A 72089-nucleotide genomic window follows, 5' to 3' on the forward strand; every position below is an offset into this window, starting at 1 on the left:
GTCTGCCCAAGCTGATAACGGAAACTTTCTAAGCAGGGAAGGCTGTAATTTGTAAAGATTGTTTTACAAATTAGATTAACTTCATATATTTTTTTTATCAGATTAACTTCATATTTTTTTTGCTCACTTTAGCCATTTGTTTCTTGCATGATTTTCTTCCAGCATGATTGGTACTTCCACAACTGTTGGATAGTGTTGGGCGAACCGAACTTGCAAAGTTCGCAAAAACTTTGCAAAGTTCGGCATGCCGAACCCGAACCTGAACTTTTAAAAAAGTTCTGGTTCAGCGTTTGGCGTTCGCTCGAAAACCGTGAAGCGCTGCCGCCCAGGAGGAGAGTGGGGAATCCCCTTGTGGGATTCCCCACCTCCATTTGCTTGAGGTGCTGCAAGCAAAAGGAGGTGGGAAATCCCATGATGAGATTCTGGGGGCGGGGCTTTGACATCATGGGGACGCCTTCCTGGCCGGCCGAAACAGGGAGGAAGGAGTCTCCGTGATGTCAAAGCCCCGCCCCCGGAATCCCATCGTGGGATTCCCCACCTCCTTTTGCTTGCAGTGCTACTGCGGCATCCTTTTCCGTAAAAATAAAAGGAAGCAAAAGGAGGTGGGGAATTCCCCACCACCTTGTTTATTTTTACAGAAAAGGATGCCGCAGCGGCACTGTTCGGCTTGGGTTCGGCGAACTCATCCGAACTTTCCGGCAGAGTTTGCCGAACCTGAACTTCGTTGGGTTCGCCCAACACTACTGTTGGAGGTTTGGAAAAAACAGTCAGTGACCGCTTTTTTAAGAAGTTGAAGGAATTTGATATTAATCCATCCTCTTTGAAATAACGAGTCTTCTATTCTATTCTATTATAAAACTGGAAAATTGCTTTAAAGAATGTGATGGTCTGTTGTGAGTATGGTTAATAAAAACAAACATAATCTAAAATGTGCATTTTAGGGCGCCACCTAGCTTTGCACCCATTAATTAGTTGTACAGTGATCTCTTGATTTTCGCAGGGGATGCGTTCCGAGACTGCCCGCGAAAGTCAAATTTCCGCGAAGTAGAGATGCGGAAGTAAATACAGTGATCCCCCGATTATTGCGAGGGTTCCGTTCCAAGACCCCTCGCGATAATCGATATTTCGGGATGTAGTGGTGCGGAAGTAAAAACACCATCTGCGCATGCGCGCCCCTTTTTCCATGGCCGCACATGCGCAGATGGTGGAGTTTGCGTGTGGGCGGCGGGGAAGACCCTTCGGCCGCCCAAGCGCTGCGGAGCAGATCAGCTGTTGGGTGGCCGAAGGAACCTTCCCTGGGTCTTCCCGCCGCCCAGGCAAAGGGGAAACCCCAAGATCGCTTGCCGCTTGCCGCTTGCCCGTCACCCGCTCGCCGGGCTGCTCGCTTGCCCGTCACCCGCTCGCCGGGCCGCTCGCTTACCGCTTGCCCGTTCGCCCGCCCGCACAGCTGCTCGCTTGCCGCTTGCCGCTTGCCCGTCACCCGCTTGCCCGGCCGCTCGCTTGCCACTTGCCCGTTCGCCCGCCCACCCGGCTGCTCGCTTGCCACTTGCCGCTTGCCCGTCACCCGCTCGCCCGGCTGCTCGCTTGCCGCTTGCCGCTTGCCCGTCACCCGCTCGCCTGGCTGCTCGCTTGCCGCTCGAGAGCAAGAGGGGGAGAGATAGAGAAAGAGAGAGAAGGAAAGAAAGAGATGAGAGAGGGAGGAAGAGAGTGTGAGAGAGGAAGAAGCAAGATAGAGAAAGAGAGAGAGAAAGAAAGATGAGAAAGGAAGGGAGTGACGTCATCGGGTGGAAAAATCGCGATATAGCGATTCGCAATGATCGGGATCGCGAAACTCGGGGATCACTGTACACTATTTTTGGCTATGAACAGTATCACAAGCCTTCCATTAACACTTTAAACCCCTAAAGTGCAATTTCCCATTCCCTTAGCAACCATTTAGATCATTACCCATCATGTTTATTTATTAAAGTTTATTAAAAAAATATTTATTAAAGGCAGATGAAAGTTTGGCGATGACATATGACATCATTGGGCAGGAAAAACCATGGTATAGGGAAAAAACCCACAAAGTATTTTTTAATTAATATTTTTGAAAAACCGTGGTACAGTAGTCCCTCGCTATATCGCGCTTCATCTACTGCGGCTTCACTTCATCGCGGGTTTTCAAGATATATTAATGAGAAAAATCATTTTTGGATCTTCACTGGTTCGCGGGTTTCTGAGGAAGTCGAGCGGCAGATTTAAACAGCCTGCGGAACTCGAGCGGCAGGTTTTTCAAAAAAAATATATCTAAAATTGTAAATACTGTATTTAAATACTGTATCTAAAATAAATACTGTGTGGGAAGGGTTTATAAACACTTAAAACAATGAAAACTTACCAAACAATTACAATATAAATACTTAAATAAGTACTATCAGTCGATAAATTCCACATCGTGGATTTCACCTATCGCAGCCGGGTCTGGAACGTAACACCAGCGATAGGTGAGGGCTTACTGTATAGACTTTTCGCGAAGTTCGAACCCGCGAAAATCGAGGGAACACTGTACTCATGTTGCAGGTCTTCCAAGCCCCTCTTCCAGTCTTCATTGCCTCGCCTTGTATCATGATGCCTCATATTCAACCAGTCCAGTGCTGGCCTCTATTCTCTGCACCCATGAGTGCAGCTGGGTTCCCTTCCCCTTCACCAAAGTGGTACCCATTTATCTACTCGTAATATTGCATGGTTTTGAATTCTTGGGTGGCCAAGAGCTAGGGATTGAGTGACAGGATAAAATATGTGCCATTGAGGGGTGTTGCAATTGCCGTATTGTTGGAGAAGCAAATTTGGGACATTTGCTCAAGTGATCTCAGCTTGTTTTGTTATTGTCACATTTTGAGCTGAAATTTACAGGATAGTATAAAGTGTAAGTATCACTTTAGCTGATGTTAAGTAACAGCTTGCTCGCTTGGTGGGGTGTCAGGCAGCAGTGATTTGGTACTGAAGAGGGAGGGCAATAAAGTCCTTATGCAAAAATGCCTAGATTTGCAAAACAAACTCATATAAACTTTGGGCTAATTTTGAAAATAAAATAGTTTCCCACTCTTTTTTTTTATTTAAACAAAATAAACTATGCTTGTAATTTATGATCATGTTATCATTTGTATGCCCACAAACACATTATGATATTGATCAATTCAGCAATAGCAGAAAACCTAGCTAAATAACAAAATATTTTTTAAATAGTTCTTATCTAATAGTTTTTCAGTTTTCCCCTCCCTTTGATAGATGTACAGCATCTGGACAGCTCCTTCTTTTCCTTCCTTCCCACACTTTACCACACTGTACAAGTAGTACACAAAAAGACTAAGACATCCTTCTAATTAAAAACAACTAAAGTAAATAACACATAAAACATGTCAATAGACAATTCTACGTTCTAAATGCTCTACAAAAATGTTTAGTATTTAGCATTTTCTGCTTGTCCTGCAGTCTATCTTCATGCATAGGACATCACAGGAGCAGTGTTCTTGATCAAAGATAAAGGATCAGTCCTAATTTTCTATTAAATATGGAATATTCAAAGAAGAGTCTGGCAGGTATTCTTTCATTGGTAAGTTGTTTAGCAGTTATAAAATAGAAAGACCCCTTCAAAAAAAACGTGTTAATTGGCTCACTAATGGGAAAATGGTATTTGCATTTTATTTTCTTCTTTCTTTGTTGAAAATTAGGATTGTCAATATTCTGTTGTTTTAGGGTAATAACCCCACATAGCTGATTAATTGAAAGTTGCACCCAGTCTCTGTCTTGTTTTATTTTTTAAAAGTAGGGACATCTACAATCAATCATTAGAAGAAAGCTTTCATGTCTTCTCACTATCTATCATTTATTATATTTATATTCTTAGCAATGAGAGTTCAAGGCAACTTACTTATTCAGTTATAGAGCAATTCTGGGCAATACTGTACTTATTTTGATAATATATATAAAGAAGCAACTTATTTAATTTCTGGAGAAAAAAAATTAAAATAATTCAGAGGATCATAGGGTCTTTTAGTTCAAACTCCAGTCCAGGGCATTAATTGTCAGACTGTCCCAGGCAAATTGTTGCTCAATATTTGTTTAAAAGCCTCTGGTGAATGAAGCATCCATGAAGGCATGCTGTTTCCCTGGTTAATACCTAAAATCAGTCAGGAAATCTTTACTCTTCAAGTTTGGATCTCTTTGTGTAAAATAAAAAAAATCTACCCACTGGTCCAACTTTTGGTGTTTAGGGGTTGGTTCCAATTTTTTTTACTACCGGTTCTGTGGGCGTGGCTTATTTTGGGGGGCATGGCTTGGAGATCAGGTGGGCATGGCATCAGATAGACATGTCTTGGTGGTCAAGTGACCGGGTGGGCACGGCCAAGTGGTAAAATGTGGTGAAACTTCCTTAACAACGCTCTTGTTTATCAAGCAAAAATTTGGGCTCAATTGTCATAAGTTTTTCTTTCTTTCTTTCTTTCTTTCTTCCTTCCTTCCTTCCTTCCTTCCTTCATTCTTTCCTTTTTTCTTTCTTTCTTTCAAAAGTTGCGAGTAGGGTAGAGTAGAGTAGAGTAATAGAATGACAGATTTGGAAAGGTTCTAGTCCAGTTCCCAGGTCAGGCAGGAAAGTAATAGTATTTCAGACCATTTCAGGCCAATGGTTGCCTAATCTCTTTTTAAAAACTTTCAGTATTGGAGCAGTCATGTTCTCTGGAGGCATGTTGTTCCACTGATTAATTGTTCTAACTGTCAAGAAATTTCTCCTTAGTTTTGGGTTGCTCCTTTTCTCGATTAGTTTCCATCCATTGCTTCTTGTCCTGCCTCAGGTGCTTTAGAGAATATCTTGACTCCCTCTTCCCCTGAGATATTGGAACACAGCTATCATGTCATGTATGTATTGCTTGCAGAGAACTCAATACTTCAAGCAGTGTTCCCTCTAATTTTTTTGGGGGGGGGGTTGGCAGAAAAGTATAGTGTCTGAGCAGCAGTCCCTTCGGGACTGGGCGGCACAGAAATATTAAATAAATAAATAAATAAACAAACAAATAAATAAAAAACCCACCCTGTTTTGCCTCAGAGAATTTCAAAATAAAATACTGTACTGTGTGTCTATAAGAGTGAGCTCATAATAGGGCAACTCTATCAATATCAAAATGCCACTTAAATAGTTGAGCTAGTTTCAAACTAGATTTTGATTTTCTTTCTCTCTTCCTTACTCCCATTCTTTTTCTTTCTCTTTTCCTCCCTCTCTTTTTTCTGTTTCTCTCTCTTCCTCTCTCTCTCCTTCCCTCTCACTCTTTCCCTCTCGGCTTCTGGGCAGGTTTGGAAAACTCTGAGTTGATGATGATTTTTAAGTGAGCGATTGCTCACTGCTCAGCTTAGAGGGAACTATGACCTCAAGCCTATCAGAGCCTATTTATTCTTTCTCTAGCTAGTCAAAAGACTCCATTCAGTCAGCACCCTAAAACTACCGCAGGCTGAGAAGTAATAACACCCCACTCCCAGCTTCAATGATAGCATTTTGACAATTTTGTGAATAGATACTTTTTCACAATAGCAGTGACCATAACTGTATATGGGTCAGGCAATTTGCAGTGAAGGTGGTAAGTAAGGCAGCTTCCTAATAATATATGCAGTAAATGATATTGAAAGCTCCAGGAAAAGGTTGCTCAACCTCCCTGGCCTTGAGTAGGAGAAGGGAGAGAACAGTGTCTGACTTATGGTCAGGAAACAAGGCAAGACAAGATTTTTTAAAATGTCTTACCGTAGCAACAGGCTTCCTTCACAAAGCTTGAAACTGCATTTCAAAGAAAAATTGAGTTCAGTGCTACTGTAATAGAACCAGAGGTAAATAGACATAGCTCCTAGAAACCAATGTGGTGAGAATAAACGAATCAAGGGCAGATCCTGAAGTGGTACAAAGTGCCCACAATTTGTCACAGCTTGCCCGGAGCATGAAATATATATATGTTGGTCTTGAAACTGATATCTACACTCAAGAATAGCAGACAATGCTTAGACAGACAATGTTTTTTTATTGCATATAGCAAGGACTCCCTACTCCGTGAAGAAGTTTGGCAAGTGCAAGACTTAGAAATGAATCTATATTTACATCAGATAGGATTTAAACCCTAATGCACGACCAGCGGATTAAACCGCTGGTCGAAATTCCCCACAGTGCAAGGGGACGCTGCCAGCAGCTCAGTGAGCTTCGAATTTCCGGGTTTCTTTTTTAATAAGGTTGAATAAGGTTTTCCTTTTGTTTAATTATTTCCCTTCCACTGAGTCTACTGAGGAGGGAAATAATTACACAGTCTTGGAGTTTGTATAATCTTTTCTCTCAGGAATGTCAAGGAACAAGGAGACAATATCCAGTAGACTCTCAACCTTGTTTGGTATCTCTCCTTCCGCCATCTCCGATACTGGAGCTCTCATAGGAGAAGCAAACTACTGTGGACCTCTTTTGTAGTCTTGTGATTCTGGCAAAATATCTTTAGGTGCCTGGATCTTCCTTTCTGTGGATTGATCACATCTCTATCCTCAGAGATAGAGACAAACACAAGTTACACATAGCTCTTAGGATGCCCAGTCTAGAACTTGTTTAAACCTCAAACTGCCTTTTTCCCTGGCTCTTTTCTTATTGCCCTCTTATTTCTGTCAAAATCTATAGAAGAAGCTCATTAGAGCAGGGATTTATCTAGTTAATACTGTATTATTAGGCACAATTTGGTATATAATAAGACTTACAACACAGCAATACCATTATTAATATTATTAATATTTTATTCCATTTTTTTAACTAAGCAAGATTCCAAGATGCTGACAAAAATAATTAAAAGTATGAATAAAAGATAATATTATTTAAAATACACTTTTAAATGATACAGTGCAGCCATTTGAAATATAAATTCTACAAGGAGAGGGCTTATTAGAATCAATTATAATATTAATAACTGCGACACACTGTGCTTATAAAATAATTTAACTGAATTGTGATATATTATGTTGCTTCTGCTTTTGTGTTATTTGCTGTTAATAACTTGTATAAGAAATACAAATCAGAAAAACAGGCAATGTAATTTTGATAAATACATAATTATGGTTTATATTAGTTCAGTAAGACTATCTAAGGATGTAGGGTTTAATTTAAATTAAAATTTTAATTTAATATCAAATGAAATAGGAATGCCTATATTCTATAGAAGTTTATGATACAATACATTTGTGAGTCATGAAAGAGACACAAAATTCTGTATTCTTTTGAAGGACCAAAACCCCCCACAACAACTTGTCCACAAAAGGTTACAGTCAAGCAACCTAATTAAGTTAGAAAGAGAATAAGGTGTACCAGGAGAAATATAGAAAGATTAAGATTAAGATTTATTAGATTTGTATGCCACCCCTCCCCGAAGACTCGGGGCGGCTCACAACAATAACAATACAATACATAGAATACAAATCCAATAGAGTTAAAAAACGAGATTTAAAACCCATCAATATTAAAAGCAATCATACTGCACAATCACACCATTCTCATATATTACAGTCAGGAAAAAAAGTGGTGGTGGGGGAAAGAGATAGTTATTCCCCCCATGCCTGGTGACACAGATAGGGCTTCAACATCTTGCGGAAGGTGGGAAGATTAGGGGCAATTCGAATCTCCGGGGGGAGTTGATTCCAGAGGGCCAGGGCCGCCACAGAGAAGGCTCTTTCCCTGGGTCCCACCAAACGGCATTGTTTAGTCGACGGGACCCGGAGAAGGCCAACTCTATGGGACCTGATTGGCCGCTCGGATTCGTGCGGCAAAAGGCAGTCCCGGAGGTATTCTGGTCCGATGCCATGTAGGGCTTTATAGGTCATTACCAACACTTTGAATTGTGACCGGAAACTGATCGGCAACCAGTGCACACCACGGAGTGTTGGCGAAAAGTGGGCTGATCTTGGAATTCCCACGATAGCTCTCGCGGCCACATTCTGCACGATCTGAAGTTTCCGAACACTTTTCAAAGGAAGCCCCATGATCATGCAGGATCCAATCTGAGTCAGTCACCAGGACCAAAGGTTTATTCTTTACCCTTCTAGAGCATATCATCAGGGAATTTCTCTGTCTTTCAGACCTGTTTCCTTATCTTAACAGAGAAACAGAATGACCACAGATCATGGGTGGTATTCACTTCCCTTCCCTAGTAGTTCACAAATGAGAGCATGCACACATCTTCAAAAATGTGACATGGTTACATCCAGTGAAAGGCTACCAAATTTTTTACTATCACACTGTGGGCATGGCTTATGCAGGACACCCTGCATTTTCTTTCAACATCTTTCAGTGGAAATTGGGTGCTCTGGGCTGGAGCTCCATTTTCGCTACACCACTGTGTTCCCCTCCATCCGGGCAGTAGCTCACCCCTGGTTACATCCAGGTGGGTGGGCAGGGCTACCTGCAGTCAGTGCTACCGGTTCGCGTGATCCGGATAGAACTGGCTGAATACTACCTGTACCACAGGTGGTTTGCTATTGTTTTGGTTTTACAATTAAAGACAAACATGTTTTATTTTTTTTAAAGATGCCTGTCAACTTCTCCACTGACTTGTGAGAAATTGTCAGACAGCTTTAGAAATGAGGATCACATGACTATGGCTGTACTACGGCAGCATGGCAGTACTGAAGCAGCTGCAGTTTGCCAATACTGAAACAGCAATGACTTCCACAATTTTCATTCCCAGAGGAGTAATGGGTCCTGATATTTGTAAGCTAGCCCACTTGAGGAACTTTGGTTGAAAAATCATCGACCTCGATGCACTGTTTAGTCCAGCTAAATGTTACAAACAATCACACAGGCACAAGAGTTTTAGTAATATGTAATTGCAAGTAAATGTTGACACCTTAGAAGCACATGTGGTAAAATAAGAAAAGAGAGGATCAAGAATGGATTGGTCCTGAATGAATGTGGACTGAATGCAAAAGTGAATGACAAATTGCAAGAATTACATTGAAATGATTTACAGTATCTGCATAGAGAGGCCAAACGAATGAAGACTGAATTGCAAAACAAATGAATGAAAGAAGAGTGAATGAGTCAAGAAGAAGGGACAAAGCTGGGTGCAGGAGCTAGAGCGGGAGAAAAAGACATCTGGAAGGATGTCTTTTTCACAAACCAATCCATTACTCTCCACCTAGAAACTAACAACCTACTCTCTAACAAACAATTTTGATTCAGAAAAAAAATTATCCTGTAACCTGCAACACTAGATTAGATAACTGTCTGGATCTCATCTTCTGCTACAGCAACAGTACAATATATGGCTTACAAATAAAAAAACCTTTTTCCAACAGTGACCACAGCATGATAAACTTCAGTCTCAACCTAAGCCACACTAAGATCCACATATAACGCGACTTCGAAATTCAACTTCAAAAAAGCGAACTACGAACTCATTGATGCCCATTTTTCAACATTAAACTGGCAAACTTTATTCTCTAACTGCAACTCTATGGATGACCTCTACAACACATTCTTGCTTGAGATGAAAATAATCATCAGACTTTACGTACCATTTGCATCTGCCTGAACCAAGAAAAATAACCTCCCCATCTCAAGAAGAAAATTACAATTAAAAAAAATATCTCTGGCGTAAAAACAAAAAAGGACACGTAGTAAACTTCAAAAGCCGTTATAAAAGCATATGCAAACAAATAAAAGCAGAATGTCTCAACTACCACAGCATACAAGAGGAAAAGCTTGTACGCACCAAATCCAATTGTGCCTTCTACAACTTTGTCAACAACAAACTCAAGGACTCTAGACTTATCCCACCTCTCAAAGGACCCAACAACAAAGAATACCACAATGATTCATCCAAAGCTAACCTTCTCAATTCATTCTTTGGCTCTGTCTTTGCCAACAGCAACGGCTCATCCCCCAAATTCATCACTCGCACCTCAAACTCTCTCAATGACCTAACCCAAATAGACTTCACTGAAGACAGAGTTGAAAAAGCATTATGTGACCTTAAACCTTCCCTATCGGCCGGACCAGATGGTCTATGTGCATACTTCCTAAAAAAGCTCTCTTCTGCTATATCTGGACCACTAAGCATAATTTTTGAAAAATTCTTCAGTACCAGCACACTTCCTAAGATATGGTCAAAAGCAATGGTCATCCCCGTCTTCAAAAAAGGAGACCCCTCTCTTGTTGATAACTACAGACCAAAATCACTATGTTGCGTCCCATGTAAAGCTATGGAATCAACTATAAACCAATCAATTACTCTCCACCTAGAAACTAATAATCTGCTCTCTAACAAACAATCTGGATTCAGAAAAAAAGTAGCTTGCAATCTACAGCTCCTTCACTGCAAAAACATATGGACAACTCATCTTGATCAAAGAAAATCTATAGATGCAATTTATATTGATTTCTCCAAAGCCTTTGATTCAGTGGTCCATGACAAACTACTTCAAAAACTCAAATCCTATGGCATCTCAGGATCCCTCCACAGCTTGAATACTGCATTCCTGTCTAACACGAAACAAGTGGTCAAAATAGGAAGCTCCATATCCACACCTGTCCCTGTTAAAAGCGGTGGCCCCCAAGGTAGCGAACTGGGACCTACACTCTTCATTCTTTACATCAATGACATTTGCGATCTCATCACAAGCAACTGTGTTCTTTTGGCAGATGGTGTAAAACTCTTCAACACCACTACTCTACAAAAAGACCTAGACTCAGTTTCTGACTGGTCCAACACATGGCAACTCCAAATCTCAACCAGCAAATGCTCTGTCCTACAAATTGGCAAAAAGAATCAAAATACCAAATACAAGCTGAATAGTCAAGATCTTGCAGACAACCCTTACTCTAAAAGACCTTGAAATACTCATATCAAATGACCTAAGTGTCAAAGCCCACTGCACCAACATTGCCAAAAAGGTTTCAAGATTTGTTAATCTAATCTTACATAGCTTCTTCTCTGGTAATATCACACTACTAACCAGAGCATGCAAAACGTTCGCCAGACCAATCCTTGAATACAGCTCATCTATGTGGAACCCACACCGCATATTGGACATAAATACATTAGAAAGTGTCCACAGATACTTTACAAGAAAAGCCCTCCACTCCTCTACTCGCAACAGAATATCTTACACAACCAGACTTGAAATCCTAGGCTTACAAAGCTTAGAACTATGTCACCTTCGACATGATCTAAGCATAGCTGGCTTCCATAGAGGTATTTGACCATGTAATGCACAACAGATGTTTCCTGAGATGCTTGCCAGATATTAAGCAGCATCTTGTGTTTGGGTGTGTGTGTGTGGTGGAATCAGAACTAGTACTTTATTGATTAGAATGCTAATTCTTGGATATGTATATTTGCACCTGAGTTTAGGGAGAGCATGGAGAAAGAAGTGGCCTGGTTCCTCTTTCTTCCATGCCTTTCGTTATTTTGGATATGGAAAAGACGCCCATGATGAAATTGCATAGAGGGGAGGGAGTGACTGTCCAGGCTGATGATTTTTCTGGCTGATCTCATTTAATCATATGGGTCCTCCTATGCCCCACCGCTTGCTCCTGCCATCAATCCACAGCCATCCCACAAAGATGGATTGTAAACTGGTACCTCGTCTAGGCCATCAAAAAAAGTTTTTTTCTGAGAGAAAAACTTTGAACATGTTTGTGTAAAACATTTGCACAAAAGCAAAGGAAATGTTGAGAAAAGGTAGAACATAGTGAAATCTATCTATCTATCTATCTATCTATCTATCTATCTATCTATCTATCTATCTATCTATCTATCTATCTATCTATCTATCTTTCTTTCTTTCTATCTATCTATCTATCTATCTATCTATCTATCTATCTATCTATCTATCTATCTATCTATCTATCTATCTATCTATCTGTCATCCTCTCTCTCTCTCTTCCTCTCTTTCTCTCTATCTATCTACCTATCTTCTCTTCTCTTCTCCTCTCCGCTCCTCTCTTGCCCTGCCTTGCCTTATACTATCCTATCCTATCCTACCCTACCCTACTGTACCCCCTCCTATCCTATCCTACCCTACCCTACCCTACCCTATCCTGTCTGTACTATTTATCTGAAACACCTTTCTTCCTATCTTGTTTCTGGTTCTCCCCCTTAGATTTTATTGTTTTAAAAGATGAATACCATGAAAACCTTGATGTATCCATTTCCACCTCTGGCTAATTGCAGGAGAATTTCCAGGAAAAACCCAAAGCGCCACTATATCCAGTGCTAGAACTTTTGCACAAAGTTATGATAATGAAGTCATTCTCAGTAGAGCACTAAATGTGTTGTCAATTAGTATTCGAAGGGCAACAACATAGCAATTCCCAATGTTGCAAACTAGATATAATACCATGTCTTTGTCTCCTTAAAGACAGTGGATGTGTATCCCCCCCACTTGCTAAAAGGAATATAAATAGTGATGGTGAGAGAGCCTGATTAACATAGGGACCACAATAGGTTGGGAAGCTCTTGCTGATATTCTTAGTGAAAATCACACTTATGAGTTTGCTTTTTGTGACAGAGAGGGCTCCTGTCATAGTTCCCTCTAAGCTGAGCAGTGAGCAATCGCTCACTTAAAAATCATCATCAACTCAGAGTTTTCCAAACCTGCCCAGAAGCTGAGAGGGAAAGAGTGAGAGGGAAGGAGAGAGAGAGGAAGAGAGGAAGTGAGAGAAACACATAGAAAAAAGAGAGAAAGGAAAAGAGAAAGAAAAAGAATGGGAGTAAGGAAGAGAGAAAGAAAATAAAAATCTAGTTTGAAACTAGCTCAACTATTTAAGTGGCATTTTGATATTGATAGAGTTGCCCTATTATGAGCTCACTGTTATAGACACACAGTACAGTATTTTATTTTGAAATTCTCTGAGGCAAAACAGGGTGGGTTTTTTAATTTGTTTGTTTGTTTGTTTGTTTATTTATTAATTTATTTATTTATTATTTCTGTGCCACCCAGTCCCAAAGGGACTGCCGCTCAGACACTATACTTTTCTGCCCACCCCCCAAAAAATTAGAGGGAACACTGGCTCCTGTGACACATTTATCCTTGATAAAATCAATTCTGTTTCTCCCCTTGCTATAATGTCCTGCTGCAATTAGCAGCCTGTCATTCTGCTTTCATTTCTGTCATTTCTGACTGTTAGATGGTCATATTTTGTATGTTGGGCTTACATATCCATAGTCTTAATGATGTGGACAAGTAGCAGGTGGAAGCCGTGTTTGCTTGCTGAAACCTGCTTGCCAATCTCCCCATCTTCACTTACTTTTGAAAGCGCCAGTAGAAAGTTGACGCAATCTAGTGATGTTTGGATCGAAGGAATGTGCAGAGGCAAAAGCCATCCTCTCAGTAGCGGAACCCAAGAGTTCAATTCCCCTTGCCATTTTTGGTAACCATAGTAACATCCATAGCATTGCTTTGTCCCTGAAAAATGCTGGAAATAAATAAATAAAAGCAGATTAAAAAAAGAAAATAAATGTGAAAGAGATTTGGATGCTTTGGTGGATGATGTACACCATAGTTGGGATGGATAACAAAGGATCTTTTCAGGGTTGGATGAGATAAATGGTCTGTGAGAATAGAAAGGCCAAGAAGGGGCAAAAGAGAGAAATTCACATACGTTCAAAAGTTCCTGCCAAAATAGAGAGAGAAAGAGATGGAATGTTGTTATTTTCTTTTAAAACATAATACCCAGTAGCACAGATGGAGGTTTGAAACCTCTTTTTCTCCTCCACTTGAGATTATGCCTCTTTCTCAGCTGCAAGGATGGGATGCAACAGGAGACCAATGCTACAGGGTCTGTCACAACTGGAAATGAAGGAAAGGAAGCAGCTGCAGCATCCATTAACCTCCGGTTCCTGCTGAAATCTTGCACAATAATTACATGACTATGTAAACCCCCCAAATCCTCATTTCATTTGGCTTCCTTTTCCTTTTGTGCAATGTTTCTCTGTTTTCTTTCTTAGATCTCTCTCCAGGCCTTATTTATTATTTTGTTCAATACACAATCAGGGTTTTAGTGGGTATACACTTGGTAAAATAAATAATGAAGGTTATAGAGGATATACTCATAGTAAAATATATCTAAGAAAGAATAGAAGAGAAGATATAGGAATAAAACATATCAATGAAAGAATAGAAAAAGAGATATAGGAATAGAAGAAAGGTATAGGAGATATAGGAGAGCAATAGGGCAGGGGACGGAAGGCACTTTAGTGCACTTGTACTTGCCCCTTACTCACCTCTTAGGAATCTGGATAGGTCAACCGCGGATAATCTAAGGGTAAAGTGTTGGGGATGACACTATGGAGTCTGGTAATGAGTTCCACGCTTCGACAACTCGGTTACTGAAGTCATATTTTTTACAGTCAAGTTTGGAGAGATTAATGTTAAGTTTAAATCTGTTGTGTGCTCTTGTGTTGTTGTGGTTGAAGCTGAAGTAGTCGCTGACAGGCAGGACGTTGCAGCATATGATCTTGTGGGCAATACTTAGATCATGTTTAAGGCGTCTTAGTTCTAAGCTTTCTAGGCCCAGGATTGTAAGTCTAGTCTCGTAGGGTATTCTGTTTCGAGTGGAGGAGTGAAGGGCTCTTCTGGTGAAGTATCTTTGGACATTTTTACAGGGTGTTAATGTCTGAGATGCCATATAGGTTCCAGACAGATGAGCTGTATTCGAGGATGGGTCTGGTGAAAGTAGGATGGGTCTATTTATCTCTCTCCCCTATGAAGTTGAAATTCTGAACAATGCCTTCTAGAACCAAGTGTGTTTTCATCGAGTGTGGATTAAGAAGTATTACAAGATGTGTATGTGAAATAGAGATGCTTCTTATAAGTAAAAAGGTTCTAATAAGTAGAGAAATAAAATGACAGGCTGTACCTGTATTAGCTATGCATGCTTATTTATGATTTAATTTATTTATGATATACTCCATTTTGAAATCTTACATGCACAGCAAAAGCCAAAATAATTAAACAAAATAGAAGAGGTTAACAGAACCATTCCAAAGGAGAAAGATTTAAACTGCATCAATAAGTTACCCTTTCATTGATCACCTAACTCTAAAAAGCAGCAGAAATAGCTGTGCAATATTAAATGCCTGTAAAAAGAGTTATTGATTGACTGAAGATTACATTATTACATAGTCACCTAAATATATAAGAGTGTGTATTTTAGAGCAGTGTTCCCCAACCTTGGCAACATGAAGATATTTGGACTTCAACTCCCAGAATTCCCCAGCCAGCGAATGCTGGCTGGGGAATTCTGGGAGTTGAAGTCCAGATATCTTCACATCACCAATGTTGGGAAACACTATTTTAGGGTATATAAATTATTTATGATTTTATATATGTATGTGTGTGTATACAATCAGATCTAATAAATAAATTGCATCCAACTCTAGGGGGTGGTGCTTATCTTTGTTTCCTAGCGGAGGGAGCCAGTGTTTCCATGGTCATGTAGCCAAGCGCATCAAATGCTGATACCTTTCTACCTTTCTACTTGCATTTGCATGTTTTTGAACTGCTAGGTAGGCAGGAGCAGAAGAAAGTAACAGGAGCTCATTGTGTGGCTCTTGGGTCTTGAATCTGGTCCGTCAGCTTTCTAGCTGACAAGTTCAGTGTCTTTAAACACTGAGCCATCATGCTCCCTGGGTTCCGCTACTGTGGTAGAATTGAAATATCTACAAGGTTCAAATCAGTTTTACTCACAAAATTGTGGCTGCTACAGGTTTCTAATGATTTCTACCAGCTTCCCACAAAGTCAGTAGGGAAGCCAGTAGGAATTTGGAAGTCACTTCCATTCCCACTGCGTTTTTGCCTATCTGTGGTTGTTCTGCTTATCTGTTTAATAAATAAATACAGTGATACCTCGTCTTACAAACACCTCATCATACAAACTTTTCGAGATACAAACCCGGGGTTTGAGATTTTTTTGCCTCTTCTTACAAACTATTTTCACCTTACAAACCCACCACTGCAGGTGGGATGCCCCGCCTCCGGACTTCCGTTGCCAGCGAAGCACCCGTTTTTGTGCTGCTGGGATTCCCCTGAGGCTCCCCTCCATGGGAAACCCCACCTCCGGACTTCCGTGTTTTTGTGATGCTGCAGGGGAATCCCAGCAGCGCAAAAACAGGTACTTCACTGCAAATGGAAGTCTGGAGGTGGGGTTTCCCAGTGAGGGGAGCCTCAGTGAAATTGCAGCATTGCAAAAACACAGAGGTCTGTAGGTGGGGTTTCAAGGACTTCGGTGTTTTTACAATGCTGCGATTTCACTGATGCTCCCTTCGCTGGGAAACAGGACCTCCGGACTTCTGTTGCCAGCGAAGCGCTCATTTTTACGATGCTGGGATTCCCCTGCAGCATCACAAAAACACGGAAGACCGGTGGTGGGGTTTCCCATGGAGGGGAGCCTCAGGGGAATCCCAGCAGTGCAAAAACGGGCACTTCGGCTGGCAAAAGGGATGAATTTGGGGCTTGCATGCATTAATTGCTTTTCCATTGATTCCTATGGGAAACATTGTTTCATCTTACAAACTTTTCACCTTAAGAATCTTGTCCCAGAACCAATTAAGTTTGTAAGACAAGGTATCACTGTATTTAAGTTCCTTTGCCACTGCAACTATTTTTTCTATTTATGATGTGTACTGTTCATAATAATTACAGAATTGTCTAAACTTTGGTTTAAAAAAATGTGGTCATGCTCTATGGGGCCTGATTTTTGGTTTATATTGCATTTTAGGGCACAAATGAAAGGATAATCTCATAAAGATATTGGGCCTAAACAATTCAGAGATAATGAAAACCCTGATTAATATTATATTAGCACTGTGGAATTAATTCTGGAAGCTTGGAAGTAGTCTATTAGAAATACATATTAGAAAAGAAATTAGAAACATTTGAAGAATACGTTTTTTTTAATTCTAGCCTATCAGATCCTAGTGGTAGTAATGATCATCACTTAACTCCTGTCAGGGTTATTTTTTCCATATTCTTTCCCAACATTATTATATTTCCATTTTTTTGTAGCAGAGACTTTCATGTATGACATGGAAAGATGGAATAACATAGAATGATTTAATTTTTAAAACCAGCGAAAAAATTACATTGAATGCAAGGTAAGGAAGACTTTTTATTCTAGGCTCATTGTCCTGGAACTGGAGAAAACAGAAGAAAGTTCCTTGATTTGAATAGTGATTTGACTTGGCTCATTTACTCAATGATTTGCTCAATGATTTCTTCACAAAATCATTTCCTGAATCGGGGAGGCAACTCTGGCAAGTAATTTGTCCTGTAATCTTGATACTTTTTAGATCTATTAACCTATAATTGCTCCATTCTTCCAGATCTTTCAAAATTAACCTCACATCATTCCGATCTCATTGGAAAACCTAATGTAAAGAAAGAATGGAATTCTCTATGGCTAAAATATTATCTAGAACAGAGATGCCCAAATTTCGGGCCATAGACTGGCACTGGTCCACGGCATGTCAGAAACCGGGCAACCCAAACAAGCAAAGCCCCATCCCTGGGATGCAGGCAGCACACAACACCATGCCTTCTCCAGTCTTCAGAAAAACCTCTCTCCACAGCTGTAACATGGTTTATTTATTTATTTGTTTGTTTGTTTGTTTTGTCCAATAAACAATAATACACAATGACGGTTATAGAGGATATAATCAGGTAGAATGTATTAAAGGGGGGATAGAGGAGAAAATAAAGGAATGAAATATAACTATGAGAGAATAGCAGGAAATATATATAGGTATAGAAGAGAAGATATAGGAGGTATAAGAGAAACAATAGGACAGGGGACGGTAGGCACTCTGGTGCGCTTATGTACGCCCCTTACTGACCTCTTAGGAACTTGTTGAGGTCAACTGTGGATAGTCTAAGGGTAAAGTGTTGGGGGTTAGGGGATGATACTACAGAGTCCGGTAGTGAATTCCATGCTTCGACAACTTGATTACTAAAGTTGTATTTTTTACAGTCAAGTTTGGAGCGGTTAATATTAAACTTGTATCTGTTGTGGGCTCTAGTGTTGTTGTGGTTGAAGCTGAAGTAGTCTTTGACAGGCAGGACGTTGCAGCATGTGATCTTTTGGGCAAAACTTAGAGATCATGTTTGAGGTGTCTTAGTTCGAAGCTTTCTAGACCCAGGATTGTAAGTCTAGTTTTGTAGGGTGTTCTGTTATGGGTAGAGGAGTAAAGAGCTCTTCTGGTGAAGTATCTCTGGACATTTTCGAGGGTATTAATGTCAACTCCTAAAATGTTGGGTGGGAAATTCTGGGAATTGAAATCCATCTATCTTAAAGCCACTGAGGTTGAGAAACACCGCTCTAGAAAGTGTTTTAGGAGCCTTGCAATTTTATAAGCAATTTGGTGATGCTTCCAATGTGAATTACGTAAGTGCTCCAACACTGGAGGCTTTTAAGAAGAGACTGGATATCCACTTGTCTGGTCTGGTACAGGACAATAACGGCAAACCATTTTTGGTTTGCATACCAAAACGGTATATGTGTGTGTGCTAGCACATGTGCACATGCCCACACCCATTCCCTCTCCCCCATACATGTACAACCACCCCCTGTGCATGCACACAATCCCTCCTGTCCTGAAGCCTGCAACAGTGAAAAAACAGTGCAAATTGAAAAAATGGACTTCCGGTTTGCACATTTTATAAATTTATTTATTTTGTCCAATAAACAATAATACACAATGAAGGTTATAGAGGATATAGTAGAGAAGAAATACAAGATATAGGAGAGACGATAGGACAGGGGACGGAAGGCACTCTAGTGCGCTTATGTACGCCCCTTACTGACCTCTTAGGAATCTGGAGAGGTCAACAGTAGATAGTCTAAGGGTAAAATGTTGGGGGTTGGGGGATGGGTCCAGTAATGAGTTCCATGCTTTGACAATCTGATTACTAAAGTCATATTTTGTACAGTCAAGTTTGGAGTGTTTAATATTAAGCATGCATCTGTTGTGTGCTCTTGTGTTCTTGTGGTTGAAGCTGAAGTAGTCTTTGACAGGCAGGACATTGCAGCGTTTGATCTTGTGGGCAATACTTAGATCATGTTTAAGGCATCGTAGTTCTAATCTTTCAAGACCCAGGATTGTAAGCAATGTTCCCTCTAATTTTTTGGGGGGTGGGCAGAAAAGTATAGTGTCTGAGCGGCAGTCCCTTTGTGACTGGGCGGCACAGAAATAATAAACAAACAAACAAACAAACAAACAAACAAATAAAAACCCACCCTGTTTTGCCTCAGAGAATTTCAAAATAAAATACTGTACTGTGTGTCTATAACAGTGAGCTCATAATAGGGCAACTCTATCAATATCAAAATGCCACTTAAATAGTTGAGCTAGTTTCAAACTAGATTTTTATTTTCTTTCTCTCTTCCTTTCTCTCTTTTTTCTATCTGTTTCTCTCCCTTCCTCTCTTCCTCTCTCTCTCCTTCCCTCTCACTCTTTCCCTCTCGGCTTCTGGGCAGGTTTGGAAAACTCTGAGTTGATGATGATTTTTAAGTGAGCGATTGCTCACTGCTCAGCTTAGAGGGAACTATGATTGTAAGTCTAGTTTCGTAGGGTATTCTGTTTCGAGTGGAGGAATGAAGGGCTCTTCTTGTGAAGTATCTTTGAACATTTTCAAGGGTGTTAATGTCTGAAATGCGATATGGGTTCCAAACAGATGAGCTGTATTCAAGGATGGGACTGGCGAAAGTTTTTTAAGCTCTGGTAAGTAGTGTGAGATTTCCAGAGCAGAAGCTACGTAGGACTAGATTGTGCTGCTTTTTGCACTCCGGAGCTTTCAGGGAAGTCCCGGAGTGCGAAAAATAGTGCAATGGGCAAAACAGATATCTATTTTTCCAAACTTCCAGTTTGCCGTTGTGCTGTTTTTCGCACTCTGGGATTTCAGGAAGCTTCCCTGAAGCCTATGGAGGACAAAACAGCCTTCCCCAAAGACCCAAAATCAGATGGCTAGCATGTGCATACATGCATGCTGGACTTGACATAGGGCAACGCCTCCAGTGCCCTCTGATATGGCTCTGTGCGCCACCTATGGCATGCATGCCATAGGTTCATCATCACTGGTATAGGATCTCCTGCTTGAGTAAGGGTTTGGACTAGAGGACTTCCAAAGTCTTTCCCAACTCTGTTATTCTGTTATTTATTTAAGCAAGGGAGATACAGTAAGTCTGAGTTGTCTTTAATGGCTAACGCCAAAATAAAAACTGAATTTGATTTATACTGAATTTAAAATGTATGTAATTAATTTAATGTGGCAAGTATGATTACCTCCCACGTACTTCATAGTCTGTTCTTTTAAGCCGTTTAACAATTTCTTGTCTATATCTGCAATGACTCCAGCCCAAAGCTTTCAGGATGGATACTTCTGATGTAAATGAAGCTGTTGGGCTCTGCTGTAAGGGATCCAAAAGGGGAGTGGATACATCAACACCTGAAATATAATGCAAGAAATAGGAACCAACTGAGTGGGAGACACCTAAAATCATAGAGTCAGAGAATCATTGGGCTGGAAGGGATCTTCTAATCCAGCCTCCTCTCCAAAGCAGCAGCCTTTATATCATCCATTTTTCTAAAGCTCCAGCGATGGTAAGGTGCTAACTTCCTGATAAAGCTGCCTAATTAGGACTTCTTATTTCTGAATAACAGGTGACCATGGATGCATGAGTGGTGATAAAGACTACTTGGAAAAGATCTGATGTGTGTGAAAATGCTAATGGTTTTGTGTGGAAATAATTTCACTGAATAATAATTAATAAAACTGTTGAAAGTAACTTCTTTATCAAATGATTGCAGTGTAGTTCCCCCAGTTATATTCTTGGGGAAGCGGTCTTTTTCTTTAAAAGCCCTTTATACCCCAGGCATATCTTTACCACCATATTATTTTGAAAACAGACCAAAACTGACCCACACAATTGCCCAGGTCAGTTTCCAAACAGAGAAAGGTGGTATGGACACTACACAAATAACCACACTGCTATTTGTTTGGTGTGTATACTAGCAATAATATGCTGCCTTTTTTCCACATGCATTTTTCAAGGCTTAAAAATTCACTAGACAATCTCAATAATCATTAGGACCCAAATCATTAGGACCCAAACAAATAGGAGCTGCTGGAGCGGCAGCAATTTCTGAGATGGCTCCGTCGGCTTCCCTTCACCACGTGACTTCCCGGCGCTCTTGCTACTGGAAGGGAAATCGCCGCGTGTTGGAGCCACAGGGAAGGAGAAAGTTTTTGAAGCTGTTTACAGGTAATAAGAGGAAGCAATGAGGAAAGGAGCCCCCAGAAGCTGCCAAGATTTCAGCAGCCCCCACCCTTCCTGCAGCTTGGAGCTCTTAGAGAGCTCCTCAGCCCCCCTGAAGCTGCCGGGATTACATTTCGGATAATGAACAAAATTTTCTCTGGCTGTTCGGTATCTGAATTTTTGTTCAGATACCGAAGCAAATTTTTGCCGAAAATTTTGTTCATTATCCGAAATGTACCAGAAAGGAGGCGTTCAGCAGTTAGAGCTATCAGATCAGAACCCTTCCAGCTCTGTACCAGGGAGGATCCGACATAAAAAAACCCATATATATATGGGTTGGGCCGAGAGGCAAAAAAGGAGCTGTGATGTTCCTTCAATATACCAGGGTGATTCGACACAAAATGTAACCCTTCCCTGGTACAGAGCTGAAGGGATTGGATACTGTAGCCTAGAGGATAATTCTCTGCCTTACAAGGCAAAGGTTGCAGGTTCAAGTCCCAGTGGGTATGGCTAGCTGATGAGGCCAAAATAAGGCCGAAATAGATCTATCCTAGTCTCCCTTAATTTTCAAATTCAGCTTAAACATGTGACATGTTTAAGCTGAATTTGAAAATTAAGGGAGACTAGGATATATATATATATAATATTATATATATATATAATATATAATATTATATATATATATAATATATAATATTATATATATATATTATATATAATATTATATTATTAAATATATAAATATATATTATATACTATATATTAAATCTATAGAATATAAACAAAAATGTAACCTTAAGGAATGGAGATAATATATTACAGCTTGGAAGCATTTTCCTTTATGAAACACTCAAATTTCTAGATGGAGCAGGCTGCTTCTTTCCAGATTTTGTTTTTTCTTAATGGTAGTATGGAGGTAGGATTAAAATTTTGAATGTGATGACTGCAGTGGTAATAATGAGGGATATGCGAAATGCTTTAAGTGCTATTATGAATTAAGCTCTATAGAAAGAGAGTTTGAGAAGCCTAATACCCCATGTATGTTTGAGTGTACAGCCGTGCGTTCTCCACTGCCTCTTCCCCTTTCCCCTTTTCTCAACTGGATGTCAGAGAGCTGGTTTCCATGGCTACCAAATGAAATCCATGTGCTGAATTATTAAACCAGGCCTGCTCTTTGGAGCCATTGCCACTGGTAACAATCTCAAGTTAGGCAGGGCAGCTTGTAGATTAAAAGCTTTTGCCAAACTGCTGGGAAACAGTTGCTCTCTCTCTAACTGTTTCATTTGTGGAGGTGAAGAAAAATGTGGATGTGCCAGTACCCTGACAGCCTTTTCAATTGTGGATTTGCCAAATGACTCATGTTATCTTGGAGTGCATTATAAGGTAATGAAGGCTGCATTTTGAAAAGGGCTATACTCCAGAGCAGCCTTCCACACAGACACTTTCCAGGAATGGTAAGGGAGTAACTTCCAGGATTCCCAAATTGACAAGCTAGCTGAGGAATGCTGGGAATTGCATTTTCGAAAATTGCATTTTCATTGCATCTGGAACAAGGGTGGGTTCCACTTACTTTTGCCACCAGTTTGCATCACAATGTTTTGCACACATGTCCCCCTGTGCAATTTGGCTTCTACGCATGCTTACTAGCTGGAATTGGCTCAAAAAACAGCTGAGCAGTTAATCAGCTGTGCTTCAGGCAAAGGAATAAAAGTCAATTTAAACCCAAGAGCAGGAAGGAGGGCCCTTTTACAAGCAGCAGAACAGGAAAACCCTTCAAAACAGTGAATAATTTGCCACAAATTCCGCAAACAAGATGGCGGCACCCATGAACCAGCACTGACCAAACTGGATCCATGACGCCATTGTCATGTCACCAGCGGGTCATCAACAGTTTGGGTGATCTGGTCTGAACCAGGAGGAATCCACCCATGATCTGGAATGGATTGCTGGATTAGGACCTGCTTGAACACGTATAACTCTTCTTCCTTATATCTATGTAGTGATGATGTCAATATTATGAGTTCTCTTTGGTTACAAGTAGTGGGGGTTTCCATCTGAACCTGACAACTGAAGACAATGCTCTAAAACAGCTTTCTTCACCTGCCATCATTAGGTGTGCTCGTTGTACTGTACTGGATTCCAATTCACATATTTGGGGGGTCTTTGAATGATGAGAATTGAAGGCCAATTTCAGGGGAAAGTTTCAGGTTAGGGAAAGTTTCTCTAGATTATGCTTGGCATATACGAGGGTGAGTCAAAAAGTAATGCCATTTTATTTAGGAGAGGTATAATTACCAACACAGGAACATGTAGCATACATCAAAATAAAGCTGGTCCTTTGTGGATCACATCCCTACTTCTCAACACAGTCACCGTTTCTCTCAATAGCAATGTTCCACCTTCAAATGAGAGCATGTATCCCGGTCTCATAACCATTGGGGCGTGGCCTACACGGTCTCCTGCACCACAGCTGAGGAAGCATTTTTACCCTCCCCAGGCTCCAGAAGCTTTCCTTGAGCCTCCAGAAGGGTGAAAATGGTCCTCCAGACTTCTGGTATTTCCAGTAGGCTGATTTTTTGCTCTCCAGACTCCAGAGGCTTTCCTAAAGGGCCTACTGGAAGTCCAGAAACATGCCTGTTTCTGGCCTCTAGAGGGCCTCCCCCTCCAAATGCCGAACACGACCCTGAACTTTGCCCAAAGTTTGAAAAAAATTTGGGTTTGTGTTTGGCATACCGAACACCGCAAAATTCGGTATGGACCCGAATTGTGCGGGTTCGGTACGCCCATCACTACGTATGGGCTCTGGGTATGTTTTTCCTGTTGCATTAAATTAGATTGAATGTGTATAATTTTAGAAGAACTGTGCATGCATGTGAACATATACTTTATATAGAAATAAATGTATATTTTTGTGTGCCTGTGTATATGTATATACACATATGGCATAAATACATAGAATTAAATAGTATATTTTGGATGTTCAGTGTTATAATTGCACATCATTTCCGAGTCTGCGGAGAGGGGCGGCATACAATATATAAATAAATAAATAAATAAATAAATAAATAAATAAATAAATAAATAAATAAATAAATAAATAAATAAATAAATAAATACTAAGGGAAATAGTATCTCTTTGAGGTGAGAGGCCAGGCACCCTAACCTTAACCCAAACCCTTGACATGAGTGACATCAAGTTGGACACCTTTAAGCCAGTCATATGACCTTTAAGCCACCCCCTGGTCACATGATCGTCAAGGACTCCCACCTGGTCACATGGCCGGCAAGCCACACCCATAAAAAAAGCTGCACCCACAGTGTGGTAGTAAAAATTTTTGCAGCCTTTCAATGACATCATTGTGACATCACCGGCGGCTTGCTACCGGTTTGGCTGGACTGTCCAACAAGCCAAGCTTGCCCACCAAGCCACGCCATGCCCACTAAGCCACGTCAACAGAACTGGTAGTAAAATGTTTTGAATCCCACTACTGGTTATACTCCGCAGTCTGCATTGGTTGCCGATCAGTTTCCGGTCACAATTCAAGGTGTTGGTCATCACCTATAAAGCCCTTCGTGGCACCGGACCAGGGTATCTATGAGACCGCCTTCTGCTGCACGAATCCCAGCGACCGGTTAGGTCCCACAGAGTGGGCCTTCTCCGGGTCCCGTCAACAAAACAATGTCGCTTGGTGGGGCCCAGGGGAAAAGCCTTCCTTGTGGCAGCCCCGGCCCTCTGGAATCAAGTCCCCTCGGAGATTAGAATTGCCCCCACCCTCCTTGCCTTTCGTAAGCTCCTTAAAACCCACCTCTGCCATCAGGCATGGGGGAACTGAGATATTCTTTCCCCCTAGACCTTTACAATTTATGCGTGGTATGTTTGTTTGTATGGATGTTTAGTTTTACGATAAGGGTTTTTTAGTTGTTTTTAGTATTGGATTTACCTGATGTTTTTAATTATTGTTGTTAGCCGCCCCGAGTCTACGGAGAGGGGCAGCATACAAATCCAATAAATAAAATAAAATAAATAAATAAATTAGGCAAATGTGCTGATTGTCCTCATTTAAACTCTGCACATATATGTGAAGGCATTTTACAAAAAAAACCCCACAGATTAGATCCTTAATGCTCTCTGCTTCAAAGGTGACTAAATCCTGGTCAGCCTGTTCCTAGAATTTTTCTTACTTTTTGGGGAGGTAAAATGAAATAATTCTGCCTCAATATGTTGTTTTGGAATGTCCTCTACCTTTCTAAGAAGAGAAAAAAAAATTACCAGGTAAGATGTTCAGGCTATGTTCAGGTTAGATTCAGAGAAGCATAAAATTATCACCCTCATAGGCAAGTTAACGATACCAGGACTATTTTTCATGTACTTGTGTTATAATTGCACATCATTTCCGAGTCTTCGGAGAGGGGCGGCATACAAATCTAAGTAATAAATAAATAAATAAAATAAATAAATCATTGTCTGTTTTGACATATTCTGAGAAATTTTATCACTAAAATGAGAAACATGCTGTATTTGCAAATCATAAATAATCTTGAAAATATTTCATTTAGATTTTAGGTATAAGCTATATACAAGGCATTTCCTGTCCTGAACTTTCTAGATATGCTGCAATTGCAACATAATGGGGATCTGGGATTTGTACACAGAGAGAGAGGGGGGGGAGGGAGAGAGGGAGAGAGAGAGAGGGAGAGGGAGAGAGGGAGAGAGAGAGAGAGGGAGGAAGGGAGAGAAAGAGAGGGAGGGAGAGAGAGAGAGAGGGAGAGGGAGACTGAGAGGGAGAGAGGGAGAGGGAGAGGGGGAGTGAGTGAGTGAGTGAGAGGGAGAGAGATGGAGAGGGAGAGGGAGAGTGGGAGGGAGGGAGAGAGAGGGGGAGGGAGAGAGAGGGAGAGAGAGGGAGAGAGAGAGGGAGAGGGGGAGGGAGAGAGAGGGAGAGAGGGAGAGAGAGAGGGGGGAGGGAGAGGGGGAGGGAGAGGGGGAGGGAGAGAGAGAGAGGGAGAGGAAGAGGGAGGGAGAGGGAGAGAGAGAGAGGGAGAGAGGGAGAGAGAGGGAGGGAGAGAGAGAGAGGGTGAGGGGGAGAGAGGGGGAGAGAGAGGGAGAGGGAGAGAGAGAGAGAGAGACTGAGACTACATCCTGGACACCAGATCAGGAAAGGCTATGCTATGGAGTGCTATGGGTATGTGACCTTTTCAAACATGATAATTTAGAAGTAGAACCAAACCAGAAGTACTATCATTCATTGTTTCAATTTTTAAAAAACTAGTTTAGTAACACAAGAAACCTGAAATTTGTAAGAGAAGTCACTGCATGACTAATGGAGGTTTTCCTTTATTTTTAAGAAGGCAAATCTTGCCTTGATAGAAGCTACTAGATCTAATGTGGCCCATAACCTCCCACATTGTTGAATAGCGGCAACTCCTTTGCCACTGTTATAAGAGGAAAAAAAGTGTGTGTGTGTGTGTGTGATTATACAATCTGACTCATGCTGCCATGTATTTGGCTTTTAGGTTAGTGCATTGTGGTTTAGACATTTTCTACTTGGACAAGTTTGGTTTTAAAAACTGTGACTATGTTGTGGTTAGCTCTGGCCCAGCTCCTGCCCCAAGGACTGTGGATGTGGGGGAGACATCCACATGCTGCAGGCCTGTTTCCCCCCCCCCCCCCCGGTGGAATCTGATGATGAAGGCTCCTCTGACCAAGAAGACATGAGTGACAGGGAGGAGAAGAGTGGGGCAGACAGCTCAGGAGGAGATCAATTATCTAGCTCCTCCTTGGATTCAGAACAAGAGTTAATGATACAGCCATGCATGCGGAGAGCAATGCATAGGCCACAACGACTGAGAGATTATTATCAAAGAAAATGAGGCCACCTGTGGTTGGGTGGGGCTGTGGTAATTAGTGAGGCTGCTATAAATAGCAGCCTGTGGGTTTGGCCATTGTGGAGGATTATCTGATCGTTGCCCCAGGCAATGGTAATATTACTACCTAATCCTTTTCAATTTGTAAGCACTTAAATCTACGACATGAATGGAAGTGGGTGCCATTATTTAAGTGAGAAGATATAGGAAGCGTGTGTGTTTAATTTTTTTAAAAAACAATATGTTTGTGTGTCAGGGAGGTTGGATAGTAAGCTTAACCAATGTCTTATACACCAATTTTTCTTTTGCTACCAATTGAAAATGGACCTACGTTGCTTAGAGATGTATTGAATTTTCAGGAGCAGCATTTTGAGAAGAATCCAAAGGCTAAAAAAAAAAAAAGGAGTTTAGGACACTTTAAAAGCCAACCCTCTGTGATTTGACAAAATCATGGCAGGCTCAACAGAATGCTTCCCATTGAGTTAAGAGGTAGGGAAGGTGAGAGGAGAATGCTTCTGTTAAATACACAAACAAAATAAAGCACACAGCAAATATGGAATTTTTTGGAGGGCGGTGGATTTTCTTGGCTTTCTAAATATGGTGAGAATTCCGCCCCCCCCATATAATAGGCTGTCAGCCTCATGCGATGATTCTACTTGATTTGAATTAAAGCACATAAAAATTGTTGTCAAGAGCTGCCAAGGCTGCTGACCTACCTCACACCATGAGAATTTTGAGTGACTGTTATGAACACAGTTTTCTGCACAGTTTGTGTTTGTTTAAGTGGGGGTGTTTCTAGACAGAAAGCTCCATTGCTTTCCTAACATAAGTCACACATGGCGTTACGACTTGACAAAGCATTCTAGGGAAGGCCTGGCTGACCAGTGCATCAGTCCTGATATAGTGTAATCTTTTCAGAATAATTTCAATTAGAGATATTTTTTCACATTAAAAAAAAATGGCTATACAAACACACACACACACAAACACACCCCATACCTTTAGGGTAAGCAATATTATGCAATGTGCAGAGGAGTAAGAAAGAATAAGTAAAATAAATGAATGTAAAAAATGAAGCACAAAAGAAGAAGGTAGAAACAGTTAATTCTGTGTGTCCTTGTAAAGTATTCCTTCTTCCACCATGTCTATTTGGTCGTTCATGTATTGTTTTTAGTTCTTAAATTTCTGATCACCATCTTAACCCTGCTGTTCTGTTCGGGTCGTATGTGACCCGGAGCCAAGTTTGAGTCCCTGTAAAAAATTTTCCCTGCATATCTGAAACTTGAAATTTCATGACTTTTCATCATTTCAGGGGTTCTCTCTATGAGAATTTTTTTTGGGGGGTGGGGGGTTTCTTTCTTGCTGAAAAACAAAAAGTCACACTTGTTGTGTTCCTGGGTCACCCTGACCTGGACTGAAAACTCTTCATTTGAAGTGCTTATGTTTGGTCAATTTGAATACTTTTTTCACTTGGAAAGTAGTCTGAACATTTCTGCACACAATGAAATGAAAATTGAAATGAAAAAAAGTAATTCTTATTGGTTTATTTTGCTGATAGAATGCGTCCCCCCCCCCCCGTTTTTGTGAAATATTTTTCAATTTATGGATAGTTTTGCTTGCAAAATGTGTTCAATTTTACTAAAGTTGGTGTGGGATTAGTAGTTTGAACATTTCTGAATATAAGAAAAATATAAATGAACTGAAAGAAATGTTTCTTATTGGTTGTTTACAATCATAAATAAGCCCCCCCCCCTTGGCTGCTTGCAAACATTTTCACTTTATATTTAGGCAGGCTTCAAATCCGAAATATTTTTAATATCTTATGCATTCATTTACTCAATTTAACATTGCTGATTATCAAAACAATATTTTTGGGTTGGTGGCTAATTTTTTTCTGGGCAAAGAAAAAAATCACGTTGTGTCTGTTTCGGGCCGTATACGACCCGGACCAAAATGATTTTTTTTAGGTACTTGAATTTGGTCTTTTTGAAAACTTTTTCCACTGGAAAACTAGTTTGAACATTTATGAACGTAATGATATGAAAATTGAACTGAAATAATTGAGACTTATATTTTTATTTTTATCAAAAAGCCCCTCCCCCCATGTTTTCTCAATTTTTTGTCAATTTATATTTTTTTAGGCTACAAATCTCTAAGGAATATTCCCCCAAAAGTTTTGATATACAGTACTAAATTGAACAATCCTGAACATAAGAAAAATAGAAATGAACTGAAAAAAATGATTCTTATTGGTTTATTTTTGCCACAAAAGGGCCACTCCACCCCGGCCTTGCTGTGTGCCATTATTTTCACTTTTTATATATATTTGGCTAGAAATATTTGGAATATCCTTTTGAAAAGCAAGCATATTATAGCCAGACAACTAATCTTATGAAAGAAATCCATTTTACTAAAACCAAGTATGTAAGTTTGAAATTAACAGCATAATTTTTATATAAATTGAAATAGGGTGGGAGAGACTTTTATGTGCAAAATAAATGAATATGCATCAATTTTTCCAGTTCAATTTTCATATTATGTTCGGAAATGTTCAAGCTACCAATCCCACACCAACTTTAGTAAAATAGAATGCATTTTGCAGGCAAAATTATCAATAAACCTAAAATAAATTCACAAAAACAGGGGGGGGCACATTTATGTGCAAAATAAACCAATAAGGATTAATTCTTTCAGTTCAATTTTCATTCCATTGTGTGCAGAAATGTTCAAACTTGTTTCCAGGTGAAAAAAGCTTTCAAAAAGACCAAATATAAGTACAGTGGTACCTCGAGATACGAGTTTAATTCGTTCCGGACCTGGGCTCTTAAGTCGAGCAGCTCTTATCTCGAACGACTTTTCCCCATAGGAATTAATGTAAATAATTTTAATTGGTTCCAGCCCTCAAAAAACTCACAAAGTTAGTCTAAATTATGCAGAAAGACAAGTTTTTAATGAAGAAATGTACATGTACATATAAATGAATAATGAAGTTTCTTTCACTTAACTTGTAAACTTTCTTAAACTTTTAAATTTACATATGTTCAACTTCTCTGCCACCCAATCCTGTAGGACAGAGGTCCCCAACCCTTTTTGCACCAGGGACCGGCTTTAAGCGATCAAGAGAGGAATGGGTGAATGAATGGACGGAGGGTGGGAAGGAAGGAAGGAAAGAGGGAAGGGACAGGAACAGAGGAAGGAAGCAAGGAAACTTATGAAAGGGGAGAGTAAGAGAGGAATGAGTGAAGGGAGGGAGGGAGGGAAGAAGGTGGGAAGGAGAAAGAAAAGAAGAAATAGAGGAAGGGAAGGTAAAAGAGAGAAAGTACCCCCCGAGCCCCCCAGGCCGGCTGCAACCTTTTAAAACACGCGCGCCGCTTCGCAGCTGTCTCCTGAAGCCGAACGCGGAAGTTAGCGTTTGGCTTCAGGAGACAGCTCCTTGGCGCTCGTATCTCGAATTTGGGCTTGTAAGTAGAACAAAAATATCTCTCCCCTCCCAGCTCTTATCTCGAGTTGCTCGTAAGTAGAGCAGCTCTTATGTCGGGGTTCCACTGTACAAGTACAAGTACAAGTACAAGTACAAGTACAAGTACAAGTACAAGTATAAGTATAAATATAAGTATAAGATCAATTTGCAGTCCGGGTCAAATAGACCCGGGAACATAAGATTAGGGAGTTTTCTCGAACAGAACAACATTAATTGAGAATTAAGAATAACCGAGTTGGAAGGGACCTTGGAAGTCTTCTAGTCTAAACCACTGTTTAGAAGATCTTGTCATCTCTTAGGGACTACTTATACAGAGTTTCTCTGTGGCAGTTTATTCTCAGCCTGGTCTTTCAGGTCTTCCAATTGCTGCTGTAATTGAGTCCATCTGCCTTGTTCCTGGTTGTCTTTTCTTCCATTTTTCTAGCATTATAGCCTTCTCCAGAAAGCTAGGTCACTAGGTGCCCAAATTACAGGATATTTTGTGCTGGTCGTTTATGCTTTGAACAAAAACTCTAGTTTGAGTTATTTGTTGACTTATTTTCTTTCTTTCTTGGGATATACAGTGATCCCTCATTTTTCGCCTTCCAAGATCACCCGTGAAAAACAAATTTCCGTGAAGTAGATGAAATATATTTTTAATGTATTTAATGAGTATAGTATTTGGACTTTTAAAACCCACTCTTTGCATTAAACAGTCATTCCATTATGTTTCTCAGCTGGAACTACATGTGATAGCCTACCAGTTTCTTTAATAGAATACAGTAGTACTGTAGAAGAATTTTATGAATTTTTAATGGATTTAATGGATTTAAGCCCCCTTTGAAAACGCGTGAAGTAGCAAATCCGCAAAAGATGAACTTCAAAGTAGCGAGGGATTACTGTATATGAAATCTTAGAAGTGTCACAGAATCATCTTAAATTTCTAATTATCTCTTTGTGTGGATTTCATCAGCTCTATCTAGCCATGACTTACTCCATGCTTCCCATCCTCTTGATTCATTCAATCTTACTGTCCTCATAGATCTATCTTGTGAGTCAAATATTTCTGTATAACTAAATCTTTCTTATTGTACTTTTTATACTATTCATCGTAATTTTTGTGTGGCAATTTCTTTAATCTTTCTTTAAATACTGTATATTTTAATCAGTGCTCATCCATGCTAAGACAAAAATAAGGTGGGTTTGTTTACTATACAGAAAGAAAAAACATTAGTATTACAATCCTACATACATATATGTAAAATGATAGGAAAAATATTTTTTTCAAGGATAGCCATTATTATAAGGTAATCAATGGAGGAGCAATTGGAAACAATTTTCAAATGATTTTTAAAATTAGCATTATAGAGATGTAAATCCACCCCCTGATAATCTAGGAGTCTTCTTACTATTTTAAAACTACCAGAGATAATTTCTCTAGAAAGAAAAAAATGAAGAAATAGGAGAGTTACAAATGAGAATTGTCATCTGTACACCAACCAAAACTTAATGAATAAAGGAAATGAATGAAGTAAAAGCCTTAACTTCATGCAATGAAAGTCTTAAAAAATTTTTTTTTAAAGACAATTTATTAACTAAGCTGCTAAAATAACAATAGCTAGGACGTTACTTTTCATTTAAGTATCATTTTGCTAGTGATATAGAGTTAATTGCAATATGGCTTTAGCATTTTTAAAATGGTAGATTGAAACAAAATGAAGAAATGATAAAAATAAAAACAATTATATTGGTCCGTGATAAGTTTACTGGATCAATATATCAGTTACTGTCAAAATCACACCCAAGCAGAACAGTGACATTAATAATTACCACCCACATGGACTTCTCTCCTCTCCTCTCCTCTTCCCTCCCCTCCCCACTCCTCTTTCTTTTCAAAAAGGATTTTAGAGAAGCAAGACCAAGACAGAAGTAGAACTGTAAAATCCTGATGGATAAATACAACAAATATCTGTACATTTTCCTAGAAAATGTAAAGAAACCTGTCAGGCTGAACTCTCTAACTCCACACGAAGATGCTAACAAAACCAATCACATGTATTTAAAAATGGTATTTATTTACTTAAAATGTTTAAATAAATTCTAATCCTAAAGTAATTTGTAATAATTGAAAAACAGAAGAGGAATACAACTCATAATTGATCATATGTCTATTTCAGTATAGCGGTATCCAGAATCAATACAACATTATTGACAATTGGACAAAAGTGTTTCAGCTTGAAGTATTAATTGAGAAGGAAGCTTGCTAGTTAATCTACATTTCTCTACCTGTTCTACATCTGGGGGTTGTTGTAAGAGTGAAACGGGTTTTCTGCCTTGAGATAAATAAATAAATTATTCAAATGTGATTATTAATAACTAGGAAAGAAATCCTTTTAGATTAAGTGCTTGTCTTGATTTCCCAAGGCTGTCTTCTCTGTCCTCCCCCGATATCTCTCAAAGAACAGTTTGATGTCATGTCTCTCATTTGCAAATGTTACTCCTGGAGCTCTGCAAAACCAAAGCTGGTGGGAGGGAGAAGGTGAATGGAACTAGAACAAAGCGTACGTTGCAAGAAAGGAACTGTGCTTTGGAAGAAACACAGGCTTGGAGACAAGGGCATTTGGAAAATGGAATAAGTGTTTACTCATCGTGGTTTCCTTGACCTCCTAAACTTAAAGGCTTATTCTGGAAACTTAAAAACAGACACAGTCCCTGTTACGTACAGTTGTACATGAGCCGGATTTGCATAGCCACTACTGATTGGTCCAGCCAGCAGCGGGAGAATTAAACTACTGTCAGTGGCCAGCTGGCTTCAGGGAAGCCCTTAAAAGCGGCTTCCCTGCATCCTGCCAGCATTCCATACTGCTTTCTGCTAGAGAAAAATAAAAGGTGCTGAACAGTTCCTATGTCTTGCCTCTTCATTCCCGCATAATGTAACAGATCCTGATGAAAATAATCTTGGTTATTGTAATAATATGGGAATGGGTAACAGATATAACTATTGTAAATGTATAAAATCAAATACTTTAAAGTTGGAAACTGTTACTTTCAGGACCTACAAAAGATGCTAGTCTTTCAGGTCCCAGCCTGATGAACTGAGGCATATTCCTCATTTGTGATGGAAATTTGTGATGATCCAGTTTATGGAGGAAAGATAAAAGATGAAATCAGCAGAAATGAAATAAAACTCAAGAAACATGAGTTTAGACTCTTATGGATTAAACCAATAACTATAGTAAGCAATGTTTAATTTATTTCATCAAAATAATTAAAATATTCTACCTTCAATTGTAAAATAACTTGAGAACCCTCCTCTTCCCCCTCTACTTGTTCTCCTTATCTCCTTCTCCTCTCCTTCTTCTTCCAAAGCATTATATAATGTTTTGTTACGTCTTTCCATTCAGCCTACCTTTCTTCATGATTTCAGGAAAATAAGTATGGTGTAAGTGATTTATTCTGAAGGCAATCCAATTCCATCGCATAGCATATATAACAGATCACACCTTTCAAAATCTGCAGTTAAACTTTATGGTTTAGAGTTTGAATCTAAGGAAAAATATTATATTCTAACAAACTGGCTATATTTATTAAAATATAACAGCACAATACAACTTAGGGCCAAAAATAAATACAATTTTTAATGATGCAATGCTTCCTGGTGCTTATACCCTTTCAGTTAAATAGAATAGTACCCACCCCCAGTACTCTAACTGAAGGGATGCCAAATAAGCTCCTAACAGAGAAATAGTTTAAAACTTTTAAAAGTTCCAAAGACACAAAGGAAATTCTTCAACTGTGTCCTGTCATTCCAGATGCACTTTGAGCTTGCTGAAACTTTCTCTCTTCACAACATAGTCCTTGATTTGCCTTCCTGGGGTGTCTATTAAAACTATGCTTATGTACGTTGTTGTCATTCTTTAGGTTTTTACTTCTTCCAGTAGGGCTAGAAAAGTTGAAAGTGGGGCCATGCATATCTGGGACTTAAGCATTCAAGCATTTACACATGGACAACAAGGGACTATATTATAGTGCAGCGAACTATCTCTTGTGCTTCAGCTGGTGAGGTTTAGTCCATTTTTAAATATTTTTTTCCTATTATAAACTAAATAAAAGTAACATATATACATACATATATATGTATCTGTGTATATATATATATATGTGTGTGTGTGTGTGTGTGTGTAGATTGTTCTGAATTCGGGTTTTGCCCTGTGTAATATTTTGCATGTCTATGCGACGTTTCGGTGAAATCACATTCACCATCATCAGGCTGAAGTTGTAAGCTTCGTGCTGCTGTAAATATAGTTACAACTATACAACTATAAATATACAACTATATTTACAGCAGCATGAAGCTTACAACTTTAGCCTGATGATGGTGAATGTGATTTCACCGAAACGTTGCATAGACATTCAAAATATTACACGGGGCAAAACCAGAACAATCTACATATATATATCCAGTTCTCTCTAGAATGGAGGCAGGATAGAAATAACAAAGTTTAAATTAGCAAGTTTCTACAGGTGCAATAATGATGAAGTTGGACAATAAAAGATACTTAGGGAGGTGACAGTAAGTGGAGTTTAATATAGGATCAGAATATGAGTGAACAGGTTCCTCCTGTCTCGGAACTAAGTACAATATTACAACTGTGACTATGATTTCACAGCAAGCTAACTTCCTATAGGGAAAGGAAACATCATCATAGCATTTGGACCACATTCAAAGAACTGTTATTGGTGGCCTTTAAAAATCACAATCAGCCTGGTCTCTAGTCTCAGCTTCATTCAGCATTTCAAAGTTAACTTGAACTTCAATATATTCATAGATACTCAAAGGTATTTGTGGAAGAGATATGTGAAACATAAGAGTATGATGCGAAGGGTTTGTAAAAAAAAAAAAGGCTTTAGGAAGTCACACTTAAAAACTTTGTGGTAGTGCCTGTCACTGAATGAGAAATGACTGTATGATTCTGTGGCCATCCAGATAGTTTGGAACTATATTTCTCAACATCTTTGGCCACTTCCTATGTTGGGAATTACAGATTATACACACACACACATGGAGAGCCACAATTGCTTATCTGAGTTTCGACACTACCCCAACGTTTCCCAAAGCAATGTTTAGTTTTCTTTCAAATCTTTTTGCAACTTCCAACCCAAACACAAGATTAGTTCTTCGTGTTTGAAGTGTGGATTTATTCAGTGCTCCCTCCACCACAAATTTGCCGAGACTGAATTATAGGTCACCAGACTTTTCACAGTTCTTTCAGTTTGTAAGGGGGGGGGGTGATTCCCCCCCAACTTAATTAAACACATATGCAACACTTCCAGCAAGCCTTCAATTTCTATCCTGCCTCACATCTTCTTCCTAGTCCCTTGTGCCCAAATATTTCTCGTAGTATTTAATTTCATTTGATTACTCCGTTCTGTGTTGTTATTCCCCTCTGCTCTCTCTGGTTATGTGTGATCTCTCTCTCTCTCTCTCTCTCTCTCTCGTCAGAAATTTCTTTTCCACTGTGTAGGCAGGAGACAGCTTTTGCAGTCTCAGCTTTCATCCCTCCATTCTTTCCTTTTGCACCTCCACATCTCCTCTTATTCTCCTTTCCTAATCCTCTTCCCATTTTCTGTTTCCTCCACCTCCTTTATTCCCTTTTCTCCTCCCTCTTTCAGTCTCTCTCACCCCCCACACACATTACAAATAATGTCTCTGGAATGATATCACAGCCTAGTTCCAGGAGCCATGCATGTTATTCAAGGTAAGGGCTTATTTTAGTATTTGCTATTTGCAGAGATCACTGTTCGGGTAGATTGCCGGCTTTCTTAAAGTAGATAATGCCTCTTTCGTTTTTTCCTCATGCATATTTGTACACTTAGAAAAGAAATCCTGGACTCAGTGTAATGTTGCTACCTGTTGGGGAGCAATGGAAGACTTTGGGAGGGGGAGAGGTGTCTGCCTTTAGATGGAAATGAGCTACGTCTTCCTATTAATTTCATTAAGTGGTCTGAATGTCTGCTGAATTCCATCCTGCCTCAAAAGCTTTTGTTTTATCATTTCTTTTGGTGGTAGTGGTAGGAACTCTGGAAATCTATATTGTTGCTGCAGCTACTAATATTATAAAGGTGGGTAGAGGAACAGCAGCATGACCGGAGATAGCAATTATCTTTTGCTCTTTTGTTATTCTTAGATTTGTCCTGGAACATCTTCTCTATTATACAATGTGAGCAATTCTTTCTGAGTCTGTGTAAGGGGTCTCTGCCCTCGTCTGCAGATACTTAATTCCAGGCATTCATCTTTCTCTGTGTACTCTTAGCGTGGATTTTCAAGAAGTTTTAAAAGAGGAACTTTTCCATGGGTGCTGTATTTACAAAGGCTTCAATCTGTTCTGGCCGGAGAACGGTGTGTGTGTGTGTTTTTAAAGGTAGCCTTCATGCATGTGGGAGACTGCTCAGGTTTTTTTTTAAGGTAGACCCTTTTAAAGTGTGCCTTGGTTAACAAATATGAAGCCTCAAAGTGACAGTCAGGCAATTAGTTGCTATCATTATTACCTTTCAAAAGACTTTGTGAAATGAGCAGAGAATGGTTAAGAATGGTTCCTAACTTAGCTGTTTAATGTCTATTGCATGAGTTAACCTACTCCTCCTCCAGATTTAGATCGCCTCCTTCATTCACATAGTGATTTAGTTGTTGCTTTTCTTGTGCATCAGTCCTCCTTTGTTTTCATTCACAATTTTTGGATGCTCAGAGTAAGCTTCTCAGATCATTCCTGGCAAACTCTTGCTTTTGAGTTTTGTATCAAAGACTCCAATATACCTAACGCAAATATTTTCCCCTTTTGGTGTGAATCAGTGTTTATATGCTCCCTCCTCTGCTTCATCAAGGACGGATTTAAGTGCGCCAATCTTCGGGCAGTTGTAGGGTATGATACAGCGATATTCTGTAGTCATAGTAGCACAATCATGAAGTGTTTTACTCACATTTTGATTTAATTGACTCATTCTGACCTTTCTCAGCTGAAAATTCAAGATTTATTTCCCCTGAACGCTGATTAGTGAAATCCAGTGTTGTCTTCTTAAAGCTGCTGCTTTTATTTAAATATGAGGTACGGGTGGTAAATATTCATCAATTTATAAGGGATAGAGATTTGGCATATATTAATCTTATTTCTTTTTGGAGCATGTGTGTATGCCTTTTGTGTTTAATGCTATGCCTGCACACGTTTTTTTTTTTAAACAATGAAGCACTCACCTATTTCAAACAGGACTAAGAAATTTGCTTAGATAAAGTTTGGACAGCTGAAGACAAAGAGTTTTGGCAAATTCATCTTGGCACTGTAGATTTCTCTCCTCCCCATCTTGATACTCCTCATATAAATAACCAGCCCTGTGGTGAAGCACAGAGAAACCAAGTGTCTTGCTTTAAGTATAAAATCTAGAGTTGGATAACTGTACAGTTGATACAATAAATCCTGCATGCTGAAGTCTTAGTTCAATTCAGTGCCTGGCATTTCTAGTTGAAAACATTTGCCATACTGATTTCATTTGAGATCTACTTGGCTATTCAGAGGAAACAACAATAACTTGGATGAACCTTTCCAAATTTGATAGCCTGCATAAGTGTTGGTCTAAAACTGATAGGATTTTTGAATACATCTAGAGAGTATCAAATTTGGAAAACTTAAATACTGGTAGTCTGAATCAGTATAAGGAAACAGCAAATAGCTTACATTCTTGGAAAAAGGATTGCACTGAATCTTTAGCTTTCAACTATCATTACTTTCTGTATGAGAAATGTATTCATAATCTTATTCCAAGACACTTATTTAGTTCATACAGATTTAAAACACCCTTTTTCGGGAAGCTATTTCTTGAGCACTTCCTCTTATTGAATTAATGAGCTTGACTAATTAATTAGCTTCCCACATCTTGAAAGTTGTGAAGGGAGAACAGATCCATTATTTCTGTTTGAAAGGTGTAAAAGCTACTGTTAGAATGGAATGGAATGGAATGGAATGGAATAGAATGGAATAGAATTCTTTATTGGCCAAGTGTGATTGGACACACAAGGAATTTGTCTTTGGTGTATATGCTCTCAGTGTAAATAAAAGAAAAGATACATTTGTTAAAATTACGAGGTACAACACTTATTGTCATAGGATTTCAAGAGCTACTCCCTGTAACACTTGGTTTTTGTTCTTATTTATGTCAGTGAAATTATATTATTTGAAATTATATGTGTGTATGCATTTGTTAGGAAAGTTGATTAATACATAGCATAGATACTCTCAGTAGATAAAAAGGTCAAAGCAATGCAGACCATCGTCATTGTTGTGGTTAGCTCTGGCCCAGCTCCTGCCCCAAGGAATGTGGATGTGGATGTGGGGGAGACATCCACATGCCGCAGGCCTGTTTTACTCCCAGTAGAATCTGCCGACGAAGTCTCCTCTGACCAAGGAAGCGAGAGTGACAGGGAAGAGGGGAGTTTGGCAGACAGCCCAGGAGGAGATCAGTCATCTGTATCATCCCTGGATTCTGAACAACAATTAATGACATCCATGCATGCTTAGAGTGATGCATAGGAGACAACAACTGAAGGATTATTACAAGAGAAAATGAGGCCACTTGTGGTTGGGTGGGGCTGCTGTAATTAGTGCTACAGATAAAGGTGCAGCCTGGTGTTTTAGCCTCATGGCAGTTTATCTGATTCATTGTTTCGTCAAGATCGTGGTTTTTGCTGTTCAGGATTGTGTGTGTGGACTCTCTGGACTTTAGAATTGGACTCAATTTCCCAGTTATTGGGTGAGCAATTGGACTGCATTTAACCTGTGCCTTGTGTGTACCAGAAAATCCCTTTCACACTTAAAAAGGGAGCTGTTTCTGTTTTTCTGTTTATAAAAACTTTCGGGTTTTCCTTTTATCGTGTGGTGTGTGTCTTCCTGGACTAATTACCCTTTAATTACGAGCGGTTGAGACACGCCGGCAAAACGGTCATCCTCCTAGATTGTATTTTTGACCACAAGTGTAAAAAAGGTTAGCTTTTAGCTGAAGAAAAACCAGAAAGTCGGGCTGCGAATTGAAAAAGCACCTTTGGGTTAGCTTTTAGAGTATTGTACTTTTTCCCCTGTTACTTTTGGTTTGTGTTTTTTGTTTGTGCAAGAAAGTTTAGGGATACGAGTCTGTGCCAAAGTTGTAGCTTCCAATCTATTTTCTTAAGCCATGCTTACTGCAAACTATAATTCAGCATATTTAAACTTCAAAATATCATGTCTCAAGGAAAGCATCAGCTTTTTCTTTTTTCTTTCAGATGAGATAACTTATGAAATGTAGAAGCAGCTGAAATAAATGATGGAAATTGCCACATTTGCATAATTGAGTTCATTTCTGTGGAATCCTGTATTAATTGGAAAATGATTTTCATAATATTCCTGGAGGCTTGTTCTCAAATAGGTTTGGACTGAACAGATACAGTATCAATTGATTTGACTTTTCTTTGTCAAGTTTGGATTTCCTTTAGGGAACAATAGTTCATTTTGAGATAGAATAGAAAGTATGTACTGAAAGAGAGTGATAAGATTTGAGCAACATGAAGGAACTCTGACAATTGCACTGTTTCAGTTACTATGGAAAATATCTTGATAACTGTGCCCCCTAATTCAGGGATGTCAAACTCACGTCATGGCAGCATCATGTGATGTATTGGAACTCCCTCCCCCTTTCCTAAACTGGTCATGGGTGTGGCCAGAGTTTGATGTGTCTGATCCGCAGGCCAGGGGTTTGAAAGCCCTGCCCTAATTCAACTATAGGTTATGACTCTTACGGCCATGTCACAAGTCTTCCCCTTAACCTCTGATGTATCTAGTGGTTATTAGGACAGAGGTGCATCTGAATAAACATTGCATGCTGTGATCTTTTCACTTTAGCCTAGACCAGGGGTTCCCAAACTAGGCAACTTTAAGACTTGTGGACTTCAACTCCCAGAATTCTCCAGCCAGCTATGCTGGCTGGAGAATTCTGGGAGTTGAAGTCCACAAGTCTTAAAGTTGCCTAGTTTGGAGACCTCTGGCCTAGACCAATGCTTCTCCAATTTTTACCTTCATTACCCCAAAACAATGGTTAGAAAATCCTTTTTATCCAATGTAGGTCCTTTAAAACTTAAAACACTTTAAGTTAGTTTAAATATTCCTGATATGATTGAATAATGTGTTTATGCATTATTACCCAAGCGGGGGAAAATATTTTAACCCATTTTGGGGTAATTTACCCAGATTTGGGAAGCAATGGACTAGACACTGATCTGCCATTTGAATGACTGCAAAGCCCATCTGCACACAATAGTTTGCTTTACTGTGCAATTAGATAGAGTTTAGGTGTTGTGAGATGTGGAACTGATTCTATTTTAGTTAGCTTAATGCTTTCACAAAGTCACTTTTTCTCCCCCTTAGTTTTCTGTCTGAAATTGGCAATGGCCAACCTCATTGTTTGCATGAAGAATTTGGGAATGGTAATATAAGTTTATTTTTCCCCCACACACAAATAATAGAGTTGAGTTTTTCTAGGAGGCAGCGTAGCAGAATTGTGTTCTATGATTGCTTTTAAAAATATCAAACAACTCAATAAACAAGAATGTTGTTCCAGCAATTCATTTTAAATTGCAGTGCATTCATAACCAGGATCTTTAGTTAATTAATTAATTAATTAATTGACTGGATTTGCATACCGCCCAACTCCTTGCTTCTGTATGCTTTATGGCTAATGCATACTCCATTTGTTTCCACTTAGACCAAACTCTCAGTTAAGGAATGAAAAAATGCTTTGCAGGGACAGACGTATTCTCCTAAGTTTGGTATTCTTTGCAAGACTCACAGGAACTAACCGATGCTGGATAATCAATTAGAATGACCGGGCTTGAACTGCACACTGCAATAGCCACTTCCAATTACTGTGTTTTCCATATTGTTCTATAATTATTCATGAGGACCACTTTTTACTCTGCATTAGAAAACACCATTTAAAATCAAGCTGCAGCTGTCACTTTTGCAACTAATTGCCTACAGAAACACATGCTTAAAAAACCACGCACACCTGTAAGTATCACAACCCCAGATTAATATGCGCTCCAATTTCTTTGAACTAGAATCTGAAGCAAGAAGAAATAGAGAATTCTCTGGTTTTACTCCCAACATAGATGTTGCGGTTCTGTTAGAAGTCCCTCCTTTCCGAGTAACTGATCAGTTGTTTCAGCATGTGCTAGATGGTATCATGCTGTTCAATGGGATGTGAAACTGCAGCCTGTAATCCAGGAAATGAGCCAACCTGAATAATTATACTTTTTTTTTTTATCAACTTCTCCTATGTTTTGTAGCAGCAATGTCTGAAGAAATGCCTAGTGTTCATCTCCTGCTGAAAACATCTGTACAGCTTTTTAATTTACTGCATAGTTTCTCTGGTTGATGTCTGCCAGAGAGTTTTTAAACCTGAACTTCATCTCAGGTGCTCAGGGCAGCCTAAAGTTCATCTCCATCACGCTTTCCCCAGAGGCTATTTGTTCCGTCGGGCTCTCTGGTAGACTCCTCCCGAAAATTCACAGGTACAAATTTCAGACACACACACACGTTTGAAAATTCAAAACAATGTTCTTTATAATGAAAATTCACTTAAACTAAGCCCTCTTTTTGTATAGCAAAGAGCACTCGTCTCCAACCAAACTGGTAATTTGTACAAGTCCCTTATCAGTTCTGTGATACTTAGCTTGCAACTGTGAGGCAATTCACAGTCCTTCTTCTTTCACAAAGTGAAACACACTTTGCTCTGGTTTAGTTTCAAAGCGGGGAAAAATCAGCACACAAAAGGTCAAAAGCAGCAAAGCAGGCACGAAACACAACGATCAGATAATCCTCCACAATGGCCAAACCCACAGGCTGCTATTTATAGCAGCCTCACTAATTACCACAGCCCCACCCAACCACAGGTGGCCTCATTTTCTTTGATAATAATCTCTCAGTTGTTGTTGCCTATGCATCGCTCTCCGCATCCTTAACTCTTGTTATGAATCCAAGGAGGAGCTAGATAATTGATCTCCTTCTGAGCTGTCTGCCACACTCTCCTCCTCCCTGTCACTCATGTCTTCTTGGTCAGAGGAGCCTTCATCATCAGATTCCACCGGGGGCAAAACAGGCCTGCAGCATGTGGATGTCTCCCCCACATCCACCGTCCTTGGGGCAGGAACTGGGCCAGAGCTAACCACAACACTATTAAAGCAACTTCTGCCCACAATTCCCTTTATCTCTTCCGATGCCAAGAGCAGTCACTGTCTTAATTGAGGACAATTTTTCACTGGGCCCCAGAAAGAAGGGAAGCAGAACCGCCAAAATGTAGCAGGATTCTGAAAATGGGAGAATCTTAGAGAAAGAGAAAGAATCCAGAGAAGAAATCCTCATTCTGTCAAGGATCTGCGAGTACTCATATCTAATACTCTAAGTGTCAAAGCCCAGTGTAACAGCATTGCCAAAAAGTTGCTAAGAGTTGTCAATCTAATTTTGGATAGCTTCTTCTCTGGCAATATTACACTGCTAACCTAGAGCATACAGAACATTCGCTAGACCAATTCTTGAATATAGCTCACCTGTCTGGAACCCGCACTGCATTTCAGACATTAATACAATCGAGAGAGTCTAAAAATATTTCACCCGAAGAGTCCTCCATTCCTCTGCTTGCAACAGAATACCTTATGCCACCAGACTTGAAATCTTGGCCTTAGACAACATAGAACTGCGTCACCTTTGAACCGATCTAAATGTAGTTCATAAAATCATCGGCCACAATGTCCTATCTGTCAATGACTACTTTAGCTTCAACCATAATACACAAGCACACAATAGATAGAAACTTAATGTCAACCACTGCAAACTCGACTGCCGAAAATAGGACTTCAGCAACAGAATGATCAATGCCTGGAATTCACTATCTGACTTTGTGGTTTCTTTCCCAAACCCCAAAAACCTTAACCTTAGATTGTCTACCGTCCCTGTCTTACTGTCCTATTGTCCTAATTTATCTGTACTCACTTTGCTTATATTTATGTTTATACCTATACCTGCTATCTTGTACCTTTTTGACAATCAATCGATCGATCAATCAATCAATCAATCAAACAGAAACATGGAAGAGAGAAATGGGATTGATAGGATCTTTGAATTTTAACCAGCAAACATAGCTGATTATTTATCCACTTTTAAAAAATGCTACAGTTATTATTTTTATAAATAAATCAAGATGGTACACTTATCTCTTTCTCCCTCTTATTTTACCCACCACAACAATCTTGGGAAATGAGTTGGATGGAAAAAGAGTGACTGGTCCAAAGTCATGCCTAAGATGGGACTAAAACTCACAGTTTCCTAGTTTCTAGTCTGGTGCCTTAATCATGTGCTGATGATATCCAACCTTAAATTTGTACCCTAGACCACTGATTTTCAACGTTTTTTGAGCCGCGGCACATTTTTTACATTTACAATACCCTGGGGCACATTGGGGGGGGGGGCTAAAAAAAGTTTGGACAAAAAAATAATCTCTCTCTCTCTTCCTCCCTTTTGCTCTATTTCTTTCTCCCTCCCTCTTTCTCTCCCTTCCTTCCTCTTTCTCTCTCTCTCTCTCCATCCCTCTTTCTTTCTCCACTGCACTGGGAAGGAGAGTCCAACATGGGTAATTACCAATCCTATTGGTAGAGACTGAGTTAATTTAAATATTTAAATGCGAGGTAATCACCGCCCCTTAGCAGCCCCCAATACCTCAGTTTTAAAAACTCAGTCTAAGTGTAGAGACTGTTTTTTAAGTGTATCTTATCTAAGTATTACTAATGTTAATAAATAACTTGTCTTTCTTTTGTCTCCTTTTCCCTTTCTTTTACAGAATGAAGAGGAGCCTTTGGAAAGGGGTTTCTGCCCTCCGTGGGCATTACCCCCACCGTTTACCTTCCCGGGGATCCCTTCCCTCAGAGGGCATATCCCCAACGGGAAGCACCTCAGCCAGGGGTCACTGGCCTCAGAGGCCATACCCGGCTGAGAGCCGAAGGTGAGGGGGTCCGCCCCCCTCACTGGGAGGCTCGGGATAGCCGTTTCCCGGAGATTCCATTACCTGGCGCAGGGCCAGCGTCCATCAGCTGTTCGGCGCTGGAAACAAAGCCGCGCCGCCGCCGCCGCCGTCACCGCCGCGGCGCCGTTTTTTTTTTTTTCCCGGCTTTTGGATCCCTATGAGCCGCTGGATCGGCAGGGCTGGATGGCGAGTCTTTGAGGGGGGGAAGGACCCCCGACAAAGAGGCAGGCGGCTGGCTATGGGGAGTGACCTCCTTTGAGGCAGTTTTCCCCGCGCCCGCCATTTTGGGGCTTGCGAGGGCGGCGGCCGCCATTTTGAATATTACAATGACAGCGCCCGCCATTTTGGGGCTTATAAAACTTTGGAATCACAGTTTGACAGCCCGGTCTTTGAGCGGGAAAGGAGTTGCTCTCCGCCCACTTGGTGGGCGCGACCAACAGTGCTGGCTTCAAGAGTCAGGCCCTGAAGGGGTTAAAGCCACCATTTTGCTGTCAGCTCTCGTTGCAGTAGCATTGCTTCTATATTGAATCATTAACTACAGTTGATCGTGAGTAGCTATGGAAGAGAAGACCTCTGATAAGGCTTCCTCTCCGAGTGCTGGGGCTAAGGATAAGGGGAAGTCCAAGCCCAAGGAAAAATCCAAAGCTCAGGCCTCCTCCTCCTCTCTCAAAGAGGCAGAGAGGCGAATTAAGGCACTGGAGCAGAGGCTGGAGGCAGCCATTCTGACACCTAGAATTGCCTCGCCTCTCCCTGCGCAGTTGGTATTTCAGGCCAGGGATCCCCAAGCTCCATATTCTGGGTTGAGACCAACTGACACCCTGTCAGAAAGGGATTGGTCCCCAGAGAGGCAGGGACCATTTCTGCCTGCAGCTAGTCACCCTGCATCAGGCCATAGTCAAGTCAGGCCTCCTTCAGCACCTCATTCTATCAGAAGTGGGCCTTCAGCAACCTTTACTCCCACTGCAGCTGGGCTTCGAGTGCACCCTGACACATGGCAACAGATGTCTCCAGCGTTGCAGGAGCTTGTCACCGATGCATATTCCCAGGGGATGGCTGCAAAGGTGCAGAATCCACGTCATAATTGTCCTACAAGAAATCCTTGGTCAGTACCGCCCCTCTCGGGTATGGGGTCCTGGGTTGAAGAGCCTTCCCAGTTGGAGGAGACTGAGAAAGAGTATGATTTCTCAGATGACGAGACCACTCCTGACCACCCGGTGGTGGCTGGTCTCTTTAAGGCTTCTTATTTTAAGCTTCTACTCCATAAGGCAAAGCAAACAGCGGATTTGCCAGGTCCTACTAAAGTTGCAGATTCTACTGAGGACCCTAAACCGTCTACAGTTCTCTTCAAAGAGCCTCAGCCCGAGACTGACCATGTGCCATCTTCGGATATCTTCAAACAAAGTGTCAAGCGCCCTTGGCAGACTCCAGCAGCGGCTCCTGGACCTTCGGTCATGGAGAGGAAATTCTATACTCTGGATGAGGATATGGAAAAGTTGTTGGAGTTTCCGCCCATTGACCAGCCAGTCATGACTCTTATTTCAAAGGCTTTGGTCCCATCTGAAACTGGCGATAGCTTAAAGCCAGAGGACAGAAAGGCGGAGATTTTATTGCGCAAGTCGCATCAAATGGCCAGTTGGGGGTTTAGGGCAGCCACGGCTGCTTCCTTTTTCACTCGGGCCTCCATAATCTGGCTGCAAGAGGTGCAGGCCCGTTTAGGCCCAGAGGATGGCCGTTTACGTCAGGACATCAGCAAGTTATTAGCTGCGGCGGAGTTCTCTGCAGATGCTACCCTCAATGCAGCAAAGTTTTCGGCGCGAGGAATGGCAACTTCTCTGGCTTCCAGACGACTCCTTTGGCTAAGGAACTGGCCAGCGGACCTTAAGTCCAAATGGAACCTGGCTTCCTCTCCATACCAGGGAGAGAAACTGTTTGGGGAAGCCTTGGATCCGGTCCTCATTGAGGACAAGGACAAATGGAAGTCCCTGCCCAGAGCATACAGGCGACAGGAGCGTCGAGCTACCCCCTATAATCGTCGCCAGCCATTTCGTTGGGACTCTTCCTCCTCGGGGGGTCAGACTAGGCCGTTCCAACAAGCCCAGTATGGTCAATCAGGATTTCGAAGTGACCGGGCGGCCTTTCAGGACCGTCCGAGGGGATATCAGCAAGCGAGACGGCCCTTCAGGGGAAACCAAAGGGGCTTCAAACGCAACTCCAAGTGACTTGCATCTGTTAGCGCCCATAGGAGGCAGGCTACAACTTTTCAGTGTCTCCTGGAGAAGTATCTCCACCGACAAATGGGCGCTAGCCACAATTTCTCAAGGGTTGCGTCTGGAGTTTCTTCAGCCCCCACCGCAACGATTTGTCCAATGCCCATCAACACGAGATCCGTTGAAAAGACATCATTTGCAGCAGGAGATAGACCATCTTTTGGAGATCAAGGCGATAGAGAGAGTGCCCGAGCATGCCAAAGGCACGGGGTTTTATTCCATGGTTTTCCTCGTGCCAAAGGCGTCCGGAGGCTTCAGGATGATCTTAAATCTAAAGTCCCTGAATGTCTTCATCCGGTATCGGAGATTTCGAATGCACTCTCTCCAATCGATTCTCTCCTCTATTCGTCATCAAGACTTTCTAACGTCGATAGACCTGAAGGATGCTTACCTACACGTTCCCGTTTGGCCGGCCCATCGTCGTTTTCTCAGGTTCTGCCTGCACGGTACACACTACCAGTACAGGGCGATGCCGTTCGGCCTGTCCTCGGCACCTCGGTCATTTACAAAACTGATGGACATTTTGACGGCGCATATCAGGGCCCAGTCTGTACGGGTGATGGCATACTTGGACGACATCATCGTTATGTCCAAGTCACTGCCCCAAGCGCAACAGGATTTGACTCTTACACGAACCGTCCTGGAGCGACATGGCTATACCATCAACGAGGAAAAGAGCCATCTTGTTCCTTCTACAAACATCCAACATCTGGGGTCTATTATAGATACTGCTCAGGACACGGTATCCTTGACTCCAGACAGGATCCTCAACATACGGCGACTGGTCAGCAATCTGTGTCGTCAACATCAGGTATCGCTGTCCCTGTTGTCCAGGGTACTTGGGACTCTCGTATCATCCATAGGGATCGTACCATGGGCTCGACACCACATCAGGAGCCTCCAATGGTTCCTACTGCCATACCAAAAGGACAAGGTGAGCCATTCTCATCGGCAGGTGAGGCTTCCCACATACGTCAAACATTCACTGAAATGGTGGTTGTCCCCAGCATTATTCCGGGGTTCCCCTCTGCACAGCCACGAGTGTTTGGTTCTGACCACAGATGCGAGTCTGTCGGGTTGGGGGGCTCACATGGGTCCTCATATGGCCCAGGGCCTATGGTCTCAGGACGACCTGACCCCTATCAACATCAATTTCTTGGAGCTCAGGGCCGTGTTTCTGGCACTTCGAGCCTTTGCTTGCTGGGTTCAAGGCAGAGATATACTGGTCCTAACAGACAATGTAGCGACCAGGGCCCACCTCAATCATCAGGGGGGCACAAAGTCACAGCGCCTCATGCTCGAGACTACGGCTCTCTTCGATTGGGCCGAGCTTCATCTGTCTTCATTGCGGGCGGAGCACATTGCGGGGACCAGCAACGTGCAAGCGGACTGGTTGAGCAGGGCGACCCTGGATCCATCAGAATGGCGACTCGCCCCGGCTCTTTTCAACGACATAACCCGCCGCTTCGGAGTTCCATCGGTGGATCTTTTTGCAACTCCGGACAACGCCCACTTGCCCAGATTCTATTCCAGGTTCACAACGCCAGGAGCGGAAGGGGTCAACGCTCTTCTGTCTCCATGGCCCAAAGGTCTACTTTACGCATTTCCACCAACATGCCTTATTCAAAGAACAGTGGACAAGATGGTGCAGGAGAGAGCAGAGTTGATATTGATGGCTCCCCATTGGCCGAGACGCCCTTGGTTTGCAGATCTGACAGCCTTTTCTGTGTCTCCCCCTTGGAGGATTCCAGATTGTGAGATTGCGTTGAGCCAGGGGTCAGTATGTCATCCGAACCCTCAATGGTTCCAGCTGACCGCCTGGCACTTGAGAGGCTGAGATTGAGAAACCAATGTATCCCGGACAATGTTGTATCTACTATGCAAGCTGCTCGTCGTCCGTCTACGGTGCGAATCTATCAGGCTACCTGGGCGGCATTTTGTAAGTTTTGTTTAACGCAGCGTGCTAATCCACAACAAGCCTCAGTTATTCTGGTGTTACAGTTCCTGCAAGCAGGAGTAGATAGAGGTCTGGCACCAAATACCTTGAGAAGACAAATAGCAGCTCTCGCGACCATTGTGCAGGTGCCTCAATCTCGTTCACTAGCACAACACCCTTGGGTACGAGACTTTATTAAAGGAGCAGTCAACTCTCACTCACCTCAGATACATAGGTTCCCAACTTGGGATTTGTCTCTCGTGCTGAAGGCTCTTACTGCACCTCCCTTTGAGCCGCTAAGATCTATTCCACTTCGACTGCTAACATTTAAAACGGCATTTCTTGTGGCGATCACATCGGCGCGCCGAGTGTCCGAATTGTCAGCCCTGTCTACTCGTGCGGATTTGTGCGTGTTCCACTCAGATAGAGTGGTGTTGAGACTGGACCCGACCTTTATTCCCAAGGTCAACTCTGGATTTCACAGATCGCAGGAATTGGTCCTTCCTGACTTTTGTACACATGGCCAACATCCTTTGGAGTTGAGATGGCACAAGGTGGATGTTAGGAGGGCCTTAAAGATTTATATCCGAAGGACTGCTGAGTTCAGGAAAACTGACAGGCTGTTTGTGTCATTTGCACAAAGATCTATGGGACTTGGGGTATCATCCAAATCCATTAGTCGCTGGCTTAGGGATTGTATTGCAGAAGCGTACAAAGCTAGGTCTCAGTCGCCTCCGACTGGCATAACTGCGCATTCCACCAGAAGTGCGGCGGCGTCTGCAGCATAGCATACCCAAGCTTCTATCGATGACATTTGTAAGGCAGCGACTTGGGCTTCGCCTACAACCTTCATCCGTCATTATAAATTGGACTCGGTTGCTTCGGCTGAAGCTTCCTTTGGGAGGCGTGTGTTGCAGAGGGTTTGTTCCTCTCCGTCGACCGTGGCACAGCCTTTTCCCTCCCAAGGGATGTGAACTTTGGTATATCCCATGTTGGACTCTCCTTCCCAGTGCAGTGGAGAAGAACCGTTGTACATACCTGAACGGTCTTCTCGATGCACTGGAAGGAGAGTCCAAACCCACCCGGCGTAGTTGCCAGGTCGCCGGAGTATTTGGGTTGCGAGGTTTCTACGTTAATTGTTATATGGTTGAAGTTCAATAAATTGTGTTACCTCTATACTGTCTTCGTTTTTAAAACTGAGGTATTGGGGGCTGCTAAGGGGCGGTGATTACCTCGCATTTAAATATTTAAATTAACTCAGTCTCTACCAATAGGATTGGTAATTACCCATGTTGGACTCTCCTTCCAGTGCATCGAGAAGACCGTTCAGGTATGTACAACGGTTCTTCTCTTCCTTCCTTCCTCTCTTTTTTGCTCTCTCTCTCCCTCCCTCTATGTCTTTCTCTCTCTTTCCTTCCCTCTCTTTCTCTCTCTCTCTCTTGCTTTCTTTCTCTCTCTTGCTCTCTCTCTTTCTCTCTCTTGTTCTCTTTCTCTCTCGCTCGCTCTTTCTCTCTCTTGCTTTCTCTCTCTCTTGCTTTCTTTCTCTCTGAGCTTCGCGGCACACCTGACCATGTCTCGCGGCACACTAGTGTGCCCCGGCACACTGGTTGAAAAACACTGCCCTAGACCAATTGGAAGATGTGATGGAAGCCTGAAATTGGTCCCTGGAAGTGTTAGGAACAGTAGACTAGTATTTATCCCATCCACCACAGTAATCCCTTAAGTCAAACTCAAAGTTTTCTGGTTTTAAGCCTGTTGCTTTAACCACTACAACAGTTGGAGAATAAAGTAACACATCCAATTTTGGATAGGGGTTCCTCAGTGAAAGTGACAGGATAACTTTAAAATATCTCTCTCTCTTTCTCTCCTTTTCTTCCCCCCCTTCTCTCCCCCCTCCCTCCTTTCTCTCTCTAGAGAGAGAAAGACACAAAATGCAGTAAGGAAGTGACTTTTTCTCACGTTCAATTTCTATTCAAGAGAAATGAAATCATTTTCCATATCACTTTCTCAATAAATATCTTATTTGCCTTGAAATTAATTAATAACCCTGCATAAGCTTGCTTAGCTTAGGGCTGGAAAAATAGTTGAATAGTTGAAGAGGAACAATAATAAAGGGTGAGTGAAGGTGAATGACTTATTAATTAAGTAGGGAAAAATCTAAGTCAGTTTTATAATGTAATTAGTATACAAGACTTTCAAAACACACATATAAATGGACCTGGGAATGCAACTAAATGAGTTAGTTGAGACACCCAAGATGTGGCATTGGCCAATTTATTTCTGCACACATTTTAAGAAAAGCTTTTATAAAATCCCCACTGGAATGCAGTTAATGTGACTAAGGATTAGTAAAATGTATACTAACTGGATGATATATGTGGGAAATGTATGTAATATTTGCAAGGCACTTTGATTCCACTTCTAAATATGCTCTAAATAAGAACAAACTAAATTGGAATTATGAAAGAGGTTGAAAATAATATCAAGATATATTATGCTAATGGATTCAGTGCACATAGTATTGCTTTATGTAAAAATTTCTGCTGTACAGGTATCTCCTGGCTGCAGATGTATCCTTGATTAAAGGAGAGCAATTACTCTCGGATCAGCTTTCTAATGCATTCTCAGTTCTGGAGTTAGGTAAGATGGAACTATGGACTGACCTGGCATTTTCTGGTTTGAGAAAAGCATTGAGATCTGGCGTCCCTATAAGGTGCTTTGTTTTGTTTTAGTTGCTCATCAGAGTGGCTAAAATTTCTAAGAAAATTAAACAATCCTGGGATTATTTATTTCTCTATTTGTTTATATAATTTATATGGCTGCTCATCTCACAAACTGTGATACTGGGAAGCATATAACAAACAAATGAAAAAAATATATAAAAGCAATTTACAGTGGTACCTCTACTTATGAACTTAATTCGTTCCGTGACCAGGTTCTTAAGTAGAAAGTTTGTAAGAAGAAGCAATTTTTCTCATAGGAATCAATGTAAAAACAAATAATGTGTGTGATTGGGAAAACCACAGGGAGGGTGGAACCCCTGTTTCCTCCCAGGAGATTCCTAGAAAGGCTCCACAGAAGCTTTTCCCCGTCTTTTCCCGCCCTGTTTCCTCCCAGGAGATTCCTAGAGAGGCCCCACTGAGGCTTCTCCCTGCCTTTTCCAGTTACAGTTCCGGAGGCTCGGGTTTGTGTTCTGTCGGGCTGTCTGGTAGAATCATCCCAAAAATTCACAGGTACAAATTTCAGACACACACACGTTCGAAAATTCAAAACAATGTTCTTTATAATGAAAATTCACTTAAGCTAAGCCCTCTTTTGGGTATAGCAAAGAGCACTGGTCTCCAAACAAACTGGTAATTGGTACAAGTCCCTTATCAGTTCTGTGATACTTAGCTTGCAGCTGTGAGGCAATTCACAATCCTCCTTCTTTCACAAAGTGAAACACACTTTGCCCTGGTTTAGTTTCAAAGCGGGGAAAAATCAGCACACAAAAGGTCAAAGTCAGTAGAGCAGTCACGAAACACAAAGATCAGATAATCCTCCACAATGGCCAAACCCACAGGCTGCTATTTATAGCAGCCTCACTAATTACCACAGCCCCACCCAACCACAGGTGGCCTCATTTTCTTTGATAATAATCTCTCAGTTGTTGTTGCCTATGCATCGGTCTCTGCATGCATGGCTGTATCATTAACTCTTGTTCTGAATCCAAGGAGGAGCTAGATAATTGATCTCCTTCTGAGCTGTCTGCCCCACTCTCCTCCTCCTGTCACTCATGTCTTCTTGGTCAGAAGAGCCTTCATCAGCAGATTCCACCGGGGGGGGGGGGGCAAAACAGGCCTGCAACATGTGGATGTCTCCCCCACATCCACAGTCCTTGGGGCAGGAGCTGGGCCAGAGCTAACCACAACAGGTTTGTAAGTGGAAAATGGTTCTTGAGAAGAGGCAAAAAAAATCTTGAACACCTGGTTCTTATCTAGAAAAGTTTGTAAATGGAGATGTTCTTAGGCACAAGTACCACTATATATTATACACACACACATATATATAATATACAGTGGTACTTCTACCTAAGAATGCCTCTACTTACAAACTTTTCTAGATAAGAACCAGGTGTTCAAGATTTTTTTTTGAAGTACCAAAAAAAGAAGTACATATTTGGGTTTCTTCCCATGTAAGTTTCAGAGATTTCTGGCAATGTTTCGATGAGGTCCCACTTGTCATCTTCAGGCTGGTGCTTTTGTCCTTGTGCTAGGGCCACAACAGCACCAGCCTGAAGATGGCAAGTGGGACCTCGTCGAAATGTGCCAAGACCTTCATACCTGTACCCGTGAAAATCTACCAAACACCCACACACCCACAATCCAGATTAAAGTAAAAACTGTAAAAACAAATACATTAGCCCTAGGCAAAGGGAGGATAAGAGTAGGTAGCTAGCTAGCTGTGGAACCATCTCTGCGTATCTCTAATTTCCCACATCTGATTACATAATCAAGTCTTGAGGGACCCCCAGAATATCAAAAAGATGAAGCTAATCTAAATTTTGGGGGAAATAATGTTCCATAAAGTGGGTACCATGGTAGAGAAGGCATGTTTTCTTGGACTGGCCAAATGAAGGTTTCTAACCTATGGTAAATGCAACATGCCTACTCTGCCAGATCTAATTTTATTTATTAAGTGTATGGCAGTCATGGTGTAAGTTAGCCCTTCACAATGAATTGTACCAGGTTTCATAAAACTTCAACTGCCTGTCTTTGAAAGTGAAATGTTCTTTGCCACTCCTTAGTGTTTGTCTGATCTCCATTCTCAGTGTTTTGGTGATGGTGTCTAACATACACACACGCACCACAGATCGAAAATGTGGTTGTTACATACAAGAACAAAGAGCAGAGCAGGTAGAAGACATTTACATGCATATTTTTATTCCCTTACCATAGGGAATGTAATGCTATAAAAACATGGACAGTAATGAACAAAAGGGGAGCATTAACTAAAAACTAATACAATTCAAAAAATATTTTCCCTAGAGAAAATAATTGATTTATTTAGTTTATGATTACACACACATACACGCACATGGGTATATGGCAGAGGCCTTATAATTGGATGCCCAATTCAGCTATGCAGGTGATGATAACCCCTGACTTTGATCCGTGTAGATCATCTAGGGCAGTGTTTCCCAACCTTGGCAACTTGAAGATATTTGGACTTCAACTCCCAGAATTCCCCAGCCAGCATTGGGAAACACTGATCTAGGGATTAGATTAGATTAGATTTATTGGATTTATAGGCCGCCCCTCTCCACAAACTCGGGGCGGCTCACAACAGGAAACCCAGAGAATGCATGTTATGGACAATCTTGCACAATGTGATTAATAGGTTGCATATCAGCACTACAACCGCAATAGAGAAAATAAAATATTGCAATAAAATGTCTATGTTGATGAAGATAATGAGGAGAGGATGGGAAAGAAGAGGGTAGGATGTTGGATAAATAAAGTGAAGGGTTATTGAAGAGTCGCAAAAGTGTCAACTGAGAACCAAATTGAGAATATATTGGAAAGATAGACAGAAAGATTGTTTGAAAGCACCATCATACCTAAATAACATATCTGGGAAACAGTGTGATAATGATGACATCAAAAATGAACATTATTTTCCTATTTTTCCCCTCCAGCCGGTCAATCTTATTTATTTCTTTTAATTAATTAATTAAAAGTGGAAAAATTAATTAATTAATTAATTAATTATTTTATTTGTCATACAAATATAGTATTGTATTGTAGTATGTTTAACATAATATAAGTATAAAGTAGAGATAGAAAAGATAAAAAAGACATTAGGACAGGAACGGTAGGCATGGTAGCCACTCATCCCAAAAGCTGTGGTTTGATTGAATGATTCCGAGGGTCTTTCTGATCTGTCCCAGTCCCTTATTTTATGGTTATGCCCCTTATTCCTCCTTCTCATTTCTATCCTCATCAAGGCAGTTCAACGGCCAAATGGTTTTGAGCTTGTTTCCACTTTTGGATGCATAACACTGTTTAAGCCGTTGAGCTTTGATGTCAGAGGGGAAAAAATTTTCAGACAGTTTTATTTCATTTCAAGTGAATTAAAAATGCACTTAGCACCTCCTGTTATGATAAAACAGTCAAGACATTCATTGTAACAAGATCTTTTAGGTTACATTGTGGATGGTTTTAACTATTGTGGTTATCATTCTAATTGAATTTTAGCTCTTTGCAATGTTTTTGTGTGTCTCTATGTGTATAGACTTGGTGACTGTATTAGCTGTTTTGAAGGATAGGGATAGAGACTTGGGGTACAAGTTGAATTAATTTGATAGTATATAAATAGCTTTAATTAATCTATTGTACTTAAGTTATATCAATACATTTGTTAAACTATGATTTGTCAGGACTTGATTTAAATATTAAATCAAATGTATTGATAGGATGCAATGAAGCAGGAGAGTTTAGCTATGATAGACAATGCCCTGGATATATATGTGTGAAAGGAAATTGAGGATCCTTGGATCCTCGGAACACACTCCCGAAAATATTTATTTATTTATTTTGTCCAATACACAATGAGGGTTTTAGTGGGTATATATCTATATACACATAGTAAAATACATGATGAAGGTTATAGAGAAGATACTCATAGTAAAATATATCTAAGAAATAATTGAAAAGAAGGTATAGTAATAGAACATATCACTGAAAGAATAGAAGAAGAGATATAGGAATAGAAGAAAGGTATAGGAGATATAGGAGAGCAATAGGACAGGGGACGGAAGGCACTCTAGTGCACTTGTACTCGCCCCTGACTTCTTAGGAATCTGGATAGGTCAACCGTAGATAATCTAAGGGTAAAGTGTTGGGGGTTTGGGGATAACACTATGGAGTCCGGTAATGAATTCCACGCTTCGACAACTCGGTTACTGAAGTCATATTTTTTACAGTCAAGTTTGGAGTGGTTAATATTAAGTTTAAATCTGTTGTGTGCTCTTGTGTTGTTGTGGTTGAAGCTGAAGTAGTCGCTGACAGACAGGACGTTGCAGCACATGATCTTGTGGGCAATACTTAGATCTTGTTTAAGGCGTCTTAGTTCTAAACTTTCTAGGCCCAGGATTGAAAGTCTAGTCTCGTAGGGTATTCTATTTCGAGTGGAGGAGTGAAGGGCTCTTCTGGTGAAGTATCTTTGGACATTTTCAAGGGTGTTAATGTCTGAGATGTGATATGGGTTCCAAACAGATGAGCTGTATTCGAGGATGGGTCTGGTAGATTGATTACTAAGGTTCCCATATATCTGGTTTATCATTTCATGACCAGCACTGCTTTGCAATGAAAAAAATAGAGTCCCAGACAAAATATCACCTATTGGCAGGGCATCAATATCGACCCAATACAGACAGATATTGATATCAACATGCTGCATCTCCCACTTTGTGAGTCAATGAAGCCCACTCACTGTTTCAAATGACTCAGAGATATAGGTATGAGTCACTCACTCAAATTGATGACTTTTTAATGTCAGCTTAATATATAACTTTTTTAAAAAAAACATGCATTTTTTAAACCTCTTGAATTGAGAAAAATTCAAAAATTAAAAATGGAGATTTTCTGACTTAAATCTTGAGAAGTGGAACATAATTTTTCAAAATCATATTAACTTAGGCTCAGTGTGATGAAAGTTGGAAGCTACTTTATTATTGTCTTTGTTATCTTTTTGGTTTTTACTTTTTTCTTTTCTTTCCTTTTTTCCTTTTTCTGTAGCTTCCTTTCATTTTCCCATTTTCTTTTAAATTCAGTCTACTGTATATCACTTTTACAATGTTTATTGAGAGAGAGAGAGAGAGAGAGAGGGAGGGAGAAAAAGAGACAGAGAGGGACAGAGACAGAGAAAGAGACAAAAATATCTCATTCGGTCACATCATATCATGCAGAACTTTAATCTGAAGAGAGAAATGAACTTGAGTACTAAGTGGAAAACTGACAGGTACTAGGTATCATGATAGCATCTACTGCTAAAAATCATGTTTCAATCAGAAACATGCTTTCTGTTCTAGTTTTTAAATCTTTTAATGATTAACAGGCAAAGGATATCTTGAGCCACAAATGGAGTGGGTTTAAAAGTTATACTAAACCATAAAATGATTTGATTGGTTCTGCCATAGAGTAATATGTTTCGTGAAGCGTTTAAATTATAAACCATGGTGAATTTAACTTAACATGCAAATCCAACATAATGGTTTATCGATTATTTAAAAGACTGCTTTGTATGACATATAAATCAGTTCCATCTCACTCAAACAGCTAAATCCAGGAACATCATGATGGATCACTCTGAAGCAATTAGAGATATACTCCTACTGATTATGAATGTTCCCTGTGGCTTATTGTTGTTTGTCCTGCCGTCAAGTGATTTATTTAATTTCCACCATCCTGTCTAAAAAAAAAAATCATCAAAATCTATTAGTAATGTTATAGCTATTTTTAACAACTGTTAGTTACTATATTAATTATTTTTCATATTAATTTTTATTAAAGATTACAATTACAATAGTAAAACTAATACAAATGAAAAAAAAATAAAATAGAAAATGAAAAACAAAGAAAAATGGAAAAAAGGAATACAATATAGCGAAGGAAAAAAAGAAGTATATAAAGAAGTGACTTTCCCCTTCATGTATAAATAATTTTATTAACCAATCACCTTCTCCTAAAATACAATCAATGATCTCTTCTTTCCATCTCCAATTTTTATCTAAAAACAATTCCAGAAAGCATTGTCATTTCAGCCCTGTTTTCCCCAAAAGGGTTCATTAGGGTTACCAGAAATAACAATATATTTATTTTAACCTTGATCAGGTAAATTAAATCATTCTCCTTCCTTTTACTTATAACAACTTTGATCTTTAGTCCCTTCAAATAATGTCATAGAACTCACTTTTTTCCCACTTTGTCTTTTCTCACAAAATTCTTCAATTTTTCAAATTTAGGGGTAGTGATTTCTGACAGTCTCAAAATGGGTGAGCAGTGTGGTCGGGCAGTAGGAAAAGCAAGTAGGATGCTTGGCTGCATAGCTAGAGGTATAACAAGCAGGAAGGGGGAGATTGTGATCCCCTTATATAGAGCGCTGGTGAGACCACATTTGGAATACTGTGTTCAGTTCTGGAGACCTCACCTACAAAAAGATATTGACAAAATTGAACGGGTCCAAAGACGGGCTACAAGAATGGTGGAAGGTCTTAAGCATAAAACGTATCAGGAAAGACTTAATGAACTCAATCTGTATAGTCTGGAGGACAGAAGGAAAAGAGGGGACATGATCGAAACATTTAAATATGTTAAAGGGTTAAATAAGGTTCAGGAGGGAAGTGTTTTTAATAGGAAAGTGAACACAAGAACAAGGGAACACAATCTGAAGTTAGTTGGGGGAAAGATCAAAAGCAACGTGAGAAAATATCATTTCACTGAAAGAGTAGTAGATCCTTGGAACAAACTTCCAGCAGACGTGGTTGGTAAATCCACAGTAACTGAATTTAAGCATGCCTGGGATAAACATATATCCATCCTAAGATAAAATACAGAAAATAGTATAAGGGCAGACTAGATGGACCATGAGGTCTTTTTCTGCCGTCAGTCTTCTATGTTTCTATGTTTCTAAATCCTTCAATTCTTCAAAATTCTTCAATTCTTCAAGTTTCTGGCACTGCACCTATGTCGCCATCCTATATTCAGATTTTTTCCCCATTTTTTCCCTGATTATTGTGCATGGGTGTATGCGCGCAAAGTGCATGCACGCCCATAAGGCGCACCCACACGGTGCAGGAGGAAGCGAACCAGCAGCACAGTAAGTTAGAACACCCCCCCCCCCAGGCAGAACCACAGCCTATGTCCTTTTGGCCTGCTACCTTGCAAAGGCAGGACAAAGAAAAAAGGCACAGGTAGAAAATAAGTATGATGTTGGAATGTTTTGATAAACTCATCTGGGCAATGTTATTTCCCCCTCCCTACTCAGCATACTAACCATACTATTTTTGAAATAGGTCAGTACTGTACATATAATCAGTTTGGTTTAGGAGGCAGTAAGTTCCTGATTGATTCTTTTCCCCTGTTGCTGCTTAAGATCAATTCAGCTTGCTGTGAATGTTTTCTTCCAAGGTCATTTAAGCAGTTCACATGTGCAGTGTATAGGTTTGGTAGTGAATACAGCTCATGTTTATATGTGGGGGTACTTTTTGTTATCACACGAGAAAATCAAAAGTAGAACTAGGATTTTTGGGTGTTTGTCCCACGGTAAAGTTTAGTACCCCAAGAAAGTTTGTATTATAAGTTTAAATTACAATACTTCCCTTGACGTTACTTTGGGTCTACTTTACTAGGATTACATTACCAAAGTAATTTTCAGTGACTCCTGTGGGACTTACTTCCAGATAAGCCTGTTCAAGATTGCACTGTTAATTTGTAATATATATATCTATTTGTACATCATTTCAGTCATTAGCTGATACGCAGCAAATAAATGGATTAGATGAGCATAGCTTTTTGACTCTCAAGGCAGATGAAGCTGTTTTTAATTATATATCTTGGTGTTGCAGGAAGATGCATAAAATTTGGAATCTCATTAAATATGACTGTGAAAACCATTGGCAGTATAATAGCATTCAACATTGTAATGTTGTGATTACTCTATCTAATGGAATCATTTTATGCTGTCAAATTTTGTAGTTTTTTGAAAGGACCTTAATCTGAAAAAATGTCAATATATGCTTGAAGTAACTTAGTTTGCATGCTAAAGTTGCTTCGGTTGAGAAAGATGCCTTCTTGGCACACAATGAAATATTTTAAACCTTTCCGAAGTAGCTGAGAAGAGATCTTCAGAGTGGGCATTTCAATGGACACAAGGATTAGGAGATTGCACCAATGGTTACTGCTAATTGTTGTTAGTTCAGCCTATGTGTTGAATATTCATTGACTACATGTAAATAGTTGAATTAATATTGTTTGAAGCTGATTGGTTGTTTGCTGAGCGGGAATTTTAAACTACCGTCAGTTACTCTGGGCGGGAAAAAAGAAGGTATAAAAACTGTAACCCAACGCCATTTCTCTATTCGCGCCTATGGTTATTGTAGTGGCTAGAGAGACAATGTTATTCCTGCCTGTCCGAGAATAAAGAAAAGTAGCAAGCCAAACACCAAGATTTCACTATGAAACTGAACTATTACAATAAATAGTATTGTAATACAGAAAGGAGGGGGTCACTCTATTCTCCAGAGCACCAGAGGGATGGACGAGGAACAACGGCTGGAAGCTGACCAAGGAGAGATTCAACCTAGAAGTAAGGAAGAACTTCCTGATGGTCAGAGCGATCAACCAGTGGAACAACCTGCCTGTGGAGGTTGTGAACTCCCCAACTCTGGACACTTTCAAGAGGAGATTGGACTGCCACTTGGCTGGAGTGCTTTAGGATTCCTGCTCAGGCAGGGGGTTGGACTTGATGACCTGCATGGTCCCTTTCAACTCTAACAATCAATCAATCAATCAATCAATCAATCAATTAATCAATCAATCATAGAGTAGCTGAAGTGGAAACATGGTTAATTTCAGCCAGTCATGCGTTAGGTGACCTAAAAGGTTAAAGATTTCCCCTGTCCAGTCATGTCTTGCTCTCGGAGTCAGTGCTCATCTTCATTTCCTAGCTGATGGAGTCAGCATTTGTCTATAGACGCTTCTGTGGCCATGTAGCTGGCATGGCTATAAGCCAAGGAATGCAGAACGCTGTTTCAACCAAAGTGGTAACCTATTTATCTACTCACATTTGTCATGCTTTCGAACTGTTAAGTTGGCAGAATCTAGGGCAGGAACGGAATCTCTCCTCACACACACACACCCATTACACGGTATTTGGGTCTCAAACGGCCAAGCTTTTGTTCAACAAACTCAGCATCTTAACTAGATCTAAAACAAACTTTATTTTTATTTATTTATTTTGTCCAATACACAATGAGTGTTTTAGTGGGTATATATCTTTATACACATAGTAAAATACATGATAAAGGTTATATAGGAGATACTCATAGTAAAATATATTTAAATGATAATAGAAAAGAAGATATAGTAATAGAACATATCAATGAAAGAGTAGAAGAAGAGATATAGGAATAGAAGAAAGGTATAGGAGATATAGGAGAGCAATAGGACAGGGGACGGAAAGCACTCTAGTGTACTTGTACTCGACCCTTACTGACCTCTTAGGAATCTGGATAGGTCAACCGTAGATAATCTAAGGGTAAAGTGTTGGGGGTTTGGGGATGACACTATGAAGTCCGGTAATGAGTTCCACGCTTCGACAACTCGTTTACTGAAGTCATATTTCTTACAGTCAAATTTGGAGTGGTTAATATTAAGTTTAAATCTGTTGTGTGCTCTTGTGTTGTTGTGGTTGAAGCAGAAGTAGTCACCGACAGGCAGGATGTTGCAGCATATGATCTTGTGGGCAATACATAGATCTTGTTTAAGGAGTCTTAGTTCTAAGCTTTCTAGGCCAAGGATTGAAAGTCTAGTCTTGTAGGTTATTCTGTTTCGAGTGGAGGAGTGAAGGGTTCTTCTGGTGAAGTATCTTTGGACATTTTCAAGGGTGTTAATGTCTGAGATATGATATGGGTTCCAAACAGATGAGCAGTATTCGAGGATGGGTCTGGCAAAAGTTTTGTAAGCTTTTAGCCTCTTCCCTGATCTCACAATAAGGGATAATCACAGTGGTCTACCTTAGCTTTTTGTTGTAAACATTATTTAAAGAAGTTTAAAGCCCTACACAATTGCAAAGTACTGTTATCACTATTATTAACAAAATCGGCGATTACAGTATTGTATATCCTCCCATTTGATCTCATGGCTATCTTTTGTGATGTGTTATTTTATTGCAATTCCATTTTATTCTCAGGAAAAAGCAATTGTTTTCTGCATTTTTTGGGGTGGGGGGGGGGGGCGGGAATTGTTTCAGGCGTCTTAAGCAGAATCAGCAGTAAAAAAAATGATAGCACAGACTGTCATTCCAGCTGGGGATAATGGGCCCACTTAACCAAATCTTCATTGTCTCCAGGGCTGACAGATTATGTACTTCAGTGAGCTTCATAACAAGAGCAAGAGGTCATTGTCCATTCTCAGTTGCTTCATTGCCCCTGTCCCATCTCTGTCTTTCAAGGCGCTTGAAACAGAGCATATAAATCCAATCAATCAATCAATCAATCATTTCTCCTTCTGTCACTGGCCATTCCAAGCCATCTAGAAAAGAAGCAAGAAGCAGGATCTTCCAGTTGGGGAACTTTCATTCCATTCTCCAATTTCTGAGTACTGCCACTTTGAAAGGCAGGGGAGATAAGGTAGCATCACAAGGCAACTACAATCCTGCCTCTCCTTCTTGCACAACCCTCTACTACATCAGAGAAAACTCAGTGCAGCAGCTGTCCATTTGCCATCTATCATGTGATAGTGCTTGACTTGTTCAGTCCTTCATACTGCCCAGAAGCATGAGAGGGCTTGAATGACTAGGCAAACTTGGTGATTGTGCTGCCTTTTAAAATGACTGACTGATTGGGTCCTTTTAAATCCTCCAGTGAGAGGATTCAGGTGAATGTTGGAGGGACTGGCAACCATTATTTGTTTTTGTTTTTAATTTTTAAAAATATTTTATTTACAAATACTGTATACAATGAATACATATAGTTGCGATAGACAATAAAAATATTCCAAGTTACAGAAGATAATAATCATGTCAGATTATAGTCTAAACAATATATTTTGACAGTATACTAAGACAATTAAACAAAAAGTCTATGAACATACAAACATACAAAAGAAAGAAAGAAAGAAAGAAAGGGAAAGAAAAGAGTAAAAGGAAGAAAGGAGTGGGCGGGTGTACGTTAGATCTGTATTGAGATTGTGAGCTAGATATATTTTCTGCAGCTCATTTCCTTATATCCAATATTTGTAATTATAGATAAGTAAAAGAAAGTGTTGAATAAATCAAGATAACAACCATTACTTGTTCAGTAGTCTAACCAGGCGTCCCCAAACTTGGCACCTTTATGACATGTGGACTTCAACTCCCAGAATTCTCCAGTCAGCATCGCTGGTTGGAGAATTCTGGGAACTAAAGTCCGCACATCTTAAAGTTGCCATGTTTGAAGAGCTCTGGTCTAAACTTTCTAAACACATTGTTTTCTATTTCCAACATACACTTGTTTTCAAGTTCATTTAAGACAGGGCTTATTATTTGTACTAAATAACTATTTTAAAATGTCAATGCTGGTGGCTACTTTCACATTTGGAAATGTGATTATGGAAACTGCTTCCATAATCAGATGATGCATCTCATAAATAAATGCTTCCTTGTATTACCTCTAAGCCTATTTGCTGGTCTCATTTATTGAATGACTCTGAGTTCTGGCATTTTAAGAGGAAGACAGAAATTTCTCTGCATGCTGCTCGTGTTATTTGAGGAAAAATTAAACCCATGCTACATTCTTATATTGAAATTCACGTGCCATTCTGTTGCCAGTTATTAATCTGGTTTGGAAAGATCCTTTGCCTAAAGCCAACTTTTGAATTTGTTATCTTAACTAAAACAGCACCGTGGCTTGAAGATTAAACGTTAAATGTTTAAACGTTTAAAAAAATGATTTTTGCATTTCTATAACCAAAGATTTTGGTTCCTGTAAAATTATGGAAGATGTTCTTGTATCAGACCTAATGTCCCAGACAGTAGCCATCTTGTAGATCAGATGGAAACTCGCACAACCCATTCTATTTTATCATCGCTCTACAGCTAGATAAATGCTCTTATCGTTCCTTCCTTCTCCAAGCGCTGTCAAAATGCTTATGGCTCTTTTTAATCTGCCTCCTCCCTTCTGGTTGCTGGCGCAACAGATGGTGACTGTCAGCTGCTCAGCTGGTGGCTACAGCACTCTGCTCTCTTCTGCTGTGAGCCTCAAGATTCAGCCTCTAGGCTCCAACCTGCTTCCTGGGACTGGACGTAGTTGGGTTTAACTATGAGAAAGTGCTTCATAATTAACTCTCCTCCTCTCTCTCCTCTCCCACATTGTGTTATGGTTTGCCAGGTTTCACACTGTCTAGTAGAAAAAAAGGTAGAAAATAAGATGTGCTGGTCTGAAGCTCTCTGGTAGAATCCTCCCAAAAATTCACAGGTACAAATTTCAGACACACACACGTTTGAAAATTCAAAACAATGTTCTTTATAATGAAAATTCACTTAAACCAAGCCCTCTTTTGGCATAGCAAAGAGCACTGGTCTCCAAACAAACTGGTAATTTATACAAGTCCCTTATCAGTCCTGTGATACTTAACTTGCAGCTGTGAGACAATTCAAAGTCCTTCTTTCACAAAGTGAAACACACTTTGCTCTGGTTTAGTTTCCAAGCAGGGAAAAATCAGCACACAAAAAGTCAAAGTCAGTAACGCAGTCATGAAACACAACGATCAGATAATCCTCCACAATGGCCAAACCCACAGGCTGCTATTTATAGCAGCCTCACTAATTACTACAGCCCCACCCAACCACAGGTGGCTTCATTTTCTTTGATAATAATCTCTCAGTTGTTGTTGCCTATGCATCGCTCTCCACATGCGTGGCTGTATCATTAACTCTTGTTCTGAATCCAAGGAGGAGCTAGATAATTGATCTCCTTCTGAGCTGTCTGCCACACTCTCCTCCTCCCTGTCACTCATGTCTTCTTGGTCAGAGGAGCCTTCATTTTCAGATTCCACAGGAGGCAAACCAGGCCTGCAGCATGTGGATGTCTCCCCCACATCCACAGTCCTTGGGGCAGGAGCTGGGCCAGAGCTAACCACAACAGAAGCACACACAGAAACCTACCTAAGCCCCCCTCGGTTGATAAAATAAGCTCAGGTTGACAGTGTAGGATGATATCTGCCCTAGTAATGGTTTCTATCTTGCAATCATGCCGTTTCATTCTCCTTTGGTAATTCATTAGCAGAAAAAAGTCATGTAGCTCTGCTCTTCATTTTGTAACACAACGCAACACACAACACAAAGCACAATACAAAACCAAGTCCCTTATATTATGGTCCTGCTGAAACCACTGCCCAAAGTCCAGCTTTGTAACAGGGTGTGGGTATGTAAGTATAGGAAAGAGTTGAAAGGCACAGAGTTATGGATAAGGCGACTGAAGTAGGATGACATTTTGCTAATTATATCATTTATGTTTTCTATCAGCAATACTTATTATGCCACCCAACAGGCATAGACAAGGGTTATAGAAACATAGAAGATTGACGGCAGAAAAAGACCTCATGGTTCATCTAGTCTGCCCTTATACTATTTCCTGTATTTTATCTTACGATGGATATATGTTCATCCCAGGCATGTTTAAATTCAGTTACTGTGGATTTACCAACCATGTCTGCTGGAAGTTTGTTCCAAGGATCTACTACTCTTTTTCTACTACTACTACTCTTTATAAAATAGGTATTCTCAGTGTTCTTCTTGTAAATGGATAAGGAAGGCCCTAGGCTAAAGTTAATATAGCTGCACTCGCAGTGCAACTTCTTCTGGGCTGGAAGTTGGGGATTTTGTTTATTTTCCACAGATTTTCCTGACAATGTCTTTCCTTTTATTTATTTATTGTTAGAGTTGAAAGGGACCATGCAGGTCATCAAGTCCAACCCCCTGCCTGAGCAGGAATCCCAAAGCACCCCAGCCAGGTGGCAGTCCAATCTCCTCTTGAAAGTGTCCAGAGTTGGGGAGTTCACCACCTCCGCAGGCAGGTTGTTCCACTGGTTGATTGCTCTGACCGTCAGGAAGTTCTTCCTTACTTCTAGGTTGAATCTCTCCTTGGTCAACTTCCAGCTGTTGTTCCTCATCCGACCCTCAGGTGCTCTGGAGAATAGAGTGGCCCCCTCCTCTCTATGGCAACCCCTCATATACCTGTATACAGCTATCATGTCCCCTCTGGCCCTCCTTTTCTCTAGGCTATCCATGCCCAGTTCCCGCAATCTCTCTTCGTAAGTCTTGGTTTCAAGTCCCCTAATCATTTTGGTTGCTCTTTTCTGCACCTTCTCCAGAGTTTCAGTGTCTCTTTTGAAGTGTGGTGACCAGAATTGGATGCAGTACTCCAGATGTGGTCTGACCAGGGCATAGTAGAGTGGTATTAATACTTCCCTGGTCTTGGAGTATATCCCCCTGTTGATGCAGCGTAGGATGGTGTTGGCTTTTTTGGCCGCTGCTGCACATTGCTGGCTCATGTTTAGTTGATTATCCACCAAGTCTCCAAGAACTCTTTCGCAGTCACTACTGCTAAGTGGGGTTTCTCCCAGGCTGTACGTGTGTCTAGTTTTTTTATTTTACCAAGGTGAAGGACTTTGCTCTTGTCAACGTTGAACTTCATGTTGTTAGTGTGGGCCCATAGTGTTAATCTGTCTAGATCTTTCTGTATTTTGAGCCTGTCCTCTGTTGGCTACCCTTGCCAGCTTGGTGTCATCTGCGAATTTGATTAGTTCCCCTTCTACTCCCTCATCCAGGTCATTGATGAAAATGTTGAAGAGTACAAGACCCAGGACGGAACCCTGTGGAACCCCACTGCCTTTTGTGATAAGTGAATAGAATAAGATAAATAGCTAAGATATTTTCCATACCGTCTGGAAAATGGGGAGCTATGATCGGGCAGAATATATGGGTCCCACTCAGTGAAGAGCTACCAAATTTTTTACTATCATGCTGTCGGCGTGACTTATGCAGGACACCCTGAATTTTCTTTCAACATCTTTCAGTTCAAATTGGTTGCTCTGGGATGGAGCTCCATTTTCGCTACCCCACTGCGTTTCCCCCAATCTGGGCAGTAGCCCACCCCTGGTCCCACTCCATCATTCTAGCCAATGGCTTTGTTTGTTGGAGGGTAGAAAAGATACCTCACCTGTATGTTAATTGACTGTGTCTTCTGCATTTTCTTCTCTTTTAATATCACTTTTCTCCCCCTATGCAAATGAGGCATAATTTCTATTTCAAGAGAATGTCCCATCTACTTAATGAAGTGAACACAGTGTTTTATTCTTTTTTTCAAGTGCTACCAAAAGTGTAATGCTGAGGAAAAGAATTATCTATCTATCTATCTATCTATCTATCTATCTATCTATCTATCTATCTATCTATCTATCTATCTATCTATCTATCTATTTTGTCCAATACACAATGAGGGTTTTAGTGGGTATATATCTATATACACATAGTAAAATACATGATGAAGGTTATAGAGGAGATACTCATAGTAAAATATATCTAAGAAATAATAGAAAAGAAGGCATAGTAATAGAACATATCAATGAAGAAGAGATATAGGAATAGAAGAAAGGTATAGGAGATATAGGAGAGCAATAGGACAGGGGACGGAAGGCACTCTAGTGCACTTGTACTCGCCCCTTACTGACCTCTTAGGAATCTGGATAGGTCAACCGTAGATAATCTAAGAGTAAAGTGTTGGAGGTTTGGGGATGACACTATGGAGTCCGGTAATGAGTTCCACGCCAGTGTTCCCTCTAATTTTTTTGGGGGGTGGGCGGAAAAGTATAGTGTCTGAGCGGCAGTCCCTTCGGGACTGGGCAGCACAGAAATATTAAACAAACAAACAAACAAATAAATAAATAAATAAAAAACCCACCCTGTTTTGCCTCAGAGAATTTCAAAATAAAATACTGTACTGTGTGTCTATAACAGTGAGCTCATAATAGGGCAACTCTATCAATATCAAAATGCCACTTAAATAGTTGAGCTAGTTTCAAACTAGATTTTGATTTTCTTTCTCTCTTCCTTACTCCCATTCTTTTTCTTTCTCTTTTTCTTCCTCTCTTTTTTCTATCTGTTTTTCTCTCTTCCTCTCTTCCTCCTTCTCTCCTTCCCTCTCAGTCTTTCCCTCTCTGCTTCTGGGCAGGTTTGAAAAACTCTGAGTTGATGATGATTTTTAAGTGAGCGATTGCTCACTGCTCAGCTTAGAGGGAACTATGTTCCACGCTTCGACAACTCAGTTACTGAAGTCATATTTTTTACAGTCAAGTTTGGAGCGGTTAATATTAAGTTTAAATCTGTTGTGTGTTCTTGTGTTGTTGTGGTTGAAGCTGAAGTAGTCGCCGACAGGCAGGACGTTGCAGCATATGATCTTGTGGGCAATACTTAGATCTTGTTTAAGGCGTCTTAGTTCTAAACTTTCAAGGCCCAGGATCATATTCTAATCAAGTGCCATCCCTTAAACCTTTCAAAAGGGACAGTGAAGCTTCCCGTGTTTCTACTGGCCCTAATTCTGTGCCTTAAAACGCTCACCCCTGACGGAAAGAGAAATCTCACCGAGAGAGCTCAGCCTTTTAAAACTGAAGTGAGGCCTTCCGGAGGTCGATGGAATTAAAGCACAAGCATTCATTATGAAAATGAATTTAACTTTTATTGTAAAAAGTAGGAAAAAGTATTTTTTGCCGGAGAGGCATGAATACACGTCTTACATCTTAGCTATTAAGAGAAAGAAAATATGGCTTCTGCTTCTTTTCCTGCGTGAGGGAGGAAGTGAGCAAAGCAGGGTTACATCATAGAGAGGGAGGAGCTACATTAACAAACAGGGTTAACCATTTAACTACAGGATGCTTCTTAATGTCTTTGGAGGCTGTCAATCCACAGCGTGACAACCCCGCCCCTCTATTTTGTATCACTGCTGGGAGGCATCTCAGACATAATAACAGGGTTATTAAAGCTAACTGACAAATCCAACATTAAAATATGGGTAATGGCTACCCTCAGTAGAAAGAACATGGAAGGGGGAAACGCTTTTTGTGTTAACTGTTTATTTTATTTTATTTTACCAAACTATGAATGGCTAGATCAGGACACAAGCAGGGGAAGGAGGGAACTCCTTGTCAGATTGGACACATATTTCACGGTTCACGAGCCTTCCCTTCCCTGCAAACCATGCTCCTGTCTTAGGCTGATGTATGCTCAGTGGCAGCAGCTCCCTGAACAGGAGGCCTCACAGCGTGACTAATGGCATGTTTTGACATCTCTGAATTATTCCCACACGTCTTTTCAGCTATAGGAAAATAAGAAACGAAGAGGGAAAGGCAGCCCACTGGAAACCAGAGGAGGAACACCAGTTGCTTTTTAAATTTGAGGAGCACGCAGGAAAGCGCACATAGACAGACACATGTACACAACTGCATTGTTATTTCGTAGATAACAGCTTTGTGAGATAAAGCACAAGAAGTGTTCAGCAGATGGTTTCCTTTGTTTCTGTTTGGCAGAGTTGGTTTCACACATCAGGGACATATTTTTTATTTATTTATTTATTTATTTATTTATTTATTTATTCATTCATTTATTCATTCATTCATTCATTCATTTATTTATTTATTCCGTCGAATACACAATGAGGGTTTTAGTGGGTATATATCTATATACACATAGTAAAATACATGATGAAGGTTATAGAGGAGATACTCATAGTAAAATATATCTAAGAAATAATAGAAAAGAAGATAAAGTAATAGAACATATCAATGAAAGAATAGAAGAAGATATAGGAATAGAAGAAAGGTATAGGAGATATAGGAGAGCAATAGGACAGGGGACGGAAGGCACTCTAGTGCACTTGTACTCGCCCCTTACTGACCTCTTAGGAATCTGGATAGGTCAACCACGGATAATCTAAGGGTAAAGTGTTGGGGGTTTGGGGATGACACTATGGAGTCCGGTAATGAGTTCCATGCTTCGACAACTCGGTTGTCATATTTTTTACAGTCAATTTTGGAGCGGTTAATATTAAGTTTAAATCTGTTGTGTGCTCTTGTGTTGTTGTGGTTGAAGCTGAAGTAGTTGCCGACAGGCAGGACGTTGCAGCATATGATCTTGTGGGCAATACTTAGATCTTGTTTAAGGCGTCTTAGTTCTAAACTTTCTAGGCCCAGGATTGAAAGTCTAGTCTCGTAGGGTATTCTATTTCGAGTGGAGGAGTGAAGGGCTCTTCTGGTGAAGTATCTTTGGACATTTTCACGGGTGTTAATGTCTGAGATGTGATATGGGTTCCAAACAGATGAGCTGTATTCGAGGATGGGTCTGGCAAAAGTTTTGTAGGCTCTGGTAAGTAGTGTGAGATTGCCAGAGCAGAAGCTACATAGGATTAGGTTTACAACTCTTGAAGCCTTCTTGGCTATATTGTTGCAGTGGGCTTTGGCACTTAAATCTTTTGTTATTAGTATACCATGGTCTTTAACCGAGTGGGGATTATCTGTGATAATTTGATTATTCAGTTCGTATTTGGAGTTCAGATTCTTCTTCCCAATGTGTAGGACATGTAGGTCATTTCCACTTTTGGTGGTGGTGATGGTGGTGGGGACTCATAACCATAATCAAAATAAAAAAGGATGACAGGTTTAAAAAAACCTAAGCCTCCTCAAAAGAGTTTCCTAGTGTTTAAATCCAGGGACCTTTTTCTGAATGCTTCCCAAGGCAATTCCTGCCTCTCCTGTCTGTTGCTTCTGTGACAAATGATTAGCTTAGTTATTTCGTTTAGGGTTTCTGGTAACTGGGTAGAAAAATGGTTCAATTTTTACTTGTTCCTGGTGACAATAATTCCTCCAGGGACATCGCAGTGACATCCCTGATCTCTTTCATCCACTTAATCTATTGTCTTGTCCTTGTCAAGCACATGAAACCAAGAGTCCAGGCAGCTCAAATGAATATGTACAGTTTATTGAAGGCTAAAGCTCTCTACAGCAATCTGAAGAACTGAGAGGCAAAGCAAATTGGTGGTAGGCAGGGGTGGGCTACTGCCCGGACGGGTGGTGGTGGAATGCAGTGGGGTAGCGAAAATGGAGCTCCAGCCCAGAACACCCAATTTGCACTGAAACATGTTGAAAAAAAATAAATAAGCCATGCCCACAGTGTGGTAGTAAAAGTTTTGGTAGCCTTTCACTGGTGGTAGGTAAAAGTCAATGAAAATCAAGGCGGGCTGGACTTAGATCTCTTGTGAGCATGAAGAGTCTCGAGACTGATGGCATGTTTGACCTTCCCTTGGGCTCAGTCTGGTCGTCTCCTTATAGTCCTTCTTCTACTTCCCACAATCTTGTCAAGGCCAGTTGCTTTTCTCTTGCCCATCATCTGCCTCTATGATATGTTGTGGTTAGCTCTAGCCCAGCTCCTGCCCCAAGGACTGTGGATGTGGGGGAGACATCCACATGCTGCACGCCTGTTTTGCTCCCGGTGGAATCTGCTGATGAAGGCTCCTCTGACCAAGAAGACATGAGTGACAGGGAGGAGGAGAGTGTGGCAGGCAGCTCAGAAGGAGATCAATTATCTAGCTCCTCCTTGGATTCAGAACAAGAGTTAATGATACAGCCACGCATGCGGAGAGCGATGCATAGGCAACAACAACTGAGAGATTATTATCAAAGAAAATGAGGCCACCTGTGGTTGGGTGGGGCTGTGGTAATTAGTGAGGCTGCTATAAATAGCAGCCTGTGGGTTTGGCTATTGTGGAGGATTATCTGATCATTGTGTTTTGTGACTGCTTTACTGACTTTGACCTTTTGTGTGCTGCTTTTTCCTCGCTTTGAAACTAAACCAGAGCAAAGTGTGTTTCACTTTGTGAAAGAAGAAGGACTGTGAATTGCCTCACAGCTGCAAGCTAAGTATCACAGAACTGATAAGGGACTTGTACAAATTACCAGTTTGTTTGGAGACTAGTGCTCTTTGCTATACCAAAAGAGGGCTTAGTTTAAGTGACTTTTCATTATAAAGAACATTGTTTTGAATTTTCAAATGTGTGTGTGTCTGAAATTTGTACCTGTGAAATTTTTGGGAGAAGTCTACCAGAGAGCCTGACAGAACATGATATATAGTTTGCAGGTTCCTGCTTGTTGGTATCTCTAGGGACCAATCACTTTTTATTCCTCCCAGGATCAATTGACTGGCTCTTACACTTACAACCATGGAATATTCTTAATAACTATCTTAATAACAAGTTAATTTCAAAGGTATTTATTTTAGAAACACAGAAGATTGACAGCAGAAAAAGACTTCATGGTCCATCTAGTCTGCCCTTAAACTATTTCCTGTATTTTATCTTAGGATGAATACATGTTTATCCCAGGCATGTTT

Source organism: Erythrolamprus reginae, chromosome 3 (assembly GCF_031021105.1).
Source record: "Erythrolamprus reginae isolate rEryReg1 chromosome 3, rEryReg1.hap1, whole genome shotgun sequence".
Taxonomy (NCBI): Eukaryota; Metazoa; Chordata; class Lepidosauria; order Squamata; family Dipsadidae; genus Erythrolamprus; species Erythrolamprus reginae.